At 42.8% G+C, this 72,089-nt stretch overlaps 2 protein-coding genes across 7 annotated transcripts in view; both read right to left on the bottom strand.

The window, feature by feature from the left end:
• Positions 1 to 4,133: 4,133 nt before the first annotated feature.
• LOC115109730 (activating molecule in BECN1-regulated autophagy protein 1B-like) lies at positions 4,134 to 39,098 on the bottom strand. Of its 6 annotated transcripts, none has more exons than XM_065009905.1 (18): positions 38,961 to 39,098; positions 29,112 to 29,339; positions 26,955 to 27,013; positions 26,626 to 26,809; positions 26,068 to 26,240; positions 25,826 to 25,892; positions 23,954 to 25,662; positions 23,483 to 23,569; positions 23,093 to 23,278; positions 21,171 to 21,352; positions 20,656 to 20,766; positions 19,918 to 20,106; positions 18,427 to 18,602; positions 13,194 to 13,333; positions 12,402 to 12,512; positions 11,948 to 12,141; positions 11,564 to 11,698; positions 4,134 to 7,303 (listed from the first exon to the last, which is right to left on the bottom strand). In XM_065009905.1, exons 2-18 carry the CDS (start codon positions 29,244 to 29,246, stop codon positions 6,681 to 6,683), a joined length of 4,461 nt encoding a protein of 1,486 aa, XP_064865977.1. In that variant the 5' UTR covers positions 29,247 to 29,339; positions 38,961 to 39,098; the 3' UTR covers positions 4,134 to 6,680. The 6 variants fall into 6 exon arrangements, with proteins under 6 accessions (XP_064865977.1, XP_064865979.1, XP_064865976.1 ...); XM_065009907.1 differs by having other exon boundaries at positions 11,564 to 11,695; positions 38,770 to 39,098; XM_065009904.1 differs by having other exon boundaries at positions 38,770 to 39,098.
• A 32,683-nt stretch (positions 39,099 to 71,781) lies between these two features.
• LOC135564560 (putative nuclease HARBI1) overlaps positions 71,782 to 72,089 on the bottom strand; it is a 1,854-nt gene continuing 1,546 nt past the window's right edge. The window contains exon 3 of the mRNA XM_065009910.1: positions 71,782 to 72,089. This exon is cut by the window's right edge and continues 562 nt beyond it. The gene's annotated coding sequence lies outside the window, so the exon portion shown is untranslated.

Genomic DNA, 72,089 nt, shown 5'->3' on the forward strand with positions numbered 1-72,089 from the left:
TTCCTGAGGAGTCAGGGGCACCTTCCCAACGGGTCTCGTAGCCCGTGAACAAGCTATACCCCTTTGAGATAACTCTCAGTTCAGGACACACCACCTTGCGAAACACATGCCTGTCTTCAAGCCTGTAGTCCACTCCTAAGGTCTGGTCTGTATATTCTTCTCCTTTGGCTACGGTAGAGAGTTTCCCTCTACAATCAGAGTAATCAAACATATACCCCCATAGTTGTCCATTGGACATAAACACTTGGTCCTTTAGCACAGTTACAGGAGGTATTTGGGTTCTATACAAATTTATAAAACAATTTTTTTTGGTGCATCGTATATTGCGGCTTTATACTCATCCCTTTCTCTATGTTTTAACCGTGGTCCTACTTCCGATGTTAAGGTCGTCACGGGCGTGTCAGTACCTAACAAATCCATGTTTTACTTCTTTCTTCTTTAGAGTCTTCTGTGGTTTATCTCTCTTGAGGTTTCTTGTCGCTCATAGTGTTCACAGCTTTTACTTATACTGAGGTATACCTACCCCGGAAATTACTGTTTCATATACACGCCTCCCAAACAGCAGATCCATAAGTTCACTACGAAAATTTCACAACTCTTTCAAATTATCAAACACATTCCACAGTTCAACAAGGTCCCTACACACCGATCACCAGGACAGCTTTATTGCAAACACATGCTTAACCCAAAACAGCTGCACTATCAGGTTACATAACCCCTCACTCGATAGCGTGACAACATCCGGACAGGATGTACATAAATGGGCATAACCACGTGACACATAAAATAGGTCATCAATTACTTTTGGACACAAGCCTTCTACTATAATTCTTCTTGCATTGACCCTTTTCAGCACTAACTCTATTTGACTCTATGCACCCACACACTTACACATACTTATTACTTACACTGACACTGCAACACATACACTCACACATAACACATACCCACAGGCACACACACTTCCACACTTACAGTTGAAGTCGGAAGTTTACATACACCTTAGCCAAATACATTTAAACTCAGTTTTTCACAATTCCTGACATTTAATCCTAGTAAAAATTCACTGTCTTAGGTCAGTTAGGATCACCACTTTATTTTAAGAATGTGAAATGTCAGAATAATAGTAAAGAGAAGGAATTATTTCAGCTTGTATTTCTTTCATCACATTCCCAGTTGGTCAGCAGTTTACATACACTCAATTAGTATTTGGTAGCATTGCCTTTAAATTGTTTAACTTGGGTCAAACGTTTCAGGTAGCCTTCCACAAGCTTCCCACAATAAGTTGGGTGATGAACCTGACTTGTGGAGGTCTGAGGTCTTGGCTGATTTCTTTTGATTTTCCCATGATGTCAAGCAAAGATGCACTGAGTTTGAAGGTAGGCCTTGAAATACATCCACAGGTACACCTCCAATTGACTCACATGATGTCAATTAGCCTATCAGAAGCTTCTAAAGCCATGACATTTTCTGGAATTTTCCAAGTTGTTTAAAGGCACAGTCAACTGTGTGTGTAAACTTCTGACCCACTGGAATTGAGATACAGTGAATTATAAGTGAAGTCACAACCCCTTAATAACAACACCTTTGTGAAGTTTCTTATTGTTTATTTGCCTTTTTTCATCGTCAACATTACATAGGATCTTTGGTGTTCCTATATATGATATAGAACTTGTTGGATTTTTACTATAATCTTAATTTAGCTTAAAAGAACAGAAAATATTAATCACATCAGCACTCTAAAACATGTGAGACTGTTGATAACAGTTTAGGGGGAAGAAACATAGCAGTCAAGACTATATCCCAAGTCATACGCATACTGTAAATACATTACCTGGTATCCTTTTCTTCACCACTACTGACCTGAGGACTCAATAGATGAGAGCACAGCAGTATAGTGAAAACCTATGGAGTCCTTTCACTGGTCAGTGGTCATGAAAGAGGATAAGGAAAGTATGTTTTTAAAGTATTGTGACACAGCAACACACCCTAAACATTAGCCCCCTGGACAATTTCATACTGAAGTCATGTGTGATACTGCTTTTTCAAACAGCCCTAGTTTGTTCCTAGTTCTAATATGCAGCATAGGTCTTCTGTGAAAGCAGTTGAACAAGTAGCTGACTGAAGCACCACAGGTGTAATTTATAACAGAAATGTGTTGGGCAAAAATCCACTACATTCAAATCTATATAAAATCAACCTTCCAAACATAGGAAGAATATCATGAGGCTAGACCAGAGACTATTGTACACTAACAAGGGAAGCAACAAGACCAATCATTTGTAATTGATTAGTATAATCAACAAGTGACTGTTTGGCTACATACTAGCGCCAAGAGTTTTAGTAGATTTAGAATAAGTAGTGGCAGTAACTAGTGTGAACCATACAGGCACCGACCAAAACCTCTACCGCTCTCCCTCAAATTAACTAAACAATTTTGCCAAAGACTCTGCCTCACATGGTTTAAAAAATATCACAACAAATAAGGCTCACAAACAGCTCAGCGACTATGAAATGTGGTGGCCCTAAAGGGGCAAAGTAGTGAAAGATATAAATTCATAAAAACCAAGGATGACATTAAACATGATTGGGACAATGCTGTGATCACTGTCAAGCAAAATATATTGTATCAGTGGGCAAAACTGTGTTTGTATCTGTATGTTTCACACATACTGCATACCACAGGTGTCCCCACAAGTGCCTTAACAAAGAATATGGAGTGTAAAACATGACATTCATAATATAAAACCAAGTAAGTACATGGGGACCATTATCTGCATTCTTAAAAGGAAAAGGAAGAACGCAACCTGTCACTTTAAAAGGAATAAACTCCCCCCTCTTGAGATCAAACGTGGTGTTCCACAGGGATCCGTTATTGGATCTCTATTAATTAAATGAATTTACATGCCAAACACAAGTAAGTACAGAGGGACAACTCCACTTGTTAAGATGAATCAGCAGTATTCCCAACTTATACTAAACATTCAAAAACACCTATGTATATTGGGAGTCTGGAGTCTGATTTGTTTGACAAAACATTAGTGTCTAAATGCAGTGTCATGTATCCAATTATTTTATACTACCACTATGTTAAATACACTTTCATTTCTTCCATTCCACAGAACTCAAACCACTGTTATTTGCATATGTGTAGAAAACCAATTGTATTTCACCTTAAGAATAGGATTTGTTCACTGCTGGTAACACATGCAATAACCGTATAGATGACATTTGGTTACTTTAAGGCCCAGTGCCGTCAAAATTATTTTTTTCCTGTGTTTTGTATCATACAGTGAAACTAACACCGGAAAAGTATATACGGTACACATTTTTTTAATCAGTGTTATTTCTTGATAGTTGCTGGTTGAAAACACAATCTACACAGGACCATCTAATGAGCAGGTTTGCATGGGCGGGAGTTTCGACTTTCAATGTTGACATCGCCATCCACCAATTGGTTAATGGTGCAAGATGCAGAAATCGCTGTGCCATTTTCTGGTTGCAAAAATTCTAATAGTTTGCCATATTAGTGTGCCATATGTGAAAAAACAAGCAATGCATAGTGTAGAGAATCATTGTACCATATAAACCACTGTAAAATATATTTTCAATAACCAGAAATATTGTATTTTCATCTGTTTGAAGCTGGTGTACAAAACCGAAAGTACCGAAACCCAGGAAGCATAAAAATAGAACACATAGAACAGATATACCACTTCGTAGACTTGCTTTAAATGAGAAAGACAGATCTATAACTCACATTTCTATGTGAATTTAGTTGGGTCGCCCAAAATGTTACATATTGCAGCTTTAATATACCAATTACAAAAAAAAGTTTCAAACCTCTCTGCCAATAACATCAGGTTTTCAGTTGTCCCCTCCCACCATTCCCAGACAGTCCTTGCAAAATTCTTGTTTGAGAAATATTTTTTTTGCTATAAAGCTATTTTTGCCCTTTTTAATGGGAATCTATTACAGTAAGGTACAAAATTGTTACCCAGAAACGGGTATAAAAACAGCTGCTTTGGGCCTTTAAGATGTTCAATACCGCAGGTCATAGCAACTGTATACAATTTACAGTAGCTGTAGCTTTCCATTAAGAACCAATAAGATTGCCATCTCTTCACAGAACATAATTGTTAATTTTTTCATCTTTATGTCAACAAATCTCTTTTTAATTACATCACAGAAAAGTCAAAGCCAAAAAAGTGAACAAACTTGATAGTTTGATATAGAAGTTTTGTAATATAAGGTGAGACTTTGTATACCATTGATTTGCATTGTTAAAAGTGTAGTTGTGGACCTACAGTATGTGTATCATTCAGGGTGAGGGACATATGGGAGACAGCGCTCTTTCACACAAAGCAGACACATGAACAGCCGACAAACGGTTTTTAAAATCTTCATTAATCAAGTAAAGCCAGGAGGACCATTCAGATAGTTTGTTTCTTTTTCACCTGCCAGGCAATTTGACTTTCTTCTAATCAGTAAGACAGTTGCAGCAGTTTTCATACATGCAGTAAACAGTTTGCTTGGAGTCGCACTCAGGACTCGCTGCACAGCTCAAAAAACAACCAATCGGGGCACTCGCTCCATTCGCTCTTTCTCTCTCTACTCAGAGGTCTAACAATATAATAACCCTACAAAGCGATTCAAATGTAAATAGCTAAGCATTATGGGTTTTAAAAAAAAAGTTATACTGTGCAGGGCATTTATTTTTCTTGTCTGTAAGCACCCGACGTGGTCAGGGGGGCTTTAGTGAAATGATATGCTAAGGACACTCTGCCTGTCACAATAGGCCAGACACACCCCTGAAGACATTACAGTACAAAACTCGATCTAAATGGTAATCGATAATTCAAGTTTAAAAAAAAAAATCTATTTCCTGGTTCAGCACGGGGCTGATTGAGATTATAATCAAAAGCTCTCTCACCCCGACGTACCCCAAGTGACAAACCACACCATTAGGGCAAAGTAACTTTGACTAAGAGATGCTACATATACAAGCCTTCTGGCCCACCCACACACGGTTATAGGCAAAAGGCAAACTTGCTCTCCTGTTTTTCCGCTGCAGAATGCCTACATTTTGCAGAGCCAATAAACATACACCACCCCCACACACACTTAAGACTGCACACGCATACACAGAGACAAGCATACACACACACGGAACAGCTCCACCTCAGTGCTTCCTAAGCACTGGGTGTGTTTGTGCTGGGGATTTAACTGAAAAGAAGCTCAGTGAAGACCCTCCCCCTGTTGACAGACAGATACAGCTGAGCCAATCCAGCTAGCCCCCTGCCTGCTCCTCCTCAGTCTTTGTGGGAAGGGTCACTGGGCGTAACAAGTCAACAGTCAGGTTTGTTTCACTGAATCCTAGTGGTAACTTCTCGGCTCTCACGGTGTCCCTGGAGCACCAGTGGTGAGTGCAGGAGACAGGAGGCTCTGGGTCTGGTCTTGGTCTACATCACGTATTTAGGGGGGGATGGTGGATGTTTGTGGGATGGGTGACCAGGGACCAGATGGTAAAGAAATCCTGACCCAGGCCTCACTGCACGCTTCTTGGCACTAAACCCAGTCACTGTAGTGCAACAGAAGAGGAATGATGGTGCTGCCTCTTAGCGTGACACAAGCCTGTCTAGAGAGCTGGCTAACGCTCCCCAAACAGGTGTGCGAATTAGTTCCCCCCAACACTCTTTCGCTCCCTCAATGCCGATTTGTCCATATTTCACAATACTTTTGTACCGATGGCGTTCCCTTTTTTCTTCAGAAACGATGCAGCATGATTAAAAACATGCAGTAGAACAATACTACAGTATCAATAGTCAGAAATGATTGACTAGACATTGAAACATCACATCCACCATTTTGTCCACTGTATCCTGTTTGAACATGAAGCAATAAGGGGCTTAGACTTGTACCATCAAATCAGATGCTCTGTACACTTGGGGACTCATAATATGACCATGATCCTTTTGGGGGGACCCCTCTGACATAATCGATAATGAAAGCAGGCAGCTGCAGATTCTCTCTTGAAAGGCATGGCTTTAGTCATGCCACACACATCATATCATGATTCATACAACGATAGGATTATTTTCCTGCTATGCATTATCATCACATTTACAAATACACGTCCTATAACATGGTCCCCAAAAAAAAGAGGATTCAAAATATAGCAAACACACTAATTCATGTCAAATTCAATCACATGGCACCAGAACACTACACTCTGTTTTTTAGTTGTTCTTTACAATTACCCTTGGCACTTTGAATGGAGTAACCTTGTCTATCGGTCACGCCTATGCGAAGAGAAGGACTGAAAAAAACTCACAATTCAAGTAAAAGCCCTTCCTGACATGGAATGATCATACAGATAAGGTCCATTTTAAGTGCAAATGTAAGTGCACACCAATGCAGAGGGGGTCACAATGCCACTGAAGCTGATGGGGTGGGGGGGGGCTCGTGTCCCTTCTGTTCGGGGCTGGAGACCCCGCAGTGTCTGAGAACCCATTTATTGTGAGATAAGGCTTTGAGGAGAAGCGCACCTGTTAGACAGGGCCACACTGAGTTCCATTAGGGTTCCTGATACACCTTCTCATGGCCCAAAGCATCAGTCACCCACTGTCTGCTCTGGGGGATTCTCTCCCACTCCTGAGCAATAATGGTCAAATCACACTCTACCTGCTGTAAGGGTCACCTGGGTAACTATCTCTGCTGCTGCTGTTGTTATCGTTGCCGTTTGTGCCACTGCTGGGAGGGTAGGACCTGCGAGAGGAGGAGGAAGAGGAGAAGATCAGGGAGGAAGAGGGGCCTGGCTCAGAATTGTCCATTCGGCTGGCTACTTCAAACACGTTGTCGATGTCCATGGCCACTGAGAGCCCGGCCCCAGCACCTGAAGCATGGCTGGGGGGTTGTGGTTGGGAGACAAAGGGCAGCCCCCACACCCGGCCTGGTTCTGTGGGAGCGGACAAGTTCTCCAGGCTGAGAAGCAAGGTCTGGGAAGGCTGTGGCTGGGAGATAGTGAGGGGGCAGGCGGAGGAGGTGGAAATGGAGGCTGTAGAGTGGCCGGGGACAGGCAGGTTGGGGTCACTGTTGCTGGGCCGACAGGCTGCGGCGCCGGTCCGGGTCTGGGAGCCGCGGTGGATGCGATGGCTGACGATAATGTTGTTGCCGAAGCCGCCCATGGAGGCCATGGTGGTGCTCTGCTCCCGCTGGACCACCGCCGTCATGCCGCCCTCTGCGATGAGCCGGCGGATCCGCGCCAGGGCGTCCTCTCCCGGGGCATACTCTGGGGCCTCGCCTGGATAGAGGAGGGAGGAGTTCATTATCATATGAGCGATGATAATGAACTCTTTCAAGCTGCTGATTGATTTTTTTTATTGGTGACTTTGCCACACAATATAATGAGAACTTAATTGGCCCCGGGGAGGAAGTTAATAACTGGTCCTTTTAGCGAAACGAGACCCAGTCCAGTCTTCTACCCATATAACGGAGAATATACCTTTCACTGATTCCCTCCTCTGCAAAACCGACAATTGAACCACCCCTTCCAGAACATTTTACCATTTGCTGTCATAATGACCATATACAGTATTTTTCCAAAGTGGGAATGAACTATATTTACCTTTTTTTAAATCCTGATCTAGACAAAATACTCAAAAGAAAATTTGACACATTTTAAGAAATTAATAGAAATGTACTAATATATTTGTTGCCTAAATTAGTTCAGGAGTAAAACGTGGCTTAACAAATCATATAATAAGTTGTAGACTCACTGTGTGAAATAATGACTACCCCTTCCTTACATACATCTGTAAGGTCCAGAGATGTTCACAAGTCTTTGAGGTAGAGTCCAAGTCAAGTCTTTTAGGGCCAAGTATAAGTCAAGTCTCAAGTCCCTTTTGGCAATGGATTTCTACCTGCTGTAGGTTAGGTCTCCCTTGGTCATTAGTCCATACTCGTATGAAAGAAATCACATCAGGCTCTATTTAAATCAAAATACATTTCCTTTTCAAATGTAGACAGTTTACATTAATAAAAGTAATTGTACTGGATATGAAAAAAATCAAACATAACATTTTAAAGTGCATGGTATTTTGTGGCAGACATTGTCTATATTTCACTTCATTGTGTCACACAAACAGAAAATCTGTCGGTGAGGGAAGATAAATAACAAATATGAATGTAAACCAAAATGACTGACAACTGCTCAACAACTACACTACTAAAGTGTCCTATATATTAAACATAATTACCTTTATCCCTAAAATATACTTACTGACCTGGACACTTAACAGAAATACCATTTCCTGTAATAAGTAGCAAATGACATCCTGTGCCCTAAGACAGAGAACATTTCTGTTGCAGACAGGTTACATTTCAGAAAGATCAAGTTGTCAGCGTTCTTGCACTGAGCCTGGCATTATGAGGGCACATGATGAGGCCTCCATGACTAAACACTCTTTCCACTGGGGCACTGGTGGCAGGCACAGCCAACACTGTCATTGCTACCTGCTTGAGCCTTGGAAAGATTTTTGCATGGATTCTCCAAAAATGCAACCAATCAACTTCATTTTCTACAGAATATACTTGAATGTAGCGAATAATCTCTGCTCTGACAAATGATTGTATGTTTCCTTTCTTCTTGCTGATCTTGTTGCGGTAGCCAGAGAACAGTCTGGAGGTTTTGGCAGGTGGTTGTTCTTCTTTTTCTTCACTACTTCTCTCCGTAACGGTGACTTTCCGTGCCTCAGCCAAAACAAGGTCAGAAAAAAATGAATTAAATTATGTATATGATCAATAAAATAACAGTATATATTATACATGAAAAAATATATATATATTATTTGAATGCAAGTGACATGGTGAGATTGTACCTACCAATCAGACTCTCCTTCAATTCAGCTTTATCTTCATGTGGTATGAGGACATCATGATCAAGCCAGAACAGGCAGAAAGATGGGTCCAGCTGTGCAGTCATTATGTATATATTGTCACCAAATGGAAGTTTTGTTGCCTGTTCATCCAAGTGCTCCATTCTGACATTCACAACACCCCCTGGAATCGGTGTTTGAGTGACTGCTGCAATGCTTTTACTAGACTGACTAGGTGATGACTTGTGCTCAGTTTACTCTGCAGATGATAGTTGAGTGACAATACACAAGGAAGGGCCGCACTGAGAGTCACCACATTCTCCCCCTGAGTAAAGTCAGTGGCCTGGACAAAAGGGTCCAATAGCTGGCTCCATTCCCTTGGTGATAAGCAGAGCTCCTTGGGCCTCAAGTAGAGTATTGAGGTTTTGTTGATTCAGATTGGTGACTACTTTAACAAGCCGGAGGATAGAATTCCATCTGGTAGACACAGCAGCAGGGACACTACTATTGACTCCGAACTCAGCTTCAAATGCTTCTTTCAGACCACAGGTAGTATGTAGTAAGCTGCAAAGTTTAGTTACCTTAGCCAGCATACTGTGTATAATTTTTGTTTCCTTTAGTCCATCTCTAATCACCAGTTGTAATGAATGGGCAAAGCAATGTAAGATCTGTTTCCTGCAGTTGGTTTGGATAGCTTCAACATCAGCATTGTACTCTTCACCACATTCTTCCCATAGGCTGGGGTTATCCAAATCATCATGATCATTGCTTGCTTTAGGGAAACAAACTGAAGGGCTTTTTCTTACTTGCAGCGTTATCACATGGCATAAATGTTTTATACCAAAATGATCACATATTACTTCAAATTTATCACTGATTCTAAAGTAATACAGCAAAAAAAACACAGCAAAGGAATACACTTTTTGACCTAAATGCAAAGCCTTATGTTTGGGGAAAATCCAACACAACAAACACATCACTGAGTAACTGCATCCTTTTTTTTTCAACTATGGTGGTGGCTGCATCATGGTATGGGTACGCCTGATAAGTTTCTCAGGATAAAAAGAAACTGACGGAGCTAAGCACAGGCAAAATCCCACAGAAAAACCTTCAGTCTGCTTTACACCAGACACTGGGAGAGGAATTCACCTTTCAGCAGGACAACAACCAAATATACACTGGAGTTGCTTACCAAGAAGACAGTGAATGTTTCTGAGTGGCCAAGTTACAGTTTTAACTTAAATCTGCGTGAACCCTTGGACTACAATGGTTGCGCCCCCACGTAAATCTAATTAACATTTAAAAAATCCCCATCAAAGTCAGTCTGTTTAAGAGAGAGATGTTTTTTTGCATGGGTTGCATCTCAATCCACCGCATCCGCCAATAGCGCCCTCCACATCTGCTATGAAAGGTGGCAGAGCTAGAGTTGTTTGTCAGACCATGAGATATCCCTAAATTCGGGCTACTCACGAAAACGCCTGTAGCATCCGAACGGATTGCCCGACAAACAACTCTATTGAAAGAGGAGACTCTGTTCTCCGTTTTGCTCTAGGACACCCTACAAGCCTCACAAGACTCGTCTGAAGTTGGTAAAGCCTCTTCTGCCAACTTCTTCTGTAGCGTCCGAACAGTTTGGGCTACACACTAATATGACCCCATCTATGGAAAGTTGAGACTCTCACGAACATAAGGGTGTTCTCCGTTTTTCCCTAGGGCTGTCATGTACCATGTACCGCCCATTTGACCAAGAACCCGATGGTTACTCTGACAGAGCTCCAGAGTTCCTCTGTGGAGATGGGAGAACCTTCCAGAAGGACAACATCTCTGCAGCATTCCAAAAATCAGGCCTTTATGGTAGAGTGGCCAGACAGAAGCCACTAATCAGTAAAAGGTACATGACAGCCCACTTGGAGTTTGCTAAAAAGCACCTAAAGGACAGACCATGAGAAACATGATTCTCTGGTCTAATGAAACCAAACGTCACGTCTGGAGGGAACCTGGCACTATCCCTACGGTGAAGCAAGGTGGTGGCAGCATCATGCTGTGGGGATTTTTTCAGTGGCAGAGACTGGGAGACTAGTCAGGATCGAGGGGAAGATGAACAGTGCAAAGTACAGAGAGATCCTAGATTAAAACCTGCTCCAGAGCGCTCAGGCCCTCAGACTGGGGCAAAGGTTCACCTTCCAACAGGATAACGACCCCAAGCACACAGCCAAGACAATGTAGGGGTGGCTTCGGCACAAATCTGTGAATGTCCTTGTTTTTATTCATACATATGCAAAAATGTCTTTAAAAAATCAGTTTTTGCTTTGTCATTATGGGGTGTGGGAAATATGTGGAAAAAGTCAAAGGGTCTGAATACTTTCAGAATGCACTGTAAATCTTAAAAAATAAAATAAAAACACTTTTCTTCCACTTTGACATTACAGAACAGTTTGTGTAGACTGTTGACAAAAAATGACAAATACATTTTAATCCCACTTTGTAAATGTAAGAATTTCAAGGGGGTTGATAACTTTTCCCTGCTGTAAAAGCGTTTCTCCTACCCTTTAATTGACTTTTGATGCCACCCTGTCTGAAGATATAACTAGGGGAAAGACTGCTTTAAAACCATGTAAGAACGTACAATAAGAGGGGTCTTTAGGCATTCTGAAAGGGAGAGTAGTAGGTGGGACTGGGAGGATTACCGTTGTTGGCTGTGGAGGTGCCGGCTTCTGTTGAAGAGTCCCCCATGGCACTGGCCTCGGTCCGGCTGGTTTGTGGCTGCTCCAGACCTCCCTGGGTCTCACGGCTTGTGGACGGGACCTCTTGACGGGCTTCTACTGAGATTAGTAGTGAGAGAGAAATCATTGATACACTAACATTTCTTCAACAAAACTAAATTGCAACACTAAACTGCACAGTAAATTATATGGGACAGAAATGTGTTGAAGGTTAACAGCTGTGTAAAATACTAAATAATACTTGTACTGCTGAATATTAATTGAAAGGCAATGTGTCATTGAGCATGGGTCTGATTGGATCTCAGTGTTTTGTTTTTACACAGGGAAACAATGAAAGTCTCCTCCTACCATAAGCAGCAGCGTGGGAGGTGCTGGGCCCGGAGAGGTCCATCTCTGTCTGCGTCTCGGCGTTCTGCAGCTGCACGATGGGCGTCTGAGTGCCCTGTGAGGTCACCGAGGGGGCGGGGTGTCGGGGCTGGAGGCCAATGGCGTTCATCAGACCCATGTCTCTGTCAAGTCTCCAGCTGGAGCGACTGGGGGCCCTTGGAGTGGGCAAACACAACAGAGAAGATTGATATGACGTGATGGATGGATGGATACTCATTACACAGTATAGAGTTGCAAATTTCAGAAACTTCCCCAAAATCCCCCCCTTTTTTTTAAGTTGAAGGATTTCTGGAAAACCTAGGAATTTTGGGAAAGTTTCTGTAATTTGACATAGTTCAGTGAACACAGTGAGCAGACCAGAGAGGACATGTAAGAGAAAGAGGTGACAACATCTCTTTGGTCCTAGACTCCTCACCCTGGTCGATCTGTACCGCGGGTCCTGCTGGTTCCACCACCGCTGTTGTTGACTGTGAATATGGGCTCGGTGCTCGCTTCGGCCGGGCTCTCTCCGTCACTCCGGTACAACCTGGAGAACAGACAGACAGCACGATATCATTATTCATTGGCACCGACGATGTCGTCATAATCTGATCTCTCTAATGAGGAGAAATTCCTTAACTTCTTATGGCTGGGGGGCAGTATTGAGTAGCTTGGATGAATAAGTTGCCCAAACTAAATGGCTTGCTCCTCAGTTTCAGTTGCTAATATATGCATATTATTATTTGTATTGGATAGAAAACACTAAAGTTTCCAAAACTGTGAAAATATTGTCTGTGAGTATAACAGAACTGATATTGCAGGCGAAACCCTGAGGAAAATCAAACCAGGAAGTGGCTTCTATTTTGAAAACTCCATGTTCCATATCCTGCCTTTGCTCCATTTAAAGGGATATCAACCAGATTCCTTTTAATGTAATCATCACACACAATGACCTCTTTACAGACTAATAATTGACCCTCTCCAATCTGGAGGGTTCCTTTTTCTACTGGCTATTAGAATAATAACATCAGAGAACAAATTAATCCAAATGACTGCCAGCGTTGGAGGTGGTGGTAAGGACTGCCCTGAACTCAAGATACCGGGAATACACCTTTGCACACAAAGTGTATTTTGATAACAAAGCAAACAATTCAATCATACACCGTCCCGATAGGGTCCAGTCTATCAGGTATAAGCGTTACAATGGACAGACAGGAGCACTACTCACACGGGCCTGCAGATGACCAGGTCTCCTTTGTTGGTCCCGTAGGCCAGGCCCATCCCCGGGTCTGGAAGCCATCTGGCTGAATTGATGCTGACGTGTCGCCGCTGGTCCGGAGCCATGGGGTACACCACATTAAACACCATCTAAGGAACAAATAGAGAACACACACAAACAAACATCAACAAGCCTACAAGTCAAGAACAGATTTTGTCTTACTGGAAAGCAAGGGGTCATTGGAGAAATATATATATTTTTTTTAAAGCAAATAAAATGTCTATGTTCCATCTGATCTAACCTTTTCATGCTGGTTTCGAATAATTGAATGGCTTTATAATGTCTGTAATGGCCAGACAGACATTTAAAAGCCATTGAAGAATGTATCAGTAGTTTTATTATGCTTCTACAGTGAATAGTAGGGCTGGGATTTGCCAGGAATCAACCTCACGATATGATCACAATACTTAGGTGCCGATTTGATATTTTTGCAATTCTCACAATTGTATATTTTCTATATATTCAATTCTACAATTCTCGCCTGGTTCACCAACTACTTCTCTGATAGAGTTCAGATTGTCAAATCGGAGGGCCTGTTGTCCGGGCCTCTAGCAGTCTATGGGGGTGCCACAGGGTTCAATTCTTGGGCCAACTGTCTTCTCTGTACACATCAATGATGTCGCTCTTGCTGCTGGTGAGTCTCTGATCCACCTCTACGCAGACGACACCATTCTGTATACTTCTGGTCCTTCTTTGGACACTGTGTTAACAACCCTCCAGACGAGCTTCAATGCCATACAACTCTCCTTCCGTGGCCTCCAACTATTCTTAAATGCAAGTAAAACTAAATGCATGCTATTCAACCGATTGCTGCCTGCACCTCCACACCTGTCCAGCATTACTACTTTGGACGGTTCTGACTTAGAATATGTGGACAACTACAAATACCTAGGTGTCTGGTTAGACTGTAAACTCTCCTTCCAGACTCACATCAAACATCTCCAATCCAAAATTAAATCTAGAATTGGCTTCCTATTTAGCCACAAAGCATCCTTCACTCATGCTGCCAAACATAGCCTTGTAAAACTGACCATCCTACCGATCCTCGACTTTGGCAATGTCATTTACAAAATAGCCTCCAATACCCTACTCAATAAATTGGATGCAGTCTATCACAGTGCCATCCGTTTTGTCACCAAAGCCCCATATACTACCCACCACTGCGACCTGTACGCACTCGTTGGCCTGGCCCTCGCTTCATACTCATCGCCAAACCCACTGGCTCCACGTCATCTACAAGACCCTGCTAGGTAAAGTCCCCCTTTATCTCAGCTCGCTGGTCACCATAGCAGCACCCACCTGTAGCACACTCTCCAGCAGGTATATCTCTCTGGTCACCCCCAAAACCAATTCTCCCTTTGGCTGCCTCTCCTTCCAGTTCTCTGCTTCCAGTGACTGGAACGAACTACAAAAATCTCTGAAACTGGAAACACTTATCTCCCTTACTAGCTTTAAGGTCACAGATTACTGCACCTGTACATAGCCCATCTATAATTTAGCCCAGACAGCTACCCCTTCTCCTACTGTATTTATTTATTTAGCTCCTTTGCACCCCATTATTTATATTTCTACTTTGCACATTCTTCCACTGCAAATCTACAATTCCAGTGTTTTACTTGCTATATTGTATTTACTTTGCCACCATGGCCTTAATTTGCCTTTACCTCCCTTTTCTCACCTCATTTGCTCACATTGTATATAAACTTATTTTTCTACTGTATTATTGACTATGTTTGTTTTACTCCATGTGTAACTCTGTGTTGTATCTGTCGAACTGCTTTGCTTTATCTTGGCCAGGTCGCAATTGTAAATGAGAACTTGTTCTCAACTTGCCTACCTGGTTAAATAAAGGTAAAATAAAATAAATAAACCTGTGATGTCGTCTGCAGAGAGAGCACAACATTAGAACTGATCAATGCCAATAGTGTGAGATTATCAGTGGGAAGCCATATGGCTCCAGGCCTGTATTCTCAATACCTGCTCTGACACGGTCCAGGGGATGAGGTCACCGGAAGCCTTCCTCCATCAAGGAGTGCAGTTGGTTGAGGGAAAAAGGACAGAACGTAGCCTGGCAAAGCAACCGGCTTATGACAGTGCCAGCACCGGCCTCAGTGGGACAGGCCTTTGTGTACTCTGTCTGTGGCAGACCGTGTGCATGCAGCATCGGATTCTACAGTCAGCAAACTCACAAGCCGTAGTAGAAATCATCATCATCATCTGATATGATCGACTAAAGTTTGTGTGTGCGTAATGTTCCTCTCAGGTGTGTCTGGAAGGAGAGATCTCTCGTCAGTCCATCCTCAACAGTCTGTCCAGAGGAAAGAAGGCTTCCGGTGACCTCATCCCCTGGACCGTGTCAGAGCAGGTATTGAGAATACAGGCCTGGAGCCATATGGCTTCCCACTGATAATCTCACACTATTGGCATTGATCAGTTCTAATGTTGTGCTCTCTCTGCAGTTCCAAGACCCCGAGTTTGGCAGTCTGTCTGGAGGCAGGGTGGTGCGCATCGCTGTCAACCCTGACTATCAGGGGGTAAGTTCTGTTTTTTTCCCCCCGTATTTCATGGTTTGTCAGTTGTGCAGTGCAGCTCTCTAAACCGACATATTTTGGTTCTGACTTTCCAAAGCGATTGAGTTGTATGTAGGTGTGTTGACTATGTGGGGCTACAGTGTGATTTTGCCAATCAGTCCCTTAATCTTCAGTACCAGTCATAAGTTGACACACCTACTCATTCAAGGGTTTTTATTTTTTACTAGTTTCTACATTGTAGAATACTGACGACATCACAACTATGAATGAACACATATGGAATCATGTAGTAAGCAAAAAAGTGTTAAACAAATCCAAATATATTTAAATTACAGGCCTCTCTCATTTTTTTAAGTGGGAGAACTTGCACAATTGGTGGCTGACCAAATACTTTTTTGCCCCACTGTAACTACCTCATCTTTCACTGATATCGTTATTGATATTGTTCTTGTACATACTGTATATTATTTGATTTATATTGACACTATCTATTACTGATATCGCTACTATTCAAGTAACCATTTGGCTGTACCATTTACACCATCTGTAAAGACCCATCCACTTAGCGAGATGTGGCCAGTTGTGTCAAGTACTTAAGTAAAAATACTTTCAAGTACTACTTAAGTATTTTTGGGAGGTATCTGTACTTTACTATTTATATATTTGGCAACTTTTACTTCACTACATTTTGAAATAAAATAATGTACTTTTTAGTCCATACATTTTCCCTGACACCCAAAAGTACTCGTTACATTTTGACAGGAAAATTGTCCAATTCACACACTTATCAAGAGAACATCCCTGGTCATCCCTACTGCATCTGATCTGCATCACTAAACACAAATGCTTCGTTCGTAAATTGTCTGAGTGTTGGGGTGTGCCCCTAGCTATCCGTCAATAAAACATTTAATTGTGCTGTCTGGTTTGCTAATATAAGGAATTTGAAATGATTTATACTTTTACTTTTGATACTTAACTACATTTTAGCAATTCCATTTACTTTTGATACATAAGTATTTTTAAAAACCAAAAACTTAGACTTTTACTCAAGTAGTATTTTACTGGGTGACTTTTATTTGTACTTCAGTCATTTTCTATTAAGGTATCTTTACAATGTAATACTTTTTCCACCAGATGTGGCTGGGGATTATAGCATTTCTTTCACATGACAAATCAATTTAGACAAGTGTGTCTGGGTAAGCGTCATCTAATATTTATAAAATATTTTTTTATTAGCACATGACCTCACATGTGAATCCTTAAAGAGATGGATGGGGCTGGCTTAAGGGTGTGAACAATGCTGCATGGGTGTTGACAAAGGAGTGCTCTCCAGTAGGTACCAAAAATTCAAAGGAACTTTTCTCAAAAATGAGTTTACAAGTTTAGCAACTTTCAAAGAAGAATTTCTTTCCCAGTGTTCCTCAAATGCAGTGTAAGATATACCATTTTGTAGCTCTGAGTCTTTACTTTTATCCATGTAAAAATGTTGCTAGATAAAACCGATTTGAGCCGGTCGGTCACAAATGAGTAGAATAGATTGAAATAAGCTTTAAACCTAAATTGGCATCCAAAACAGCAATTATCCAAAAAATATGTTTCAAATGTATATACTACCTTGTGAAACATCATGAGAATGGCTGCAAGTGTTTAGATAAGCATGAGATTCCCTTTTTTCATCCTATTTATTGAATATCGGAAAAATTATCGGCCAATACAAATATAAAATTTAAAATATCAACATCGGCCAATAATATAAGTCAACCGATATATCGGTCAGGATCTACAGTACCAGTCAAAAGTTTGGACACATGTACTCATTCAAGGGTTTTTCTTAATTTGTACTATTTTCTACATGGTTCCATCAAAACTATGAAATAACATATGGAATCATGTAGTATCCCAAAAAGTGTTAAACAAATCAAAATATATTTAATATTTGAGATTCTTCAAAGTAGCCCCCCTTTGCCTTGATGACATCTTTACATGCTGACCCAAACCAGACGCGCACGTGTGCCTGAGTGCGCCATCGCGCCACTGAGTGCACCATCGCATGTTGATTTTGTACCCTCACACTCGCATTCTCTCAACCACGCATTCTCTCAACCAGCCTCACCTGGAATGCTTTTCCAACAGTCTTGAAGGAGTTCCCACAGATGTTGAGCACTCGTTGGCTGAATGATTCCTTATGTGTTATTTCATAGTTTTGATGTCTTCACTATTATTATACAATGTAGAAAATAGTAAAAAATTAAGAAAAACCCTTGAATGAGTAGGTGAGTCCAAACATTTGACTGGTACTGTATATATTTCATGAGCCTTATTATATTTCCTTGATATATGACACTTCAAAATATGACACTTCACACAGTGTGTGTGTTTTTTGTCATTCATGAATGTGTTATTCAATGCGTTTCTATAGTAGTAAAGGCCAAACTCAATATTTCATCACATTTTTTATTTTTCTTGGACACCTATATGGATCCTAAAATGCAAAATCAAATAGCCAAATGAACCCCCCCCTACTTATCCTACTATGTTCTCCCTCATTGTTGACCTCCACACCCACACACTACTGACATAGGTTAACAGCAACATGTAACCAGGGTCATGTTCACTATGGAATACAACAGAAACAAAAAGATCTTTCTCACCCTGATGGAGGTCTCGCCGCCGTGGGGCTGCTGCAGCCGGAACACTTGCGCCACCATGTGGTCAGTGGAGGGATGTAGCAGGATCCTGCGAGATGCTAGGCCCACCATCACGTAGCAGCCCATGGGAGACAGGCTCACCGAGATGGCATTGGGACCTGAGGGAGAAGAAAGACAAACTGACAAGGTTGGTAAGATTCTTCTAGGTTAATATTGTAGTATAGTTTAGGTTCACTAAAAATAATATCCTCTTTTGTGCACTAATTTATTAGATTCAATGTTTTATACTCAACAAAAATATAAACGTTACATGTTTCATGAGTTGAAATAAAAGTGTTCCATAAGCACAAAAAGCTTATTTCTCCAACATTTTGTGCACAAATTTGTTTACATTCCTGCTTGTGAGCATTTCTCCTTTGCCAAGATAATCCATCCACCGTACAGGTGTGGCATATAAAGTAGCTGATTCAACAGCATGATCATTACACAGGTGTACCTTGTGCTGGGGGCAATTAAAGGCCACTAAAATGTGCAGTTTAGTCCCACAACACAATGCAACAGATGTCTCACGTTTGGAGGGAGCGTGCAATTGGCATGCTGACTGCAGGAATGTCCACCAGACCTGTTGCCAGAGAATTGAATGTTAATTTCTCTACCATAAGCCGCTTCCGATGTTGTTTTAGAGAATTTGGTAGTACGTCCAACCGGCCTCACAGCCATAGACCACATGTAACCACGCCGGCCCAGGACCTCCACATCCGACTTCTTCACCTGCGTGATCATCTGAGACCAGCCACCCAGACAGCTGATGAAACTGAGGGTTATTTATTTCTTTAATAAAGACGTTGTGTAGGGAAAACCAAATTCTGATTGACTGGGCCTGGCTCCCAAGTGGGTGGGTCAACCATGGCTGTGCCCCTTCCCAGTCATGTGAAGTCCATAGATTAGGGCCTAATGAATTTATTTACATTGACTGATTTCCTTATATGAACTGTAACTCAGTAAAATCATTGATACTGTTGCACGTTGCATTTATATTTTTGTTCGGTATAGATTCTCTAGTTCAGTGTCGCAAACCTCTCCTCAAGTACCCCCAGACGTTCCACGCATTTGACGTATTCCAGAACTAGCAAACCTGATTCAACTAATGAGGTGATTAGTTGAACAATGGAATCAGGTCCGCCATCACTGGAATACCTGGAATAAGTGGATTGGCCGGGGGTACTTGAAGACAAGGTTTGGGAAAGACTGCTATAGTTCTATCCTGGAGGTCAAGTCCATGACGGCAATACTTTCTAAATAATATATAGCAATAATATCCCATTTAGCAAACTCTTTTATCCAAAGTGACTTTCATCGATGCATGCATACATTATTTAAGTACAGATAAATTGATCCCACTGGGAACCAACCGGGAATCAAACCCACTATCCTGGCGTTGCAAGTACCATGCTCTACCAATTAAGCAACAGAGGACCGCGTGATATGACTTACCAAATCTCTTAGTGTACAGCATCTCCCCCAGGTTGTGAGGGGCTAGGGAGTACACGGCCAGGATGCCCTCGTCAGGGAAGCCCCGCTGGCTGCTAGGTATGAACACGGCCAGGAGCAGCCCGTCCGCTGAGATGTCACAACTGGCGTCGTTGTATATCTTACAGTTTGGCACCAGCACATTCACAGAGGCTGGAGGGGTGTGGAATACACTCAAGCACGCAGGCACACACAGGATGTCAATACTACAGTTTAATTTTGCACACACACATGCATGCACACTTTGTTATTCTATCTTTGTGGGGACCTAAAATGTATTTCCATTCAAAATCATATTTTCCCTAACCCAAACCCCTCACCCTAATTTTAACCTTAACCGTAAACCTAACTCCTAAGCTGAAAATAGCTTTTGTCCTCATGGGGATGTGGGAAATGTCCCCACGATGGCGAATTGTCCTGGTTTTACTATTCTTGTGGGGACCTAAAATGCCCAGAAATCCCCACAAGAATAGGATAACTGCCCCACACACACACGTCAATACTACAGTATAATTCTACCGAGGTAAACGCAATCAGGGCAAGAAAACAAGCTGGGGCTTGTTTAGGAGAATGTAACGTTACAGAATGTTTAGAGAAGTGCATTGTGTAGAACAGATACGACTGCCTGTCAGATGGAATATGGAATCATGGCATCTTGATTTATTCTATTTCTACCTGCAACGTTCTGAACATTTCACATACCGTTGCTGATCTCAGGCAGGTCAAATTTGGTGAAGTCCCACCACTGCAGCCGGTAGGTGGTGTTGGCTATGTTACTAGCCACCGCCGACTGGCCGTCCCCGATGGAGGCACCTGAGAGACAGGAGAAAAACATTTTGGTCAGTGGAAAAGAGCATTGGAAGTGAAGTAGGAAAAGGACTGGCTACCATTATTGCAGACAGCAGAAATGAACACAATCAAATGGATAACATTGAGATGTATGAGAGCAGTCAACAAGTCAGTTGTTGCACTTGTTGCACACTTAAACTGTACTGCGCTAGCTTGGATATCCTCTTCTACACCTTTCAGAATGGTTCCACCAACTATAAAGGATGGGTAATCAGGACAGTGAAATAAAGCTCAGCTTGACACAGTATTGGTTTAAGGGTTTTACAGTGCACTCGTCTTGTAGACGATAATGATGACATGAGTACAGGACAATTGGATCACTGCTCTATAAGCAGAGTGCACTTTAGTGGGACAATCTTGGTTATTACCTGCTAAGACCCTGTTGACAGAGGAGTGAGTGGCAAGGCCAGGCTGTCCCCTCTCGTGGAAGATCCCAGCGTAGGGCAGATACTCAGGCAACAGGAACCGCCGGGGAACGAAGCGCCCCAGCGAAGGAGCAGACATCCTGGCGTTGCGCGGTGTTCTGTGCCTCGTCCTGTCGCCGTTATCACTGTTAAACACACCCACAGTTATTGGGAAAACAAAGGCTATTGGGAGACTTGTGGTGAAGCTAAGGGTTCAAAGTAGGATCATTGAACTCTGATTTCAAGACTAGTCCTGACCACACCATCGGTTGTGTAGATCCAGCTATATGCCTCAACCAAAATTAATAGAATAGATGAGCAACATAAATCTGGACAGTATATGGTTCTTATCTTTTCCAACAAGATGGCCTGGGACATCTACTTAACCCATTTTATCTCCTCCTCCACTTATTTCAACAGAAGACAACTTTGAGGTCTGAAAACAACTGGCATACGTTGATTGAAGAGCGTAATATCCCTTTAAAAAAGGTGGAATCCTTATTTTCTACATCCATATTTGGACCTATAAAATAATTATATATATTAGTTATATATACATTGATTATTGAAGAATATAACATATATAACCTCATGAGCTTAGTTCGATTGTCATACCCCCATCAGAACCCAAAATATAAGCGTGTTTTACTCCAATGTTTCCAAAATGAACTCATCCATTGACTTCTTGTCAACATTTAAAACATGGAAAACAGATGCGACAATTGCCTGCTATGGTGCAGTCTTGTGTTGATAAAAACAGCTGGATGTAAGGACATTATAACTAAACAATAAAACTTATGTTTCCATTATTGTTTCCATGATACATTTAGGCAAAATGTGCATTTATAAAATTGGCGACAGCCTGCATGCCCTACCACCGATCTGTCCTTACATCCATATCTCTATCTATGAATTTGAAAGTGGTAACATTTCTCCAGCTCCGTCCCTCAGTTATTTACCAAAACAGAGGCGGCGTGATTGCTTTTTTACTGTTTCAATTATGGATTCTAGCTTTAAGGGGCCGGGGCCCGGTTTCCCATCATTAGAACCTTCATAGAAGCATCGTTAAATCTCTGGAGTGGTTTCCCAAAACCATCATTATTAACCTTGCACCTGAAAACGCTCGTAATCTAACGCCTGCCTCAGACCACTCGTAGAACAGCTAGGTGCATCGTTAGATACTGTTTTGCCCTTCCGCGTTACTTTCAACACAGAAGATCTCTGCTGAACATAGAAACACACGGTTCATCCTTCTCTCTGAGACCGCCGATAACTTCAGAACCAAGTTGACTACAAATACAAAGTTGCAATTTCTACCAACAACCAATGTATAAAAATATGCTTCAAAATGAAAACCGAGATAACAGAAATAAAATATAAACAGTAGGCCATAGACCTATTTCAATCATATTGAAATACATTTCATGTTCAATCAATTTAGTTATATTATAATACTTGTTATTGTCTGTAATTTGTCTCAATATAGTTCATGTCTAGCCTAACATGTGTGCAATGATGTGCCAAATCTGTGATTTTGTGAATTATTACCGGGCAAGCCTTAGAATTAGCCACCTCAATATTCGCGGCCATAGGTGATAATATTTTTCTTGGAGCTGATCATCAGTATTGTGGAATAATTATAATGTTAAGGTAAGATTTAAATGGAGAAAGCTGATCCGAAAGCAGCACTCCCTTTCTTTCGACCCTATCAGTATCGACACATGCCTCAATGACGCACTTAGCGAACGTTCTCTCTGCTTGGTGTTTTGGGAAACACAATTTACATCTTGGGCCGTTGTAGGAAAGATGCATCGTTAAAACACATGTAAGACTAAGTTCAATCACTATCAGGCAACCGGACCCAGGATGGGTTGCCGCCAACTCACTCTAGCTCCTCAAAGTCCACATCGCTGTTCTCAATGGCAGCCGAGGGGTTGCCGGCAGGGCTGTCCGACGAGGAGGAGAGTGTCCTCAGCCGGTTCTGCTGGTAGCGCAGCGAGCGCTGACGAATACTATCCCGCCTTGACAGGTACTGAATCATCCTCTGGGCATAGTACGCAGCCGGGGACAACCTGACGAAAAAATAACCGCAGATAGAAGGGTTCAATGGGAGATTACAGCTGTAGGGTTCATAGTAGGCTAGCAAAATTCCAGAAACTTCACCCAAATTTTCAGGTTGTTAACAAACCTGGAAACTTAAGGATCTTTTCAACCTTACTCAATGGGTTTTGTCCTATCAAAGATGATACAATTTTAATTGGGGTTAAGATTGGTACCTGGCGGGGTCTGGGTAGATAGGGTGGTCTCGGGATCCTCCCATGTCGTAGCGGGATAGAGAGAGGAGGGAGGACTCCAACAGCCTTCTGTGAACAAACCCACCAAGCAATGGATCAGCAATTAATCTCCTCTGCAAAGGGAGTGTATTTGTTTTAAACAAATACAACTATTTGGACAATATAAGTCTATCACGGAAATACTGCGTAAAGCAGACCAGTAGTCACTTGCTGTAATGTTATCATGCCAGAGTTGATCACTAGATAAAGTGAGACAAGTGGTGTTCAGTAGATACCAAACTGAAGAAAACAGTCCGAAACAGAGTGGTACAATATGAGCTCCTTCAATAAGAAATGCTCATTTTCATTTTTAGTTTCAAAATATTTTGTTGCGGTGTGCCCTACTAAACAGGACCCTGGTCTGAGCGAAAAACAACACCGCAGAGACTACCAAGTCCTTTCTCATTACTCTACCTTCTCAGAGAGTCCTCATCCGGGTTATCCACAGGCATTTCCTGGCTTAAGGCCTCTGGCGGTGCGTCGGTGGAGCGGCTGGAGGCGGCCTGGCGATAGACGCGCTCCCACTGGCCTGTCTCCTGGTTGAACACCAGGCCCACTGTCTGCTCCCCGGGCTGGGCCGAGGACGACGCAATGGGGGGATAGGGCATGGCCGCAACGTGAGGGCCTGGGGAGGGCTGTAGCTCGCTGGACTCAGGGGGTTGGGCTACCCTCCTCTCCCTCTCTTGGGGATGGGGGTGTGGATCCCGGCTCCGTGATGATGCATGGGGCTCCTCATAGGCAGGGCTGGGGGGCTGCCGCCAGGGAGAGCTGGAGCCCTCCTGCGTGGAGACAGCGGAGGTGGAGGACGCTGGGCTGGTGCGCTCCCAGCGTTGGGAGTCGTGGTTGAAGGTGAGCAGGTTGTGGCAGGCCCGGCAGCGGTTCAGGTGGCCCCGGGAGGAGTGGGCGGCGCTAGAGAAGGGAGGGGGGTTGTTCTCGGTAGGGGCAGGTGGGGGTGGCTGGGGCTGGTAGTGGGAGGACACGGAGGGCCCGGGTCTCTCTGGGTCTATGTTGTTGTTGAGCAGCTCCTGCATCTGCTCCTGGCCGCCCTCCCCTCCCCCGACATCCATGCTGGCGGCCCCCAGCGGCAACTCCAGGTCCTGCATGCGGTCGAACTCCATGAAGTAGCGGCTAAGATTGCACTGGAGCACATTGCGGAACGAGGCCGGGTTGCTGCGCGTGCCATCCCAGAAAGGGTGGTGCCCACTGCTGGAGCCCACCCCTCCTCCTCCACCACCACTTCCTCCTCTCTGATTGGCCACAGGGCTGGGGCCAAGTTCGGCGCCCGGCTGCGGGGGGAAGCCTCGTCCCTCGGTGGCGGAGGTGTAGACGGGGGACTGGGAGGAGCCGTCTTGCTGCCGCAGCACTGACAGCAGGCTGACAGAGGATGAGCTGGTCCGGGGGGGCAGCATCCCACCCCCAACACCACCCATACCCCCTCCACTGCTCCCTCCACTTCCGGCCCCGCTCTCTGAGCTTCTCATGTTTAGCAGGCTGCGTGTCCAGTCAGGTCCGGGCAGAGGGCGGGATGGGGGTTGATGTTGGTGGTTGGCGGGTGGGGGCAACAGCTGCTGGCTCAGGGGCTGGCTGGCCACGTGGGTGGTAGGCACGGCGCGGTGCAGGGAGCTGCCGGCACTGTAGTAGACTGTAGTGAAGGCCGAGGGCCGCTGCTGGGCTCCAGTGGGCTCTGAAGACTGCCGGGGCTCCGTACGGGCCGAAAAGGTGGAGGCGTGGGGGGCTGGCTGAGAGGCCACCTGGGGAAGCTCGGGGTGGACAACAGGCCTGGAGGTGGAGGGACCCTCCCCCAGAGAGGGGCTGCGGTTGGCCATGCAGCGGCTGCAGAGGCACACCATGCCCAGGTGCTGGGTGCAACCTGGGTAGGGCAGTCCACGGTCCTGCGAGGCTGGGTACTGGCCCAAAGGCATGCTGGGAGGCTCACCGCTGCCCTCCCCGCCAGGGCGGGAAGCATCCCCCCCAGCCTGCGCCCCCGACGAGCGCGATGACAGGATGTGCAGGAAGTTGTGGAGGATTGGCGTGCGGCGTACAGGCTGGGAGGGCAGGAAGGAGCGCTGGCGGAAGTGGGGCATCTCCACACTGTCCATGGGGACCTCGGACTCATCATCATTCTACAGAACATATTAGGGTACAGTCATGTTGAATGTTTAAGGGTATTAGGGTACAGCCATGTTTTTAAGGCTTTGAGCAGATTCTTTCATTTCTAGACAGAAAACAATGTGCCTTATTCCCAACTCAGCATGACGTTCAGGCACAAAGCGACGAATGACTCACCTGCTGGTTGGAGGGGTTCACAATAGCCGTCAGAAGATTGTGCCCCAAAGGATCAAACCTCACCAACCTGAGAGAGATGGAGCAAACCATACAACATGTTCACTACACTAGGAGTTGTTGCATGTGAATGGAACATAAATGTTTAGACATTTTGTACATATTTAAAATCCATCTTCCCGAAATATGTCACACAGAATGAAATAGAACACAATATAAATAATTGTGCCTAAATGGTGTCCCACCTGACTCTTTCAGTCTCACTGCCGGTTTTGACCACGGCGAAGGGCTCGGGCCGACTCCAGTCCCAGAAGTGTAGCTCATTGTTGGTGGCGATGAGGAGGAGCTGGGCGGTGGGGTGGAAGGTAAGTGAGGCAATGGCAACGTTGCTCTCTGTGAACCAGCTCTCACTGCCACCCTGCAGAAACAAACACAAGAAGGGGGTTTAATAGAGAAAGAAACAAGAACGGTACGGCAATACTGGATAGAAAACATTTGCCTGATGTTTACGGAATGCGGACTGCTGTGATCAGGGTTTATCAACTAGGCAACCAATAGCAACACATTGAAGATGGAAAAGTTTCTTTATGACGCCTGGAGCCGCCACAAACCAGTCGGACAAAGGCGAGTTCCCTGGGGTACACCTCAACATTTACTTCTGTCGAGACTGTGCTGTGTATGGGAGTCTTACAACCTAACATAACAATAAAATATACCAATACAACTTAGCAAGCAGGGACCTGAAACTTGTCCTATTCATCTTAATAGGGGCCTGTCTGTGTTTTAGAAAAGGCACCACTTACATGCAGGTCCCAGATGCGGACCTCTCCGTCAAGGCACCCGGAGGCCACCAGGCCGGGGATGGTGGGGTGAAAGGTCACACACCAGGGTGTGCGGCGGTGGCCCACGAGCGAATGCAGGCACTTTCCAGTCTTCACCTCTGTGATGTAGATGTTGTGGTTGACGTGAGTGGAAGCCATGAGGGTCCTATCAGAGTGGATAGAAGAGGGGGAGAGAGAAAACAGGTGCATGGAGTGAATGGTACTGCTGCTGTTATAATGTTAAAGGAAGCTCTGCCTCTAAAATGTGCTCATGAATCGATTCATGCGGCTGGGTCAGTTGAGTTCCTTACCGGTCTGGGCTGAAGGCCAACAGGAACGTGGAGCGAGGGCTATCTGGCAGCTCTACTTTCTGTGTGAGGCAACAAACATCACTTAACACCAGAGCCTTACATGGAGGTAGCACATTGATTATTAAAAGCACAAAATGACAAACACAAAATAGACAGGTTTTTTAAACTTATGACTTGATTCAAGTCGAATTATGATGCATTAACTTCATATTATTAGGCATTTTGAAGAACAGCCAGCCCCCAAATAGACTGAAGATGATAAAGATAAGCACAGGACATTGTTTCCATGGTGACGAGTTACATCAATTGTATAATGCACTCCAGATCAAAACGCCTTCTGCAGCAAGTGGGCAGCGAGAGATGGATCGCCTACTACTATTCCATATCTGTTGAAACTAGGGCTGGGCGGTATACTGTATTTTATGATATACCGGTAATGATGCAGCGGTTTGGGTTTTTCTTTACTGGTATTTGAATGTTTGGTTTGTTAAATGTGACACGCCATGTGTAATGTACATTTTTATAGTTTACTTCGCTACTTGAGTCATCCATACAGACCTAGAAACGCCCCGTCATTCAATGAGCGCATTTGATGTTCCTCAACCACGAGACACTTGTGTTCAGTCTGCATGGTCAATGCAGCACATGCAACAATGTTGATGACAACAATGCTGTTTTCACTTTGCTTCTTAATAGAACTCTACTAGTGTTCTATAATGACTCCATTAGTTTGTGTTTCTTACATCAGCAAACAGCTAGTTTGTCATTTCTTAGCAAGTTTCCCTGAATCTTGTGAGACACTAATTGTTAGCGAGCTAGCTAATACAGCCTGATAACACCAGTGATGGTGTAGACCTAAATCAGCATGTTGTTTGTGCAACAGTATCTTCTAAGTCAAAGAGGAATATGCAAAGCAAGAATATGTTAGCTACATAAGTAGCCCTAGGAAACACTTATCAACACTTTGTTCCTACCCTGTCACAATAACTCCCTGGCATTTTTTTTAGTTGTCATCTCAAACAACACTGTATTCAAAGTGACAACTATTATATTCAAAATATAGAATTATAATAGTCATTCTATTTCCATCATTCCAACAGTTTTTCTCTAATCCGCAAGTCAAATCACAATTGCAACATTTGGTAAAAAATAAGTCCGAGATTATTTGCTCATATCGTGCAGCCTTACGTGGCAGTGTGGAAATTATCTCAATTGAGCAGTGGTGTAAAGTACTTAAGTAGTACTTGAAAGTATTTTTACTTAAGTATTTTTGGGGGGTATCTGTACTTTACTTTAATATTTATTTGTTTTTTTGACAACTTTTACTTCACTCTACATTCCTAAAGAAAATACTGTACCGTTTACTCCATGCATTTTCCCTGACACCTAAAAGTACTCGTTACATTTTGAATGCTTAGCAGGACAGGAAATTGCTCCAATTCGCTCACTTGTCAAGAGAACATCCCTGGTCATCTACTGCCTCTGATCTGGAGGACTCACTAAACACATTGTAAATTATGTCTGAGTGTTGGAGTGTCCCCCTGGCTATAGATAAATACATTTTTAAAAAACAAGAAAATGGTGCCATCTGGTTTGCTTAATATAAGGAATTTGAAATTATTTATACTTTTACTTTTGATACTTAAGTACATTTTACCAATTACATTTACTTTTGATTACTTAAGTATATTTAAAACCAAATACTTTCAGATTTTACTCAAGAAATATTTTACTGGGTGACTTTCACTTTTACTTGAGTAATTTTATATTAACGTATCTTTACTTATACTCAAGTATGACAATTGGGTACTTTTTCCACCACTGTAATTGAGTGCAGGAATGGCAGAAAAGATAAAAGTGCTGAAATGTATTTTAGTTGAAGTTGAATTGAACAGTATAAAACAATCAGAATGGAGAAATCACTTAGAATGTGTGTGAGTTGCCACCCTAGGATCACTCACTACTCATAAAGCAAATGTAGAACTTTTATTATTCAAAAACTTTTTTACAACTTTTTAAAAAATACCCTCATTTAATGTCCAATTTTTTAAAAATACTGTGATATAATATTTTGGCCATATCGCCCAGCCCTAGTTGAAACCAAAGCAGTTTTGACATATCTCTTTACTGGGATAATGGGTCGTCTTCAGCTGTTACCTGACTCTGCCATTTCATCCAGCGGACCTTCTCCTCCACCATCTGCTGCAGGAGGCGCTGGGAGCCAAAGGCCTGCGAGCCGCGCTCCCGGGTGGACAGGATTCGCACAGAGTTCCTTTGATGACTAGAGGCCATGGTTCTCCTCCTCTACAGGCCGGGGCCACACCACTGCTCTCTGCCTGCTCTAGGGAGAGTCACTTCTGCTGCTGCTAGCTCGCCATGCAGAGGCTGGGGAGGGAAGAGAGTGCCAAGAAGGAGATCGTAGTTAGTTGTTGTGTGTGCAGGCATAGGTTTTGCACAGGGAAAGAGAAGGAAAAAAAGAGGGTTGCCTAGTAGTTTACTTTATTGAAAAGTAACAGAAAATGAGAGTTTGACAGAGGACCACATTGAAGATCATGAGGGTGTGTGCTGTGTGATGTGAGGGGGCAGTTCTAGGCCTGAACTTTATTAGTAGCATGATTGGCGAAGATAGCCCATTATGTAAACTGACAGCTAGAGGCAGCATTCCCCAATGAGTGCATTGGAACTATTTAGGAGATCAGTACTAAAATATTGTGTGTCCTTAAATAAAAACATGCAAGTTTGCAGCTCTCTGGCTAGCATACACATGCAGCCAAAGCTAAAACCTCACATCTGGAAGGTTGCCTAAACGGTGCGCTGTTTTACAATTTTGTCATGTTTTGGTTCCAAATTGGCAAAACACCACTGCCAATGCGAAACAGTACAGCTTTAGCACTCCCTTAACCCATAAGAGTCTAAACCCCATCTAAGCCGGGGGATGGGGTAATACTAAGCTATATGGAAATGTTTTAGGAATGTCACAGGGAGGATAATCTTGCTATTTGAATTTTAAGACCCCTTGAAGTATCAAAATAACATGACAAATTATTTGATGAATAATTATTTGGGCCTTACCGCTGTTAGCCCATTCAAACAAATTGAATAACATAATCACTACATGGAATAACATAGTCCCCCCCAAAAAATACAAAGGAAGTTTGTTCTGAAGTGTTTATCCTATATCTGAGAGATGAAGTTGAAGTCGGAAGTTTACATACACCGAGGTTGGAGTCATTAAAACTTGTTAAAACAGATTATTTCACTTATAATTCACGGTTCCAGTGGGTCAGAAGTTTACATACACTAAGTTGACTGTGCCATTAAACAGCTTGGAAAATTCCAGAAAATGGTGTCATGGCTTTAGAAGCTTCTGGTAGCCTAAATGACATAATTTGAGTCAATTGGAGGTGTACCTGTGGATGTATTTCAAGGCCTACCTTCAAACTCTGTGCCTCTTTGCATGACATCAAGGGAAAATCAAAAGAAATCAGCCAAGACTTCAGAAAAACATTGTAGACCTCCACAAGTCTGGTTCATCCAAGGGAGCATCTGTACAAACAATAGTACGCAAGTATAAACACCATGGGACCACGCAGTCGTCATACCGCTCAGGAAGGAGACGTTTTCTGTCTCCTAGAGATGAACGTACTTTGGTGAGAAAAGTGCAAATCAATCCCAGAACAACAGCAAATGACCTTGTGAAGATGCTGGAGGAAACAGGTACAAAAGTATCTATATCCTATACCGACATAACCTGAAAGGCCCGCTCAGCAAGGAAGAAGCCACTGCTCCAAAACAGCCATAGAAAAGCCAGACTACAGTGTGCAACTGCAAAAATAGAACTGTTTGGCCATAATGACCATCATTATGTTTGGAGGAAAAAGGGGGAGGCTTGCAAGCTGAAGAACAAAATCCCAACCGTGAAGCACGGGGGTGGCAGCATCATGTTGTGGGGGTGCTTTGCTGCAGGAGGGACTGGTGCACTTCACAAAATACATGGCATCATGAGAGGAAAATTATGTGGATATATTGAAGCAACATATCAAGACATCAGTCAGGAAGTTAAAGCTTGGTCGGTCATAAATGGGTCTTCCAAAAGGACAATGACCCCAAGCACACTTCCAAAGTTGTGGCAAAACGGCTTAAGGACAACAAAATATAGGTATTTGAGTGGCCATCACAAAGCCCTGACCTCAATCCTATAGAAAATGTGTGGGCAGAATTGAAAAGGCGTGCAAGGAGGCCTACAAACCTGACTCAGTTACACCAGCTCTGTCAGAAGGAATGGGCCAAAATTTACCCAACTTTTTGTGGGAAGCCGGTGGAAGGCTACCCAAAACATTTTACCCAAGTTAAACAATGTAAAGGCAATGCTACCAAGTACTACTTGAGTGTATGTAAACTTATGACCCACTGGGAATGTGGTGAAAGAAATAAAAGCTCATTCTCTCTACTATTATTCTGACATTTTCCATTCTTAAAATAAAGTGGTGATCCTAACTGACCTAAGACAGGGAGTTTTTACTAGGATTATTATTAATGTCAGGAATTGTGAAAAACTGAGTTTAAATGTATTTGGCTAAGGTGTATGTAAACTTACGACTTCAACTGTATAAGAAAGTTTTTATTTTTAAGACCTTATTTTGGGCACTAAACAGTCTCCATATATACAGTGGGGCAAAAAAGTATTTAGTCAGCCACCAGTTGTGCAAGTTCTCCCACTTAAAAAGATGAGAGAGGCCTGTAATTTTCATCATAGGTACACTTCAACTATGACAGACAAAACTAATTTAAAAATCCAGAAAATCACATTGTAGGATTTTTTATTAATTTATTTGCAAATTATGGTGGAAAATAAGTATTTGGTCAATAACAAAAGTTTATCTCAATACTTTGTTATATACCCTTTGTTGGCAATGACAGAGGTCAAATGTTTTCTGTAAGTCTTCACAAGGTTTTCACACACTGTTGCTGGTATTTTGGCCCATTCCTCCATGCAGATCTCCTCTAGAGCAGTGATGTTTTGGGGCTGTTGCTGGGCAACACGAACTTTCAACTCCCTCCACAGATTTTCTATGGGGTTGAGATCTGGAGACTGGCTAGGCCACTCCAGGACCTTGAAATGCTTCTTATGAAGCCACTCCTTCGTTGCCCGGGCGGTGTGTTTGGGATCATTGTCATGCTGAAAGACCCAGCCACGTTTCATCTTCAATGCCCTTGCTGATGGAAGGAGGTTTTCACTCAAAATCTCACGATACATGGCCCCATTCATTCTTTCCTTTACACGGATCAGTCGTCCTGGTCCCTTTGCAGAAAAACAGCCCCAAAGCATGATGTTTCCACCCCCATGATTCACAGTAGGTATGGTGTTCTTTGGATGCAACTCAGCATTCTTTGTCCTCCAAACACGACGAGTTGAGTTATTACCAAAAAGTTATATTTTGGTTTCATCTGACCATATGACATTCTCCCAATCTTCTTCTGGATCATCCAAATGCTCTCTAGCTAACTTTAGACTGGCCTGGACATGTACTGGCTTAAGCAGGGGGGCACATCTGGCACTGCAGGATTTGAGTCCCTGGCGGCGTAGTGTGTTACTGATGGTAGGCTTTGTTACTCCCAGCTCTCTGCAGGTCATTCACTAGGTCCCCCCGTGTGGTTCTGGATTTTTTTTTCTTGTGATCATTTTGACCCCACGGGGTGAGATCTTGCGTGGAGCCCCAGATCGAGGGAGATTATCAGTGGTCTTGTATGTCTTCTCATTTCCTAATAATTGCTCCCACAGTTGATTTCTTCAAACCAAGCTGCTTACCTATTGCAGATTCAGTCTTCCCAGCCTGGTGCAGGTCTACAATTTTGTTTCTGGTGTCCTTTGACAGCTCTTTGGTCTTGGCCATAGTGGAGTTTGGAGTGTGACTGTTTGAGGTTGTGGACAGGTGTCTTTTATACTGATAACAAGTTCAAACAGGTGCCATTAATACAGGTAACGAGTGGAGGACAGAGGAGCCTCTTAAAGAAGAAGTTACAGGTCTGTGAGAGCCAGAAATCTTGCTTGTTTGTAGGTGACCAAAAACTTATTTTACACCATCATTTGCAAATAAATTCATTAAAAAATCACACGTGATTTTCTGGATTTTTTCTTCTCATTTTGTCTGTCATAGTTGAAGTGTACCTATGATGAAAATTACAGGCCTCTCTGGTCTTTTTAAGTGGGAGAACTTGCACAATTGGTGGCTGACTAAATACTTTTTTGCCCCACTGTACCTCCATTCATTTTGTTCAACTGGTACCGCGGGACCTTCATTCGAGTCTTGTGAGGCCCGTGGGCGTCCTAGAGCAAAACATGTACGTGTTCGGGAGAGTCTCACCTTTACACAGAGGGGTCATATTAGGGTGTAGCCCAAAATGTTCAGACGCTACTGACAGAAGTTGGCAGATCGGCTGTACAAACTTCAGACGAGTCACAAGACGCTTGTGGGGTCATGGAGCAAAACGGAGAACACCACTGTGTTTGAGAGTCATCTTTCCATAGAAGGGTCATAGTTTGTAGGCCAAACTATTCGGACGCTAAAAGAGGATTTTGTGAGAAGACCGATTTTCGGGATGTCTCATGGTCTGACAAACACCACTCTAGCTCTGTCACCGCAAATACAGAAGTGTTACATAGGCGGACGCAGTCGATTGAGACGCATCCAATGCCACAAAAAAAACAGATCTCTCTAGCTTAAAATGAAGGATTTTTAAGGAATATTTTATTATTATGCTAATTAGATTTCCGGGTGGGCGTGGACATCAACCTTAGGGTTGAAGCCCCAAGGCATTTTAAACAAGGGGAACATTTTTCCAACACTGGGACGGGAGATTTTCCTATAAACAAAGATGACCAACACAAGAGTCCGATTGGGAATACACAATCCTTGGCAGGCGGCGCAACATTAGTTTAAAACCATGACCGGTGGGCCTAATTGGAATTCCAAGTAAGACAGACATCCAAATCGGGTCCAAACACAGATCATTGTGCTATGGAATATTGTATTCCAGGACTCCAAAAAGTGGTGTTTCATTACTCTCTCTGTGGTTAGACTGATGTAAATTACAATCCAAGATGGAACAACTGGGTTTGAAGGGCCAGTGATATATGTATTTGTGCCGAGTATGAGTCTATGGTGATGAGTCTCAAAAACAGACTTTGAAGAGTCTGGTGATTTCTCAAAGTGCACACCATATGTTGTTTAAAAAGCAACCCGAATATACGACACCACTTGCACTACAAACTGTGTGTCCATGTACTTGGTAAAGTTCATGATGCCCAGTACCAGTGGAAGCAAAATAGCCCCATAACATCAAAGATCCACCCCTATATTTTACAGTAGGTGGTTGCTGGAGATTCGAAAACAGGGGTGCTGTTTACCTTGACATGTTTTCATATTACTTTTTAAACAATATCTTTGTCTGTCCAATTGTGTTACTATAAAACAATATACACTGAACAAAAATATAAACACAACAAGTGCTGGTTCCATTTTTTATGAGCTGAAGTAAAAGATCCCAGAGATTTTTCATACGCACAAAAAGCTTATCTCTCTCAAATGTTGTGCACAAGTTTGTTTACATCCTTTGTGAAGATAATACATCCAACTGACAGGTGTGGCATATCAAGAAGCTGATTAAACAGCATGATCATTACACAGGTGTATCTTGTGCTGGGGAAAAATAAAAGGCCACTAAAATGTGCAGTTTTGTCACGTAACACAATGCCACAATGTCTCAAGTTTGAGGGGGCATGCAATTGACATGCTGACTGCAGTAATGTCCACCAGAGATTTTTCCAAAGAACTGAATGTAAATTTCTCTACCATAAGCCACCTCAAACTAAATTTGGCAGTACGTCCAACCGGCCTCACAACCGCAGACCATGCCAACCCAGGACCTCTACATCCGGCTTCTTCATCTGTGGGATCGCTTTTTTGGCTGGGCTTGTCTCCCAAGTGCCTGGGCCTATGCCCTCCCAGGCCCACCCATGGCTTCACCCCTGCCCAGTCATGTGAAATCCATAGATTAGGGCCTAATTAATTTATTTCAATTGACCGATTTCTTTACATTAACTGTAACTCAGAAAAATCTTGAAATTGTTGCGTTCATGTTTTTGTTTAGTATAACGTCATCAATTTCTTTTAACATACAATATAGTTCCGTATTTAAATGATTAATGTTATAGTATTTTTTGCTCAATTTTATCAAGGGTGGCAAAAATTTGAGGTGACTGTACATGATAAATATGTACAATATTGGAAAGTATTTTCAGTGTTGGATTTCAAAACCATCTGGATATTAACTATAGAAAATAAGATCTACATGTGCATTAGTAACCAAAACACTAATATGAAAAATATTTCTGGCGAATCAAACGGGAGGATTAAAAATAAAATAAAAACATGTACTTTGATAAGAGATCAAGTTGATCTGTAGCTTATATGGATCGTGAGCTATTGAAAATTAGACCCATCACAGTATATATTCATGCAAAATCAGTTCAATAAAAAATTGCATTTCTAATGGGCGTACCTATGGGCGGGGAAGGTCAGAAACCCAACATCAAGTGGTTTTTAGGTGTATATGTCAATTGTACTGGAAGCTATTTAAAATTTGATCTGTACGTGAATTAACCCTTTACACTTGTACCCGTAAGTGAGGGAAATACTGTAAATGAAGAGGACTCTGTATTTTGAAAGATGAGATGTTGAGGATTATAATAAATACCGCTTTGATGTCATACAAGCAAGCCAAACACCTGGGAATCCAAATGTGCACTTCACATTCCCATATCATAAAACATGTCATAAACGGTGTGAACATTTATGATCACTATGTTTGATGATTTGTAACAAGATGACAGATAACAGATTGTGATTTATAATGGGCCGTTGGATTATGTAAACAACAGTAATTGTGTAATTGCGGGGATTCAGGTTTGTGTTCCAAACGAAACTACAAGTGTGCTTGCTCTAGTTCCTCAGTGGCACATCTAGGAGAACAAAAAAATAATTAAAAAATACAAATAAAAGCACCTTATAGTTGAAGACTCTTCTTTGAGTCACAAAAGTGCATTGAAATTAATTAGGAACTGGGCACACTTGGTGTGTGGCCACTTGGAGACACCAGTTAGTCCTCTCACTCAAACCCTTGTCATTTTTTTGTCTTATGTTGCACCTACCCCAGATTTTCCAGGAATATTATTGAATGATCTACTGTTCCAGATGAGTAGGAGTCAAAATAAGAATACTGGAAGAAAGAGACCCACACACTGTCGAAAAAAGGAATAGATCCAAAATTGAGGCTTGAATCCAAAATAAGGATGTTCATTGAAACATGGTGTCCCCCAAAAATGTATTATAGTGCTAGAAGGTGCATAAATAAAAAGTGAAAACAATGTGTTTTTTGGGCATCGTGTTTCAATGAACATCCTTATTTTGCATTCAAGCCTCAATTTTGGAACTATTCCATTTTTCGACAGTGTGCGGGTCTTTATTTCTTCCAGAGATATTCGTTTCATGTTACTGATTGTATCCAGAGTAATTTTTGTTACTTCACATTGTGGTTTTACATCTCTAGTTCACCTTGATAGGAAGCTTTTGAACAGTATCCTTGTAAATGGTTCAAATATATCACCCTTAGTAGTTAGCGGTAACTAATAAAAATGCTGGGCCCTTCAGCGACTGGGGGCCCTATGCAGTGTGTATAATCTTCATATAGGGCTAAACCTCAAGAATGGAATGCAGGGAAAGCAGCGAACTCTGAAAGAAGCATGGCCGATGGAAAAGTTAGGAACATGTCTGAAACCAATAGCACGTCGGGAGAAGATGAGAGCACAGACAAGGATGGAGGAGGATGTGGAACATGAATTAGGAGGTGGAAATGAAGAAGAATGGGAAAGGAACAACGTTGGGATGGGAAAGAAGACGCCTAGTGTTGAGAATACCTCATATCTGTTGGGAGTCTGGTTTCTGGGAGGGTTGGGGCCCAAATTGACGAATTCGTTGGAAGTATCCAAGATGGTGGAGAGAAGTGGAAATAAAGGCGGTCAGGAGGATTGGGTTGGCCTTGATTTTTGTGTGTTTCTGCTGAACAGAAGAAGCTTGTTTTGGAATCCCAGGCGAATGGATGGCTGTGCTTTGAGCTAAGGAGAAGAGCACCTGTCAAGGCATTCATTTCCGGGGTCTCGGAAGAAGTAGGCATCAAAGTGCTGAAGAGTATTCATGGAGCGGTTGATGCACGTAGGATGAATTTTTGAGTTGATGGCAAGAAAGAAAAGTGTTTATTCTTGTGGAGTCCCTCCCGACCCGAGTAAACCTGGTAAGAGCTTTTATTTCTAGGCTTTTATTTTGCAGTGTAAATTGTGTACTGTGGAATGTTTGGACATGTACAAAATGTCTGCAGGTGGAAGGTGTGGAAAAGAAGTTCATGGTGAATGTAATGAAGAAACCGTGTAAAGTGTTGCAGCTGTGGTGGAAATCTTCAGAGTGCCTGTCGAGGTCGAAAGAGAATGAAGTTGACAAAGTCAGAGCCGTCCCGAGCATTTCATATGCAGAGGTGATCCAAATGGTTGAGGGAATGAATGATTCTTCTAAGGACTCCATGGAGTTGGATAGGCATTCACTGCAGGCTGCAGAGTTGGCCTCCCACCAGCAGGAGCCAGAGATATTACGTGTAAAGAAGGTGATCTTTGATATTTATGGTAATGGTGATCAACGGCATAGCTAGTGGAGGGAAGATTTACATAATTGTGGATGTGGCCGAGCAGTTCCTGGGACTAATGGATTTCAAGGAGTTATCACTGCTGTTGCGAGCAGTGCTACCCTCTCAGGCCCAAGAGCCTGGGGAGGGAGCTATTGAAGAAATGGGAGAGAGTTTTGTAAAAAAAAAAAGTGTATCTGGATTACACCCCCAATCACTGTATGGAGTTTGTTTGTTTTACCCTTGGACAGTTGGTGGCGGTAATGCACTATAAACATTGGATGCCAACCTTTGTTAAAACCCCACTGAAGAGAAATGTGATTGCAACAACAACAAAAATGCATACACGCAATACACTAAAAGTGTATTGCACTTTTACGATGGTCCCTAACCACCGGGAGCGCCAGAAAGCAGCTTATTTCATCCTTGCTGGCTCGGAAAGAGTGGGACCATCGGTAAAAAAATATATATATATTAAAAAATACAAATAAACTCTACCGTCATCCTAGGACCTTCCGTTAGAGAGCTATTGACGACCGTGCTCCAAATATCGAAAGTAAAAACCGCTGCGGTCAGCTTGTTAATGTTAGCTAACTCAAGACATGGTTATGAAACAACTAGGGCTAACCAACGAGCTAGAAAAAGGTCAGCTAATCAACCAAGTAGTCAAAAACAAAGTTAGCAAGCAAATATTAACTCGATAGAAAACTAAACTACGTGTCATATTCGGTGGACAAACACAACCAATCCTTTCAAAATGATAGCTAGCAACCAGAAGCCCAGCGAATAGTAAATGTTTTTTCATAACTTCCGTTCGCTAATTTGTCAGACTCTGCGTGTGTGGCTACCCAGGGAAAACGGCTAACTAGCCATGTTAACCCGCTAAACTTGGTAAATAGCCAATACAAAAAAAAGCTGCTATAGTTAGCTACCTAGCTAAAGTTAGCTAGGAGGGGGTAGCTAGCAATCCTAAGTGCCAGTCCCGGATATTAGCATAACTACCTAGCTACACAAGTATTTTAACACATACACATATGAGACCTAACAAGCAATCTGCTAAAAGTCTACAGAGGCCATGGCCTACCTTTATTTATTTGTATTTCTGTTGAAATTTGTCATCGTAGGCGGACCAACTAAAGCTAACAGAGACTAGCTAGCTGATTCGCTAGCAAGCACAAATGTACCGGGAGTACTGGCTACACTTAGCTTTGACACATTCATGCATTTACCAATATGATTGACAAATAACAATCTAGTATACTTGCGATTGATTACATTCATATCCTCTGGAAAAGCTATTTCAACATAATTTCTTGCATGGCGCTAATTCGTTGTACTAGCTATCCGTATACTGTTTCCCAGTTTAGGAAACAGACAGTCACATGAGCAGAGCCCAGATCGCAAAGAACACAAGAGTGAACCGATGCGCTAAAACATGAATGAGATTGTTATTTGCCGGTGCCTCTATTTATTTAATAATTTTTACTAAAATGACTTGATTTGCAGTCAATTATCAAACATCCTAATGTAAAGAAACCTACTTTTTTATTTGTACTATTATTTATATAAATTACATTTGAAATAAATGTATTTTACTGAGGCTGCGTGAAGGAGTCCCCCTTTCTGTCCAATGAGGTCATTTCTGGAGACTATAAGCACCGCTTTTGGCTCAAGAACACTACCAGAGGCAAAACTTCTTTATAGGCACACAACCCATTTTTATTATCAAAAGATAAGAGGCAATGTAAAAGACGGCTCAAACAGAGACATGACTGAAATACATTTAATGTATTTTCTAGCCTGCATTTCATGTATTGCAGTTAGTTCCTCTAGTCTAGACCCCTGTTACACCATTCAGTGCAGGACATAATTTTATAATTTAGAGTAGTGTTTCCCAAACTCGGGCCTGCCAACCTCAAGGGGTGCACATTTCGTTTTTTTGCCCTAGCACTAGGCAGCTAATTCAAATAATCAAAGCTTGATGATTACTTGATTATTTGAATCAGCTGTGTAGTGCTATGGCAAAAAAAAAAACGCGCACCCCTTGCGGTCCCAAGGACTTATGATTTTGATTTAGAGACATCTGGGGAAATCATATTGTTTACTAAACTATGCTGTAGACAGGTCCATGCTGACAGACTTATTTTGGATTTCTGTATAATAGTTTTGTAGACTGTTGGTTACAACAAATAACACATTATCAATTACAAAAAAACAGTGCTCTTATACAGATCCAAATCAAATTTTATTTATCACATACACATGGTTAGCAGATGTTAATGCGAGTGTAGCGAAATGATTGTGCTTCCAGTTCCGACCATGCAGTAATATCTAACAAGTAATCTAACCTAACAATTTCACAACAACTACCTTATACACACAAATGTAGGAATGAATAAGAATATGTACATAAAAATATATGAATGAGTGATGGCCGAACAGCATAGGCAAGATGCAGTAGATGGTATGAGATGAGTAATATGTAAACATTATATAAAGTGGCATTGTTTAAAGTGGCTAATGATGCATTTATTACATCATTTTTTCCATTATTAAAGTGGCTGGAGTTGAGTCAGTACGTTGGAAGCAGCCACTCAATGTTAGTATCAGTGCCGTAGCAATATGGCGTATTCTGAACAGACAAACACACACAGAAGCAATTTACGCACACACACACAATATGAACAACGGGCAAATAATGCTTACCTGAATTGAGCTAAAGGTCAAATCTGCGAACATTTCGGGGCCATGGGATCCGGGGGGTCAGGGGTGGTCTTCCAGGCATTAGAATGACAACCCAACTCGGGATGAGGAGGGGTTTTAGCGGGTGGAATAGTAGGGACCAAATGGAGGTTTACTTAGTAGCAATGTAAATATCATGGTACAGCTATATAGACCCTCAATCATCATGTTCCCTTTTAATGGTACATTTACAAACATATAGTATGATAAATAGAATTGAAACTTGTGTCTAATTATGATCATTTGTGAAATAAGTATAGCCAGTTACAATTGTAATGGCTTAGCAGAGAACAAGAAAAGACGATCAGTATTTACCAGGCTAAAAGAGAAGGAATATAATATCTATTGTTTACAGAAAACTCATTCAACAATTTTAGATGAAGTTTTGTGGAAAAATAACTATTTCTCCCATGGGCAAAGAAATTCAAAAGGGGTTGATGATATTAATTAACAGTAATTTTGATCCAAATGTGCAAATTGTCCAAACAGATCATCAAGGTAGATGGATTATTTTAAATATGTTATTGGACAATAAACAGATATGGCTATATGGTCCAAATAATGATGATCCAAGCTTTAAAAATATATATAATAATTTATCAACACTACAAGCAACACTAGACTATTATTATGGTGGGGGATTTTAATACAGTTTTAAATACCTCTATGGACAGTAAAGGAAATCACACTACAAACTATCACCTTCAGGCACTTAAGGAAATCATGAATGTCATGGATATATGGAGGCTTAAATACCCTGACCTAGATATACATGGCAGAGGCTTAAACAACCTAGTCATCTTGATTACTTTCTTATGTCATTCTCTCTGGCACAAAAAGTGTTGATAGGGGACAGAATGCGGTCGGATCATCACATAATTGGTATATATATTACTCTTACAGAATTTCCACATGGGCGAGGATATTGGAAATTTAATCAAAGCCAACTGGATGATAACTTGTTTATAAATTATTCTGTCCTAGTTATAACTGACTTTTTCCGACATAACATAGGTACAGCAGATCCCCTTATTGTATTATGACACTTTTAAATGTGCCTTTGGAGGCCATGCAATTCAGTACTCATCTACAAAACAAAACAAATTTAGGTCAAAAGAGTCCATATTAACAAAGGAAATTGAAGGACTAACAGTACAGATAGATAACAATAAAAACTGTGCCATAGAGACACAAAAAAAGTTAGAGGAAAAACAAAAAGAAATGGAGGAAGTTATTCAAGAATGATCCAGTGTAATATACACTGCTCAAAACAATAAAGGGAACACTTAAACAACACAATGTAACTCCAAGTCAATCAGACTTCTGTGAAATCAAACTGTCCACTTAGGAAGCAACACCGATTGACAATAAATTTCACATGCTGTTGTGCAAATGGAATAGACAACAGGTGGAAATTATAGGCAATTAGCAAGACACCCCCAATAAAGGAGTGGTTCTGCAGGTGATGACCACAGACCACTTCTCAGTTCCTATGCTTCCTGGCTGATGCTTTGGTCACTTTTGAATGCTGGCGGTGCTTTCACTCTAGTGGTAGCATGAGACGGAGTCTACAAACCCACACAAGTGGCTCAGGTAGTGCAGCTCATCCAGGATGGCACATCAATGGGAGCTGTGGCAAGAAGGTTTGCTGTGTCTGTCAGTGTAGTGTCCAAAGCATGGAGGCACTACCAGGAGACAGGCCAGTACATCAGGAGACGTGGAGGAGGCCGTAGGAGGGCAACAACCCAGCAGCAGTACCGCTACCTCCGCCTTTGTGCAAGGAGGAGCACTGCCAGAGCCCTGCAAAATGACCTCCAGCAGGCCACAAATGTGCATGTGTCTGCTCAAACGGTCAGAAACAGACTCCATGAGGGTGGTATGAGGGCCCGACGTCCACAGGTGGGGGTCGGGCCCCAGCCCAACACTGTGCAGGACGTTTGGCATTTGCCAGAGAACACCAAGATTGGCAAATTCGCCACTGGTGCCCTGTGCTCTTCACAGATGAAAGCAGGTTCACACTGAGCACATGTGACAAACGTGACAGAGTCGTGGAGAACGTTCTGCTGCCTGCAACATCCTCCAGCATGACCGGTTTGACGGTGGGTCAGTCATGGTGTGGGGTGGCATTTCTTTGGGGGGCCGCACAGTCCTCCTCCTAGCCTGACTGCGATTAGGTACCGAGATGAGATCTCAGACCCCTTGTGAGACCATATGCTGGTGCGGTTGGCCCTGGGTTCCTCCTAATGCAGGACAATGCTAGACCTCATGTGGCTGGAGTTTGTCAGCAGTTCCTGCAAGAGGAAGGCATTGATGCTATGGACTGGCCCGCCCATTCCCCAGACCTGAATCCAATTGAGCACATCTGGGACATCATGTCTCGCTCCATCCACCAACGCCGCGTTGCATCACAGACTGTCCAGGAGTTGGCGGATGCTTTAGTCCAGGTCTGGGAGGAGATCCCTCAGGAGACCATCCGCCACCTCATCAGGAGCATGCCCAGGCATTGTAGGGAGGTCATACAGGCACGTGGAGGCCACACACACTACTGAGCCTCATTTTGACTTGTTTTAAGGACATTACATCAAAGTTGGATCAGCCTGTAGTGTGGTTTTCCACTTTAATTTTGAGTGTGACTCCAAATCCAGACCTCCATGGGTTGATACATTTGATTTCCATTGATAATTTTTGTGTGATTTTGTTGTCAGCACATTCAACTATGTAAAGAAAAAAGTATTTAATAAGAATATTTCATTCATTCAGATCTAGGATGTGTTATTTTAGTGTTCCCTTTATTTTTGTGAGCAGTGTATTATAAAAATAAAGCGAACTGGACGGAATATTGGGGAAAAAACTTCAATGTTCAACATAGAAATGCTACCAAAATGTTTTATTGAAACTTGTTACAAATGATGGAGTCAGGCATGATTCACCGAACGATATTTTGAAAGGAAGTAAAGTACTTCAAGCATATATTTTGATTTCAGTCTCCTCCATCTCCACTAACCGAAGCTAATTGTATGGATTTTTTTCCTATTAATAATGGAAAATTAACATCTGTACAGAAGTACTCATGTGAAGTCCAAATTACAGAGGAGGAACTTCTTAATGCAATTAAAGCCTTTAAGTCCGGGAAAACTCCAGGGCTGAGTGGCATACTAGTGGAAGTATACAAAACTTGTTTTGATATACTCGGAGGACCATTATTGTTTAACCACTGCTATATCAATGGTAGATTATTGGACCCGCAACAAGAAGGTCTGATTTCATTATTACTGAAACAGTGGTGTGTATATATAAAGATCCAATCCTCACAATTCAATGTTGTGATGCAAAAGTCCAGCTAAATGCTTGGCACATAGAATTAAAAAGGTATTGTCAGATATTATTAATTCTAATCAGACAGGTTTTTTACATGGACGATACATTGGAGATAATATAAGACAAGTACTGGAAACAATAGAATACTATGAAATATTGGGGAAACCAGGCCTGGTTTTCATAGCTGATTTTGAAAAGGCTTTTGATAAAGTACAACTGGAGTTTATATATAAATGCCTGGAATATTTCAATTTTGGAGAATCTCTTATAAAATGGGTTCAAGTTATGTATAGTAACCCAAGGTGTAAAATAGTAAATAATGGCTACATCTCAGAAAGTTTTAAACTGTCGAGGAGTAAAACAAGGTTGTCCACTATCGGCAAATATATTTATTATTGCCATCAAAATGTTAGCTTTTAAAATGAGATCCAACAATAAAATTAAGGGATTAGAAATCCGTGGCTTAAAATCAAATGTGTCATTGTACGCTGATGAGTCATGTTTTCTTTTAAAACCACAATTAGAATCCCTCCACAGCCTCATAGAGGATCTAGATACTTTTTCTAACCTCTCTGGATTAAAACCAAATTATGATAAGTGTACTATTGGATCACAAAAAATTGCAAATTTTACATTACCGTGAAGTTTACCAATAAAATGGTCTGACGGGAGTGTGGACATACTCGGGATGCATATTCCAAAAGAAATCAATTATCTCACGCCAATACATTTTAATAGAAAGTTAGCAAAATTAGATAAAATCTTGCTATCATGGAATGGAAAATTTACGGTTTACTAGCCGCCACCAATCCCTTTTTCCTTTTCTGGTTGTTTTGTCTGTGTTCCTTTTCACACCTGGTTTAATTTGCGTTTATTTCTGTGTGTATATAGGGCACCTGTTGCCTGCCTTAGTTCGTGCGGGATTAAGCTTGTGTGTATTTGCGCTGGATTATCTTTGATGTTTATTGTTTTCACTATTACGCACCTGTATGTAAGTGTCGGAACTGAGTTTGTTCCTCTGTGCGTTTTGCACAAGTTTATGTATTGTTTTCACTATTATGGCACGTGTATGTAAGTGTCGGAACTGTGGTTGTTCCTCCGTGTGTTGGCACGAGTTTCTGATTCTGATTCGAGAGCGTAGTTTTTTTGGATTTTCGTCTGTTACATTTTTGTATTGGTGGACTATATATATTAAACACACTTCTCAAAAATCCCTGCTCTCCTGCGCCTGACTCTTACACTCTTATGCCTGACTCTTACACCTCTCACCGAGACGCACCTTATCATAGAACCCCGCACCAGCTATGGAGTCAGCAGGAGCAGACGCACTCCCAGGGTCCGTGGAGGAGCGAGTTCAACACCACATGGCAGTGTTACACCGGCTGGGGAACGTCATTGTATCAAAGATAATTGCGTAATTATCGTATTTCGTCGTCCTAACGTAGTCTACACTGCTATCTGCCCAGCAGCTAGCCAGCTAGCAAACGTCCACCGTCTACCGAATAGCAGCACTGTAGAAACTATTACACTCAACTGAACGACTTGATTAGTGTAGTGTTAGCTAGCTACATAGTTGTCTTTGCTGTCTTCGTATCCAAGATAATTGTGTAGTTTAGAGTGTGTAGTTTTAGAGTGATTATCTTAATTTACCGAGGTTAGCTAGCCAGCTATTTGTCGTCCTTAACGTAGGAGACACTGCTAGCTAGCCAACAGCTAGCCAACGTCTACCGAATAGAACTTCCGCACTCAACAACCCGGTCGCATTCCGCTTCGCTCCACAGGTAGTATCACATTTTCATTTCATTTCATTACAGTACACGGTTTGATTTGTTTGATCGTAGCTAGCTACATAGCCGTCTTTGTATCAAAGATAATTGTGTAGTCTAGAGCGATTTTCTAGGTTAGCTAGCCAGCTATTGTCGTTCTTTTAACGCAACGTAACGTAATCAACACTGCTAGCTAGCCAGCTAGCCCCGAATAGCAGCACTGTAGAAACTATTACACTCAACGGAACGACTTGATTAGTGTAGTGTCAACAACGCAGCCACTGCCAGCTAGCCTACAAAGTCAACAACGCAGCCACTGCCAGCTAGCCTACTTCAGCAGTACTGTATCATTTTAATCATTTTAGTCAATAAGATTCTTGCTACGTAAGCTTAACTTTCTGAACATTCGAGACGTGTAGTCCACTTGTCATTCCAATCTCCTTTGCATTAGCGTAGCCTCTTCTGTAGCCTGTCAACTATGTGTCTGTCTATCCCTGTTCTCTCCTCTCTGCACAGACCATACAAACGCTCCACACCGCGTGGCCGCGCCACCCTAATCTGGTGGTCCCAGCGCACGACCCACGTGGAGTTCCAGGTCTCCGGTAGCCTCTGGAACTGCCGATCTGCGGCCAACAAGGCAGAGTTCATCTCAGCCTATGCCTCCCTCCAGTCCCTCGACTTCTTGGCACTGACGGAAACATGGATCACCACAGATAACACTGCTACTCCTACTGCTCTCTCTTCGTCCGCCCACGTGTTCTCGCACACCCCGAGAGCTTCTGGTCAGCGTGGTGGTGGCACCGGGATCCTCATCTCTCCCAAGTGGTCATTCTCTCTTTCTCCCCTTACCCATCTGTCTATCGCCTCCTTTGAATTCCATGCTGTCACAGTTACCAGCCCTTTCAAGCTTAACATCCTTATCATTTATCGCCCTCCAGGTTCCCTCGGAGAGTTCATCAATGAGCTTGATGCCTTGATAAGCTCCTTTCCTGAGGACGGCTCACCTCTCACAGTTCTGGGCGACTTTAACCTCCCCACGTCTACCTTTGACTCATTACTCTCTGCCTCCTTCTTTCCACTCCTCTCCTCTTTTGACCTCACCCTCTCACCTTCCCCCCCTACTCACAAGGCAGGAAATACGCTCAACCTCATCTTTACTAGATGCTGTTCTTCCACTAACCTCATTGCAACTCCTCCAAGTCTCCGACCACTACCTTGTATCCTTTTCCCTCTCGCTCTCATCCAACACTTCCCACACTGCCCCTACTCGGATGGTATCGCGCCGTCCCAACCTTCGCTCTCTCTCCCCCGCTACTCTCTCCTCTTCCATCCTATCATCTCTTCCCTCTGCTCAAACCTTCTCCAACCTATCTCCTGATTCTGCCTCCTCAACCCTCCTCTCCTCCCTTTCTGCATCCTTTGACTCTCTATGTCCCCTATCCTCCAGGCCGGCTCGGTCCTCCCCTCCCGCTCCGTGGCTCGACGACTCATTGCGAGCTCTCAGAACAGGGCTCCGGGCAGCCGAGCGGAAATGGAGGAAAACTCGCCTCCCTGCGGACCTGGCATCCTTTCACTCCCTCCTCTCTACATTTTCCTCTTCTGTCTCTGCTGCTAAAGCCACTTTCTACCACTCTAAATTCCAAGCATCTGCCTCTAACCCTAGGAAGCTCTTTGCCACCTTCTCCTCCCTCCTGAATCCTCCTCCCCCCTCCCCCCCTCCTCCCTCTCTGCAGATGACTTCGTCAACCATTTTGAAAAGAAGGTCGACGACATCCGATCCTCGTTTGCTAAGTCAAACGACACCGCTGGTTCTGCTCACACTGCCCTACCCTGTGCTCTGACCTCTTTCTCCCCTCTCCCTCCAGATGAAATCTCGCGTCTTGTGACGGCCGGCCGCCCAACAACCTGCCCGCTTGACCCTATCCCCTCCTCTCTTCTCCAGACCATTTCCGGAGACCTTCTCCCTTACCTCACCTCGCTCATCAACTCATCCCTGACCGCTGGCTACGTCCCTTCCGTCTTCAAGAGAGCGAGAGTTGCACCCCCTTCTGAAAAAACCTACACTCGATCCCTCCGATGTCAACAACTACAGACCAGTATCCCTTCTTTCTTTTCTCTCCAAAACTCTTGAACGTGCCGTCCTTGGCCAGCTCTCCCGCTATCTCTCTCAGAATGACCTTCTTGATCCAAATCAGTCAGGTTTCAAGACTAGTCATTCAACTGAGACTGCTCTTCTCTGTATCACGGAGGCGCTCCGCACTGCTAAAGCTAACTCTCTCTCCTCTGCTCTCATCCTTCTAGACCTATCGGCTGCCTTCGATACTGTGAACCATCAGATCCTCCTCTCCACCCTCTCCGAGTTGGGCATCTCCGGCGCGGCCCACGCTTGGATTGCGTCCTACCTGACAGGTCGCTCCTACCAGGTGGCGTGGCGAGAATCTCCTCACCACGTGCTCTCACCACTGGTGTCCCCCAGGGCTCTGTTCTAGGCCCTCTCCTATTCTCGCTATACACCAAGTCACTTGGCTCTGTCATAACCTCACATGGTCTCTCCTATCATTGCTATGCAGACGACACACAATTAATCTTCTCCTTTCCCCTTCTGATGACCAGGTGGCGAATCGCATCTCTGCATGTCTGGCAGACATATCAGTGTGGATGACGGATCACCACCTCAAGCTGAACCTCGGCAAGACGGAGCTGCTCTTCCTCCCGGGGAAGGACTGCCCGTTCCATGATCTCACCATCACGGTTGACAACTCCATTGTGTCCTCCTCCCAGAGCGCTAAGAACCTTGGCGTGATCCTGGACAACACCCTGTCGTTCTCAACTAACATCAAGGCGGTGGCCCGTTCCTGTAGGTTCATGCTCTACAACATCCGCAGAGTACGACCCTGCCTCACACAGGAAGCGGCGCAGGTCCTAATCCAGGCACTTGTCATCTCCCATCTGGATTACTGCAACTCGCTGTTGGCTGGGCTCCCTGCCTGCCATGCCATTAAAGCCCCTACAACTCATCCAAAACGCATCCGCTACAAGACCATGGTGCGTCTGGTGTTCAGTACTCTCCAGGCCTCAGGCCCTACACCCCAAGGGCACTGCGTCATCACCTCTGGCCTGCTCGCCTCCCTACCACTGGGAGGAAGTACAGTTCCCGCTCAGCCCAGTCAAAACTGTTCGCTGCTCTTCTACCTAGGATAGGATAAAGTAATCCTTCTCTTACAAGATTTAGACTGATGCATTGTAAGAGTCTGCTAAATGGCCAGATAACCGTTCCACTGGCTATGTCACCAAGGTGAATGCACAAGTTTGTAAGGGACAGGGAAGCTCTTTTTACTCCGGCTCCGTGCTGGCGCATCCAAACTCATAGTGGAGGTGGACGCATCCAGTACCTCAGCTCCGCCCTGTGCGAGCGTGCAATCCGTTGGCAAAGGTGTGGGACATTGGCTTGAGGGGGCCCAAAACCCTTTCCATCACTGACCACCGAAAATTGACAGTCTAAATGACTTAAATGTAAATGTCACCCCGTTCAGCTTGACAAATCCCCCTTCCTAACATGGTTTTAGATAACCGATAATTAGGTCAGGGAGACCACGTCCCGGACGGATGTTTGGTCACGCAGAGAGGGTCACAGGGGAGAGAATTAGTCTCTTCTCTCTCCACTGGCTTCCATTGCAAGTCTCACACAGGAAGCGGCTTTTACCTGGTCCCGGCACTCCCCAGGACATCCAGGACTTTAAGTATTCACTGCAACTATAGAGGTCTGGCTGGGCTCCCTGCCTGTGCTCAACGGCGGATTCTAAATATGCTCCAGCAGTCTTCAGCCCGTCTGGTGTTCAACTTTGGTCACGGTTTACGGGGTGGTGATCTTGACCACATCACTGTCTGAACCCCGGCCTCTCCACTGGCTTCGAGGCAGTTGAATGAGCGAAGGGTGGGACTAATAACAACAAGCATCAGAACAAGACCATGGTGCTTGCCTACGGAGCTGTGAGGGGAACCCTTTTCTCATCTGGGCACCTCAGTACCTCCAGGCTCTGATCAGGCCCTACACCCAAACAAGGGCACCGTTCATCCACCTCTGGCCTGCTCGCCTCCCTACCACTGAGGAAGTACAGTTCCCGCTCAGCCCAGTCAAAACTGTGCCAGTGCCTCCCCAATGGTGGAACAAACTCCCTCACGACGCCAGGACAGCGGAGTCAATCACCACCTTCCGGAGACACCTGAAACCCCACCTCTTTAAGGAATACCTAGGATAGGATAAAGTAATCCTTCTCAGTTTTTATTTTTGGTTCCCCCCTTAAAAGATTTAGATGCACTATTGTAAAGTGGCTGTTCCACTGGATGTCATAAGGTGAATGCACCAATTTGTAAGTCGCTCTGGATAAGAGCGTCTGCTAAATGACTTAAATGTTAAATGTAAATGTAATAGCTGGAAAGGAAGGCTTGAACATGAGGATCAGACTTTTTGAGGGCGGCCCATTCGTGCTCCCACAAAACCTCCACTTTTAGGCCGTAAGTAGCCTGTAAAGAATCCAATTTGTCTTGAAACTCTTGGTACATTTCCCCAAAAGTCTTTTGGGTTAGGACACACATGGTCTGGGGCACAAAGCAAGATTTATAACCATGGAAGAAACAACCGTTGTACTCATACACGGTCTCAACCCCATCAATCTGGGTGTAGCCATCTACATGGTAAGAGCCAAACGCCTTCTTCCCCCGATTCAAAGCATGTTGAATAAAAATGTCTTTATCCTGGGCCATATACTCCAACCATTGAATGGACCCACTAGAGTATGACTTGAATTGGTGTCGGTAGTTGTCAGGCGAGGGGATAGCTATAGAGGATGTAGGCAGATAGTGTGTACGATAGGTTTTCATGCATGCCGATGCAATAGTTGTACAACTCCAGGGGTCAATGCCTGCATCTTTGATTACCTCTTCTCTGAATCTGAGGCATCCTTCACGAAGTATAACCATATCATTGTCACAGTATGATTCCATCTCTTTATGGAAATCAAAGGTGCCATGTCTTACTGGCTCGTACCACGTCATGAATCTCTCACGCTCTTTGGGAGACATTTGATCACACCCGTACATTTCGGGCCTGGGATATGATCCGACATAATGTAGATTCTCCTCAGATGTGAAGAAGTGGGGGAACCAGCCTTTCACAGAGTTTTCAAAACCCAAGGCCTCTGGCATTTGAGCCAATCGGATGGGTAAGAAGCTTAAACTGTCAATGTATCTCTGGTTGAAGGCTGGGTCTACAAAACACAAGATTTTACTACCTTGAGCTATGACCCGGGGTGCCACGCCTTGCTGTATCACTGGGTTGAGAAGAAGGTAAGAGTCGTAGGCTCTAGCATTGTGCGCTATAAACGTGAAGTTTCTGTACTGTGGCTTTCTAAAATGTTTTAGAAAGAGTAGTGCACAATTGGATCCTTCTGCAGACCACTTTTCCCCCTTGAAAGTCATGGTAGATACAAAAATAGGCAAATGATCCCCCGATTGCTGATTTGTCTCAAAATCATAGAACACATATTTCTCTGAATGTTCATCTTCAGCCAAGGGCTGAATATAACACTCGTGTGGCACTTCTTGAACCACTTCAGCGTCTCTGCTTTTCAAAGGTCCTTTACAGATTGGACAATGTATGATTCCACACACATGCGGTTTAGGGCTATCTGTTTTAAGGTTGTAATTGCAATGACATTTTGGGCATTTCCTGTTAATGTCACAAATGCTTACAGATTTACATGCCTTGGGGTGCCATTTTTCAATTTTGTGTTTTTCGTAACAGTAGGTCGAACGACATGTGCGGTGGCAATCCTCACAGGGTGTCAAATTTAAGGGTTGCATTGGGCAATCTGCATCCTGACATACTGAACAGTTATAACGGCACGAGTGCCCCCCCTTTCGGGTGTAGCCGGTATGGCAGGATGGACACACATATGGTGCGCCTAAAAATGCAGTGATGTTGGTAACGGCGTAGTAATGTTCGTTTTGCACATAAAAGTACAGAATCTGAGGGTGCGGTTGGGGGGTGTTTTGGAACTTCAAGAGAGCTGCATTAGCTCTACTGTGGTACAAAACCACAATCTTGATATTCAGAAAGTTTTCAAATTTGACTATGTCAGAGAAAGCCACAGCATCCTGTATACCGAGACCCACGGACGTTTGGAGCTCTCTAAGCCTTTTGCAATGCCGTCAGATCAGTACATCCTGGGTTAAGTAAATGTGCTAGGCCTATTGCAAAACATAGCTTATTATCGGGATTGTGAACGTTTATGAGGTGGGCCCTTTTATTGCTTATGATTTCTGACTGCATTAGGCTATCAAGCTTCCTTCTCTGCCCACCACCACCCTGGGGTTGACATATTATTTGCACTACAAGCTCGAGGGTCCGATCTGCTATGACGGCTATATTTGACTGAACAAGGCGTTCTAGCAGCGTGATAAATTGTTCAAGATCTGCTTCGCCATTGGGTAAAATAAGAGATACTGTATTATGCAGGCTATCTCCACAAATCTCCAATTGTAAGATATCACGTGTTTCGCCATAATCTCTTGCCGTCTCTAACAGTTCAGAGTGTCAATTATCATTACATAAAACATAGCATAGTCAAGATTCTGCCTTGCCCATAGGAAATTGAAAAACTGTCGAATCTCTGTATTGTTGAATTTATTCCGGTACACAACCCGGACACGTCTATCAATACCATCTCCCTCCAGATTTATTAGACAATTTTCCAATTCCCCAAAAACATCATGTGGCGAATTAAAGCTACACTCGTTGTGAATCTAGCCACCAAGTCAGATTTGTGAAATGCTTTTCGGCGAAAGCATGAGAAGCTATTATCTGATAGCATGCACCCCCCAGAATACCAGACCTTCACCTAAACAACAGATTTTGCGGTAGCCGGCGCTACCCAAAACGCAGAAATAAAATATAAAACATTCATTACCTTTGACGAGCTTCTTTCTTGGCACTCCTATATATCCCATAAACATCACAATTGGGTCTTTTTCCCGATTAAATCCGTCATTGTATAGGCAAAATGTCATTTTCTGAAGACCGGTCTGAGCCAGGAATACTCCCTTTTACAAGACGCAACGTCACTTTTTAAAATTACGAAAGTTGCCTATAAACTTTTACAAATCACTTCAAACTACTTTTCTAAACCAACTTATTGGTATTAATTAATTAATTAATAAACGTTAATAATCTATAAAATTGATCACGGGGCGATCTGTATTCGATAGCAGCAAGTCTTGAAATCATCGTCCATGTTTTCCATTTCACAACATCCTGGGGCGAGCTCCAAGAAAGGAAGCGTCATCTAACCAAGGATAAAGCAGGAAAAAAATACATTGACTGGCGGATACATTTTTTGGGGGGGTTTTTGGTGAACAGTTTTTCGAGGGATTTTTACTCCTAAACACGTTATGTTATAGCCACAGACACAATTTAACCAGTTTTAGAGACTTCAGAGTGTTTTCTATACACACATACTTATCATATGCATATACTATATTCCTGGCATGAGTAGCAGGACTTTGAAATGTTGCGCGATTTTTAACAAAAAGCTGCGAAAATTCGCAGCCTCCCTAACAGGCTAAGAGGCTTTCAACTGTCTCACCTTGTTCCTGTAGTTCTGCCATTTGGATAATTAAGGATGTGCGTTTTTGGGTATTTCTGGAATGATAGGTGTTACATGTATGATTTTAGCGTCTGTATTTGCATTTTTTAATCGGTTTGCTGTTTAACATGCGTGGAATTGTTCTATGCCAGAATAACATATCGTCTCGGTACTGTCTCTCAAATAAAACCCCCAGTCGTTTGTATAGCAAAACGTTCCTCGATTTCAAAGCCCTGGAAAATAATGTGAAAAACCTTGCTTGTTCTATTGCAGATCCCGGTGCCATAGAATTGACGGGGTAGATAAGGTTGGCCGCATCACAGAATAACTGTTCGTCAACATCTGAAATGTCATTAAAAACAGGTCTATCCTCCGCTTTGGTTGTTTCATCGGGAATGTTCGGTGCGCCGGAATCCCCCAGCTCTAGATGTATGTGTCCTTCTGTGCCGAGTCTGAAAGAAAATAATACATACAAAATAGGTTATTAAATAAAAAAATATGTTAGATACATAAAATGTCAAATACATTTCAGGTATAATACTATATATTAACAATACATAGTTAAAATACCTCAGCTTTTTTGGCGCTGGCTGTTCTGACATATCGAAGAAACAGGGGGTGTGTGACTTTTTTCATCTAGTGTTCCCGATTCTGCAGGGCCGGTCTCCTGGCAGTCTGAAAAAACATTATTTGTCCTTGTTTTAACATATTCTATCAAAAGAGGTATAACTAATAAAAAAACGTATAAAATTTTGTATGTATAATGTATAATGGTCTCATACCGTGTCCATGGAGCGCCGGCTCGTGAAGCCGCAAGTTCCCTGCCCAGTAGTACTTTTCTGGAGGGGTGGATTCTGAGCAATGTACTAGAGCCCGTGTTGTGCGCTGCTTGTTGGGGTTTGGAATATGTCGTGAGGGGGTGGAGGTTCCCGGGATTCGCGGTGTGTTTGAAAAAACGTTCGTACAGAACGGGAGAATTGTCACCCGATGTGTCAGATGTCCATAACGAATCCTTTATCATTCTTGGCTGTATGTCGGCTGTAAATACATAAAATAGCTTTTAAAATAGTACACACTATTTTTGTATTTTATTTTTTATATATAAATATTCTTGGGTATGTGATTAATTATAAGGACTTACCGCGAAAATATGATGATGGTGATTGACTGCCGGGTTTTTGAGACTGAGAATCCCCCTCATGTTGTTCCAGATACGTTAAACCTCGTAAAAGCTGCGTAAATGTTTGGGATCCTAACAAACGTTAGATAATATTAACAGTTATACGCTATATATACACTTTTGAACTTATATTGGCATTTGGCCTGAAATACACAAATAACTCGGGTTTAATATTACAATAATTATCCCGATAATATTCAAACAAAACTTAAAATATATTTTTCACTTACTCACCTCCAGAAATATCCATTAGGAGAGATTCACTTATTCAGAATATATTTTTTAATCTGTCCTGGCAGCTAAATATTCGGGGCTGTGGGTTTGCGCTAAAGCTGTGCTAACAGTGTTAAAATATATGCTCCACGTTCTGTCCCTAACTTGAGATACAGTTTTTAAATTCCTTTTATTGAATTCCAAAATATTTCGTACAACCTTTAAGACATGTTAGAATGAATTAACAAATTTGAATAATATTTAAACATGCATCATGAGTGTTTTATGTAAAAAACCTTGGAAAGACTGTCCAGCTTATTCATCAGTGTTCGGAAAATATGGTAATCGCGCCATTTAAAACTGAACATTATTTGAAAAAAATGTACTCTGGAGTCCGGGCTATACGCCATTGAAGCGACTCTTAGGGCCATCAGACTCAAAGGGCCATCAGATCATTTCGTCCGCAGACCTGTTCTTCCAACGCATATCCGGGTAGACTTGAAGCACTCAGGGCCTTTCCTTTAAAACATTCTGGAGCCTCACGCAAAACATCCTCCAGGCTTTTGTCATTGGGCTCATGACATGAGCTGCAGAGCACCCCGAGAATTGGCCTAGGAGACATTCCTGCTTCATCAGATAACAACCATAAGGGCAATACAACTGGGGGTGGGGGACATACACGTTCAAAAGTTCAAACACTCAACCACCCCAGTTCAACCAGGCCCCTAGACATCAATCACCATGACTACTTCAAAGGATGCAATATAGATATAAAATAACACACACCCTCTAACACGTGACCACAGGAACAGGATGGCCTGGCCGGAGGCCCATATTTGGACATGTACACGTCATCATGGACACAGGGTCATAAATCAATTACAATTACTGACCCGTGCCGTCTACTTTATTCTCTCTGGTGTGCGTAGTGAGACAAGACAGTCCGGGGTTGGTGGTAATGAATCCAGTTCAGTTACGCCTAGAAGGCCAGTGACGTAGACCTCCAGAGTTGGTGCAAGGAATGAGCAGCAGTACCAGGGGGATCCGTGTCACTTGTGCTCAGGCTCTTGGTGCTCACCACCTGGCTGTCCGGCTGCCTGAAGTACTCATACAGACGATTGGTCCACTGACCCATGGAGCGGCTGTGCGACCACAGATTATTTGTGCAGAAAGGGATGTGTAAATTTAAACATGAAACATACAGAGAATCTCACCACCGATAGACTGCTGATAGTTACTTATCACAGTGGGAGGCTGTTCCTCCTCTTGCTAGAACCAAAGCAGTACCTGCTGCGTGCTGACCCAGTAGCAATGAACCTACCGATATTACTTGTTGAGAGAAACAGAGAATGGCGCTGGAGGGACCAATTTTTTTCCACTAATCGTAACTGTTTTGTACATAATGTTTCCGCCATCGTTTCATATGACAAAATATTACTTCTGGACATCATTACAGCTATCACTAATTTGATTTGGACGAGGACTTCTACTTCAATTAGTCTGAGAAAAAAGACATATTGATTATCCCAGACAAGGCCCAAATCCCCGACACTCAAAGAAGGACGAGACGACGCTATAGAGACCAGTGTGCGGGATACCTGATGAGACTACTTTGGAGAGTGGATAAACTGCCTCTACCCTCTGTTCTATTGGCGAACGTGTAATCACTGGAGAATAAACTGGATGAGCTCCGTTCGAGACTATCCTATCAACGTGATCTGAAGAACTGTAATATCCTATGTTTCTCAGAGTCGTGGCTGAACAAGAACATCGGAAGAACAGATCTGTGGCATCTGGGAAGCTCAGGAGATGGGGTGTGTATTTCTTTATTAACCTGTTGCTTCTACCCGGGACGCTTGCGTCCCAACTACAGCTCTGGAAATGCAAATGCGCTACGCTAAATGCTAATAGTATTAGTTAAAACTCAAAAGTTCATTAAAATACACATGCAGGGTATCGAATTAAAGCTACACTCGTTGTGAATCCAGGCAACAAGTCAGATTTTTAAAATGCTTTTCGGCGAAAGCATGAGAAGCTATTATCTGATAGCATGCAACACCCCAAAAGACCCACAGGGGACGTAAACAAAATAATTAGCATTTCGGCGTTACACAAACCGCACAATAAAATAGAAAACATTCATTACCTTTCACCATCTTCTTTGTTGGCACTCCTAGATGTCCCATAAACACTATTTGGGTCTTTATTTCGATTAAATCGGTCCATATAAAGCCTAGATATCGTTATATGTAGACTGTGTGATAAACGAAAAAAAACATCGTTTCAAAACGTAACGTCATTTTTTTTAAATTCAAAAAGTCGACGATAAACTTTCACAAAACACTTCGAAATACGTTTGTAATGCAACTTTAGGTATTAGTAAACGTTAATAAGCGATAAAATTCATCAGGAGGCGATGTAAAGATTATTAGCTGTCCGTCTGGAAAAATGTCCGGCTAGAAACTCAACGAAAATATCCGGTCCTAGACCGGATTAGATACGGTGTCCTGTATGTGTTTGACCAAGAAAAAACTCGAAGGGAAATGACAAGACTCTAGACACCCTGTGGAAGCTGTAGGTACTGCAACCTCAGTCAATTAATTGTGGTTCACGTTTATCAATGGGTTCAAGTAGCGCATGGATATATTTTCCCCATTTTCAGTGATCAGTTTTTCCTGTGCTTTTCGATGTAAATGCCGTTCTGGTAAAGCCACAGCAGTGATTTAACCAGTTTTTTAAACGTCTGAGTGTTTTCTATCCACACAGACTAAGCAAATGCATATACTATATTCCTGGCATGAGTAGCAGGGCGCTGAAATGTTGCGCGATTTTTAACAGAATGTTCAAAAAAGTAGAGGGTCGACTGAAGAGGTTAACAGCTGGTGTGCAATATCTAATATCATGGAAATCTGTTTACCTGAGTTAGAATACCTCATCATAAACTGTAGACCATACTATTTACCAAGAGATTTTTCATCTATATGTTTCGTAGCTGTCTCTATTTACCACCAAGAACCGATGCTGGCACAGATACCGCTCTAAACTAGTTATATAGGGCCATAGTAAACAAGAGAATTTTCACCCAGAGGCGGCGCTCATAGTAGCCGGTGACTTTAATGAAGGAAAACTGAAATCCGTTTGACCTCATTTCTACCAGCATGTCACCTGTACAACGAGGCAAAAAACTCTAGATCACCTTTACTCCACACACAGAGATGCATTCAATGCTCTCCCTCGCCCTTCATTTGGCAATTTCGACCATAACTCTATGCTCCTGATTCCTGCTTATGAGCAAAAACTCAAACAGGAAGTACCACTGATGCGCTCAATACGTAAGTGGTCCGATTAAGCAGATCCTAAACTACAGGACTGTTTCACTAGCACAGACTTGAATAAGTTGTCAGAAAGAAAAAGGACCTGATCATAGACTACAGGAAAAAGAGGGCCGAGCACGCCCCCACCACATCGACCGGGCTGTAGTGGAGCAGGTCGATAGCTTCAAGTTCCTCTGTGTCCACACCTCGGTGTCCACAAGGAATTATCATGGTGCACACCCACCAACACGACAACGCCTCTTCCCCCTCAGGAGGCTGAAAAGATTTGGCATGGGCCCTCAGATCCTCAAAAAGTCCTACAGCTGCACCATTGAGAGAATCTTGACTCGCTGCCTCACCACTTGGTATGGCAACTGCTTGGCATCTGAAAACAAAGCGCTAGTGCAAACAGCCCAGTACATCACTGAGGCCGAGCTGCCTGTCCTCCAGGACCTCTATACCAGGCGGTGTCAGAGGAAGGCCCTTAAAATTGTCAGAGACTCCTTCCACCCAAGTTAAGACTGTACGGAACGGTACCAATGCACCAAGTCTGGAACCAACAGGACAGCTATTACACCCAAGCCAATAGACCACTAAATAGTTAGTTAAATAGGTAACCAATACCTAGACAATCTGCATTGACCCTTTTTGCACTAACTCTTTTGACTCATTACATACACTGCTGTTACTGATTATCTATCCTGTTGCTTTATCTCTACATATATGCACATATCTACCTCAATTACCTCATACCCCTGCACATTGACTCGGTACTGGTACCACGTGTATATAGCCAAGTTATCGTTACTCTTCAATGTCTCATTGAAGATCTAGATAGGTTTTAGTCCAGAGAGTACAGAAAAGTTAATTATGATAAGTGTACAATATTATGTATAGGATCCGTAAAAAATACAACTTTTACATTACCTTTCAGCTTACCTGTAAAATGGGCTGATAGTGAAGTAGACTTACTCGGTATTCATATCACAAAAGATATAAATAACCTCTCCACAATGAATTTCAATAAAAAACATGTACAAATTGACAAGATCCTGCAACCATGGAGAGGTAAATACCTGTCTATTTATGGAGAAATTTCCCTGATTAACTCCTTAGTCATATCTCAGTTTACTCACTTACTTATGGCGCTGCCTACTCCTGATGATTTGTTTTTCAAATCAGATGAGCAAAAAATATTTCGCTTTATCTGGGACGCTAAACCAGACAAAATAAACGAGCCTATCTATATAATGAATATGAATTGGGTGAGTTGAGATTATTAAATATAAAAGCACTAAACATCTCTCTAAAAGCTTCACTCATTCAAAAGTTTTATTTGAACCCTAAATGGTTCTCAAGTAGATTAATAAGAAAAATAATTATTTTGCTAAACATTTGTCCATGGGCTGGCACTGGCAGTATGGGATAACCCTAACCCTAACCCTAACCCTAGTACAGTGAATTACATTTTTCTTTGTCATCTTGCTAGGTAGTTATCTAGCTGTGGCCATCTGGCTAGTATCAAAATAGGCTTTCTACAAAATAGCAACATTAACGCAGATAGCTTGAAATCTAGACCATAAGCAATATGCATTGCCAAACAACACTGCTGCCATCTTCTGGTTTGGAGTATTTTAACAAGGCTGCATGGCTGACGACTTCCAAGGTCGTTGCCGTGTGAACACAAAAGAGATTGACTGCCGACACTTTGTTTAGAGGTGCTAAGTACTGTCAGAAGGAAAACATTTGACAATCCTACTGACTTGTCTTTGCTTTTAGAGTATGTGTCCAGAAAGGGGACAAACTCCATTGAGTTCTATGGAAAGTATTGTGGTGGTGCAAAGCGGCAACTGGACCTTGTGTATGTGTTTCAAAGTGGCCATGTAGGATGCTGCTGCACATATATAGATTTAGTTCATGTTTAGGTTAAGTTTAAAGAGTAAGGAACTGGATGTAAACGTTTTTTATACAAACAGAGTGTATCTGGCTGCCATGGTCACCGCTGATGTCAAAGGGATGGATGCCACTCAAAATCAAATCAAATTTATTTGTCACATACACATGGTTAGCAGATGTTAATGCGAGTGTAGCGAAATGCTTGTGCTTCTAGTTCCGACAATGCAGTAATAACCAACGAGTAATCTAACCTAACAATTCCAAAACGACTACCTTATACACACAAGTGTAAAGGGATAAAGAATATGTACATAAAGATATATGAATGAGTGATGGTACAGAATGGCATAGGCAAGATGCAGTAGATGGTATCGAGTACAGTATATACAGTGGGGCAAAAAAAGTATTTAGTCAGCCACCAATTGTGCAAGTTCTCCCACTTAAAAAGATGAGAGAGGCCTGTAATTTTCATCATTAGGTACACTTCAACTATGACAGACAAAATGAGAAAAAAAATTCCAGAAAATCACATTGTAGGATTTTTAATGAATTTATTTGCAAATTATGGTGGAAAATAAGTAGTTCACGGGGACAACAAACCAACTTGGGATGGGGGGAGGTTTTAGCAGGTGGAATATTGGAGGACAATTGGAGGTTTGCTTAGTTGCAGCTACTGTGTGTTTAACAGTGTGGATATCATAGTTCAGCTATATGGACACTCAATTAGCATGGCACTTCTTAATGGTAAGTTTACAAACATTGGAGGTTTGTTAAAGTTTGTCTAAAAACAGCAGAGGGAGCACCGCCCTATCCACATTGAAGGGACAGCAGTGGAGAAGGTGAAAGATTTAAGTTCCTCGGCGTACACATCACAGGCTAGCTGAAATGGTTCAACCACGCATACACAGTGGGTAAGAAGGCCAGCAGCGCCTCTTCAACCTCAGGGGGCTGAAGAAATTTGGCTTGTCACCCAAAACCCTGACAAACTTTTACAGATGCACAATTGAGAGCATCCTGTCAGGCTGTATCACAGCCTGGTACGGCAACTGCATCGCCCTCAACCGCAAGGCTCTCCAGAGGGGGGTGCGGTCTGCACAACACAACACAGGGGACAAAATACCTGCCCTCCATGACACCTACAGCACCCGATGTCACAGGAAGGCCAAATGGATCATCAAGGACAACAACCACCCGAGCCACTGCCTGTTCACACCGCTACCATCCAGAAGGCGAGGTCAGTACAGGTGCATCAAAGCTGGGACCTAGATTGAAAAACAGCTTCTATCTAAAGGCCATCAGACTGCTAAACAGCAATCACTAACTCAGAGAGGCTGCTGCCTACAATGAGACCCAATCACTCGCCACTTTAATAAATGGATCACTAGTCATTGAAACAATGCTACTTTAAATAATGTCACTTTAATAATGTTTACTTATCTTACATTACTCATATCATATGAATATACTGTATTTCATACCATCTATTGCATCTTGCCTATGCCACTCGGTCATTGCTCATCCATATATTTATATGTACATATTCTCATTCACCCCTTTTAGATTTGTGTGTATTAAGTAGTTGTTGGGGATTTGTTAGATTCATTGTTAGATATTACTGTACTTTGGGAACTAGAAGCACAAGCATTTCGCTACACTCTCATTAACATGTGCTAACCATGTGTATGTGACAAATAAAACTTTATTTGAAATATTTTGGTATTTTGGTAAGTATAATCAAAACTTGTATCTTATTATGGTAAGTGGTGAAATAAGTATAGCTAGTTATAATTGTAATGGCTTAGCAGATAATAAGAAAATACAATCTTTACCTGGCTAAAAGAGAAGGGATATAATTGTTAACAGGAAACTCATTCTACACCTTGAGACTAAGTTGTAAGGAAAATGGACTTGGGGGGGCAAAATATATTTCTGCCATGGGCAGGGAAACTCAGAAGTAGGGAAATGAATTAACAATCAGTTTGATCCGAATGTGCAAACTGTTCAAACAGGTCCACAAGGAAGGTGGATCCGTTTAAATATGCTATTGGACCATAAACAGATCTGGCTCATTAATCTATATGGACCAAATAATGATGATCCACGTTTCTTTGAAAATATATCTAATCATTTATCAAGCTTACAGGCAATACATGACTCAATTATTATGGTGGGAGATTATAATACGGTTTTAAGTACCTCAATGGACACTACAGCAAACTATCATCCTCATGCACTTAAGGAAATCACAATTATTATGGATATATTGGAACTAGTGGATATATATATATATATATATATATATATATATATATATATATATATATATATATATATACAGTGCCTTGCGGAAGTATTCGGCCCCCTTGAACTTTGAGACCTTTTGCCACATTTCAGGCTTCAAACATAAAGATATAAAACTGTATTTTTTTGTGAAGAATCAACAACAAGTGGGACACAATCATGAACAACATTTATTGGATATTTCAAACTTTTTTAACAAATCAAAAACTGAAAAATTGGGCGTGCAAAATTATTCAGCCCCCTTAAGTTAATACTTTGTAGCGCCACCTTTTGCTGCGATTACAGCTGTAAGTCGCTTGGGGTATGTCTCTATCAGTTTTGCACATCGAGAGACTGAAATTTTTTCCCATTCCTCCTTGCAAAACAGCTCGAGCTCAGTGAGGTTGGATGGAGAGCATTTGTGAACAGCAGTTTTCAGTTCTTTCCACAGATTCTCGATTGGATTCAGGTCTGGACTTTGACTTGGCCATTCTAACACCTGGATATGTTTATTTTTGAACAATTCCATTGTAGATTTTGCTTTATGTTTTGGATCATTGTCTTGTTGGAAGACAAATCTCCGTCCCAGTCTCAGGTCTTTTGCAGACTCCATCAGGTTTTCTTCCAGAATGGTCCTGTATTTGGCTCCATCCATCTTCCCATCAATTTTAACCATCTTCCCTGTCCCTGCTGAAGAAAAGCAGGCCCAAACCATGATGCTGCCACCACCATGTTTGACAGTTGGGATGGTGTGTTCAGGGTGATGAGCTGTGTTGCTTTTACACCAAACATAACGTTTTTTATTGTTGCCAAAAAGTTCAATTTTGGTTTCATCTGACCAGAGCACCTTCTTCCACATGTTTGGTGTGTCTCCCAGGTGGCTTGTGGCAAACTTTAAACAACACTTTTTATGGATATCTTTAAGAAATGGCTTTCTTCTTGCCACTCTTCCATAAAGGCCAGATTTGTGCAATATACGATTGATTGTTGTCCTATGGACAGAGTCTCCCACCTCCGCAGTAGATCTCTGCAGTTCATCCAGAGTGATCATGGGCCTCTTGGCTACATCTCTGATCAGTCTTCTCCTTGTATGAGCTGAAAGTTTAGAGGGACGGCCAGGTCTTGGTAGATTTGCAGTGGTCTGATACTCCTTCCATTTCAATATTATCGCTTGCACAGTGCTCCTTGGGATGTTTAAAGCTTGTGAAATGTTTTTGTATCCAAATCCGGCTTTAAACTTCTTCACAACAGTATCTCGGACCTGCCTGGTGTGTTCCTTGTTCTTCATGATGCTCTCTGCGCTTTTAACGGACCTCTGAGACTATCACAGTGCAGGTGCATTTATACGGAGACTTGATTACACACAGGTGGATTGTATTTATCATCATTAGTCATTTAGGTCAACATTGGATCATTCAGAGATCCTCACTGAACTTCTGGAGAGAGTTTGCTGCACTGAAAGTAAAGGGGCTGAATAATTTTGCACGCCCAATTTTTCAGTTTTTGATTTGTTAAAAAAGTTTGAAATATCCAATAAATGTCGTTCCACTTCATGATTGTGTCTCACTTGTTGTTGATTCTTCACAAAAAAATACAGTTTTATATCTTTATGTTTGAAGCCTGAAATGTGGAGAAAGGTCGCAAAGTTCAAGGGGGCCGAATACTTTCGCAAGGCACTGTATATACACTGCTCAAAAAAATAAAGGGAACACTTAAACAACACAATGTAACTCAAAGTCAATCACACTTCTGTGAAATCAAACTGTCCACTTAGGAAGCAACACTGATTGACAATAAATGTCACATGCTGTTGTGCAAATGGAATAGACAACAGGTGGAAATTATAGGCAATTAGCAAGACACCTCCAATAAAGGAGTGGTTCTGCAGGTGGTGACCACAGACCACTTCTCAGTTCCTACGCTTCCTGGCTGATGTTTTGGTCACTTTTGAATGCTGGCGGTGCTTTCACTCTAGTGGTAGCATGAGACGGAGTCTACAACCCACACAAGTGGCTCAGGTAGTGCAGCTCATCCAGGATGGTACATCAATGCGAGCTGTGGCAAGAAGGTTTGCTGTGTCTGTCAGCGTAGTGTCCAGAGCATGGAGGCGCTCCCAGGAGACAGGCCAGTACATCAGGAGACGTGGAGGAGGCCGTGGGAGGGCAACAACCCAGCAGCAGGACCGCTACCTCTGCCTTTGTGCGGTGGGTCAGTCATGGTGTGGGGTGGCATTTCTTTGGGGGGCCACACAGCCCTCCATGTGCTCGCCAGAGGTAGCCTGACTGCCATTAGGTACCGAGATGAGATCCTCAGACCCCTTGTGAGACCATATGCTGGTGTGGTTGGCCCTGGGTTCCTCCTAATGCAAGACAATGCTAGACCTCATGTGGCTGGAGTGTGTCAGCAGTTCCTGCAAGAGGAAGGCATTGATGCTATGGACTGGCCCGCCCGTTCCCCAGACCTGAATCCAATTGAGCACATCTGGGACATCATCTCTCGCTCCATCCACCAACGCCACGTTGCACCACAGACTGTCCAGGAGTTGGCGGATGCTTTAGTCCAGGTCTGGGAGGAGATCCCTCAGGAGACCATCCGCCACCTCATCAGGAGCATGCCCAGGCGTCGTATAAGCACGTGGAGGCCACATATACTACTGAGCCTCATTTGGACTTGTTTTAAGGACATTACATCAAAGTTTGATCGGCCTGTAGTGTGGTTTTCCACTTTAATTTTGAGTGTGACTCCAAATCCAGACCTCCATGGGTTGATAAATTTGATTTCCATTGATCATTTTGTGTGATTTTGTTGTCAGCACATTCAACTATGTAAAGAAAAAAGTATTTAATAAGATTTAATAAGAATATTTAATGTGTTATTTTAGTGTTCCCTTTATTTTTTTGAGCAGTGTATATTATGGACCACTTCACAGTTTCCAATGGAGGATCCTGAATTGTAAGAACCCTGGTTATTTTGAGTTGAGCTGAGAGAAATACTGCCATAGTACTGTCGTAGTACTTGGAGCGTACATTGGTCACCTTGCCTGCTCCCTCCAGAAACCTTAATGAAACTTGTCTCATCCTATTTTGACTACCTTCCCTTGCTTTATTGCCAAGTTGACCACAGCTTTTCAGACGTGCGATGTGCATAATAAAGGGAGTTTGAGGCATGCTGAAATGGAAGAGGAGGATTACCCTTGTTGCTGTTCCCTTTCTTCCCTGGACCTGGTGCTGACCCCTCCTCCTCTGATTTACCCATATTTTCTCTTCTGCCCATTTGCTGCACGTGGCTCATTTTCAGATGCCTCAATTGTGGGGTTCTCAGGCTATACATTTTTGCAGTTCTGAACAAAGAGACACAGGAGGCCCCGAACAGCAGAATCATTCCTTGGTATCTCCCCCATCCATTCACAAGTGGTTGATGATGGTTCTAGGCATGTCTACTCTCATGGTTTTAGTATTTTTGCCATGTGGAATTGCTTTCAAAAGGTTAACCATCATTTTGTACCCTTCCTTTGCCAGCTAATTTAATATGCCAGTGAGCGCTGTATGGCCATTCATGCTCTGCATCACTTGAAGTCATCTCTGGGAAAAGGCTAAATACAGTCGCTAGTGGGTCTACAAACACCTTGCACAGACTTCACATCTTAAAACACGAACATGTCTGGATTGCGTATATCTTCACACCCCAGAATTAATACTTGGTGGAACTTAATTCACATTTGGCAGCCATTACAGAACTGAATAATTTATCAGTTGTTTGTGTTGGGAATCATTGGACAGCAACATTCAAACCTTCTCTGGTTTTCAAGCGCATTTAAGTCATGGCTGAGACTGGACCATTCAGAAACACTCACCACCTCTTGGAAAACCACCTGTACTCCCTGTTCACCCATGACTGCATGGCCAAGCACGCCTCCAACTCAATCATCAAGTTTGCAAACAACACAACAGTAGTAGGCTTGATTACCAACGATGATGAGCCTACAGGGAGGAGGTGAGGGCTCTGTGAGTGTGGTGCCTGGAAAACAACCTCTCATTCAACGTCAACAAAACAAAGAAGATGATCGTGGACTTCAGGAAATAGCAGAGGGTGCACCCACCTATCTATATCGACGGGACCATAGTGGAGAAGGTGGAAAGTTCCTTAGCGTACACATCACTGACAGACTGAAATGGACCACCCACACAAACAGTGTGGTGAAGAAGGCACAACAGAGCCTCTTCAACCTCAGGAGGCTAAAGAAATTTGGCTTGTCATCTAAAACCCTCACAAACTTTTACAGATGCACAATTGAAAGCATCCTGTCAGGCTGTATCACAGCCTGGTACGGCAACTGCACCACCCGCAACCGCAAGACTCTCCAGAGGGTGGTGCGGTCTGCCCAACGCATTACCGGGGGCAAACTACCCGCCCTCTAGGACACCTACAGCACCCAATGTCACAGGAAGGACAAAAAGATCATCAAGGACATCAACCACCCAAGCCACTGCCTGTTCACCCTGCTATCATCCAGAAGGTGAGGTCAGTATAGGTGCATCAAAGCTGGGGCCGAGAGACTGAAAAACAGCTTCTATCTCAAGGCCATCAGACTGTTAAACAGCCATCACTAGCACATTAGAGGCTGCTGCCTATAGGCATAGACTAGAAATCACTGGCCACTTTAAGGAATGGAACACTAGTCACTTTAATAATGTACATATCTTACATTACTCATCTCATATGTATATTCTGTATTCTATACTATTCTACGGTATCTTAGTGCGCTCTGACATCGCTCGTCCATGTGTATATAGTCTTAATTGGGTATATGTGGGGTAATTTGTTAGATATTTTTTATTTTGTGGAGTATGGGTTTGTGATGAACTACCTATTGAGAAATGGAAGGATCGACCGGCAATGTTTATTGTCAATACCCATCCTACCCCACATATACCCAATACTGCCTTCATCACCTCTTCTTTTAATATCCAACTGTTAAACTTTTGTAGACAGTTTTTCCAATGGACCAACAGCCATTTTTTACCCTGTTCTCTCTTTTGATCCAGAATCTCCTCCACGTGAAAGACTTTGTCTTTACCCAGCTGTACCTTCTGGAGTTCCTTCTCATAAAAGGAACCCTCTATAAGCTCCCCATCATAATCTTTTAACTTGTAGACAGGGGGTATACGTGGTAACTGTGAACAGCTCATCGCTGTAACCTTGCTCATATTTTTTGTCGAAAACACCCCTCAACTTGGATATATACGTACCAAGTCACCCACTATGAATTTAAAATCTATTTTTTTCTTACGCCGAAGGGGGAAACCATACATATTTTTAGACTTGAAAAGAGTTTTCAGAAGAAACCTTGGAGGGTTTCATACATACTATACACTTATGGTAGCTGTAGTTATAACCCTTTACTAAATCTTGAACTATATCCACATATCTATGGGTGTTGTGTGCTGTAAAGTATTTCCACATCCTTCCTTCAAAGTTCTGTTAAAGCGTTCAACCACTGAAGCTTTCAAATCCGAAACTGTAGCAAAATGTATGATATTGTGCTTCTTCATGAGTTTCTGAAAAGTATTACTAAAAAATGATTTACCGCCGTCAGTCTGCACTTTCTTGTGTGCTCCTCCTTCCTCCAAGATAGAGTCAAAGTCCCGGGTCACCTCTTGCCCCACTCTTATTTTTAAGACTTTTTTAATTACTGTTTCATATACACGCCTCCCAAACAGCAGATCCATAAGTTCACTATGAAAATTTCACAACTCTTTCAAATGATCAAACACTTTCCACAGTTCAACAAGGTCCCTACACACCAATCACCAGGACAGCTTTATTGCAAACACATGCTTAACCTGAAACAGCTGCACTATCAGGTTACATAATCCCTCACTCGATAGCGTGACAACATCCGGACAGGATGTGCATAAATGGGCATAACCACGTGACACATAAAATAGGTCATCAATCACTTTTGGACACAAGCCTTCTACTATAATTCTTCTTGCATTGACCCTTTTCGGCACTAACTCTATTTGACTCACCCACACACTTACACATACTTATTACTTACACTGACACTGCAACACATACACTCACACATAACACATACCCACAGGCACACACACTTCCACACTTACAGTTGAAGTCGAAAGTTTACATACACCTTCGCCAAATACATTTAAACTCAGTTTTTCACAATTCCTGACATTTAATCCTAGTAAAAATTCACTGTCTTAGGTTAGTTAGGATCACCTCTTTATTTTAAGAGTGTGAAATGTCAGAATAATAGTAAAGAGAAGGAATTATTTCAGCTTGTATTTCTTTCATCACATTCCCAGTTGGTCAGCAGTTTACATACACTCAATTAGTATTTGGTAGCATTGCCTTTAAATTGTTTAACTTGGGTCAAACGTTTCAGGTAGCCTTCCACAAGCTTCCCACAATAAGTTGGGTGAATTTTGGCCCATTCCTCCTGACAGTGCTGTTGTAACTGAGTCAGGTTTGTAGGCCTCCTTGCTCGCACACACTTTTTCAGTTCTGCCCATACATTTTCTATGAGATTGAGGTCAGGGCTTTGTGATGGCAAATCCAATACCTTGACTTTGTTGTCCTTAAGCCATTTTGCCACAACTTTGGAAGTATGCTTGGGGTCATTGTCCATTTGGAAGACCCATTTGCGACCAAGCTCTTTCACTTCCTGACTGATGTCTTGAGATGTTGCTTCAATATATCCACATAATTTTCCTGCCTCATGATGCCATCTATTTTGTTACTGCTAAAAAACATTTTCTAAATGAGTCCATACTCCCTTATTCTACTGGCAACTTCTCGGAAGTGTGAGGATTGAAAATATGCTTGGCCTATCATGAGAGTGTCTGTGTATGTTAAAAGCAACATTTTGCAACATATGGTGTGACTAGCGGAAAGGCTGTGGCTGGCCTTGGCTTGGGTGTAGGCAGCTATCATGAATTGTTGGGGGCACATACAGAACGTAGGGTAGGGAACAAACGGTCTTTTGTTAGATAACAGGAGCCAGGTGTGTGATAACTGTATATTCTACACAACTACAACGACTGACCGCTGAAGCGCCTAGGGGGCTGGGACCAGCTCGTGCGCCAACAATCAACGATAGGCTGGGTGAGTTTAAACCACGTCCAGTCTACTCTGACAAGCCAGCTAGGAAGCAGGAACTACTTCTGTCAGAGTATATTATAATAACTTTGTCAGGAACAAGTCAGTTCTCTGTTCTACCCTGCGTGGTGTTACTGCGAACCCGTATATAGAAAATTGCATTTACCACTTATTGCTTATCTAATAAAAAGTACATAGTATACAATCAGTGACTCAATGTCATATTTATCCTGATACCAGATTCGATTGACGCAACCCTTAACAGAAGAGTTACCAGATCATGAAGTTAGCCCACTAACTAGAATTCTCACTCCAGGGGCCTGTTGCACAAAACTAGGATAAGGGATTAAGCCAGGATATCTTGGTGATCCTGGCTCAATTGATCCGTAATCCGGTTGCACTAAAGATGGATAGGGGGCAGGAGGATATGTTATGGTATAAATTACCATGGAGATTTATTCTGTGGAGCTAGCCTGCTCCAGACCAGGCTAAATTCCAGGATCTATTTAATCTCATCCCTAATGTCAGTCAGCAGTCACCACAAATGGAAACCAATAGTTATTTCACTGCTCACTATACATTGTTATTACATTTACATTTACATTTAAGTCATTTAGCAGACGCTCTTATCCAGAGCGACTTACAAATTGGTGCTTTCACCTTATGACATCCAGTGGAACAGCCACTTTACAATAGTGCATCTAGGTCTTTTAAGGGGGGTTATCACATATAACTAGACCCACTGTTATTATTTAAACGTTTGTGATCATTAATTTCAATGATTTTGGATAAAAAATTATTTTTAGATGATGTTGCTATCATTAGATAATTTACAGTTTCCCATAGACTATAAGGCTATATATAAAATGATAGAATATTAGGGCCACAGAGGGGAAAAAAAACACAAGTCATAATATTGTAACCAGTTGTTTTAAAGGAGGACAGTTGTTAAAATGACAGATGTGGGGCATTTCGTGAAATTGTACTTCAGTATGGTTTCATAACCAAAGACATGCTGATGTGCCAGAATATTAAGTATCACATTGTCATAAGTATCAAAACTGTAAAAACAATATGTAGCTTTTCTGCAGAAAGAACCAGCCTCGTAAATTTATGACTTTATCCTTTTTCTTCAGTGTGGCCCTAGTACTCTGTCATATAAACAAATACACATTCCATATGAATATAAAAACACAATGTGTAACATTATGTTCCTTTATTGAATAAGGACAAAACAAAGCAGGTAAACCATCAGCTCCTTTCGAAACTGAAGTCACAGTGACTCTACAAGATGGAAAGCACAGAATCCAAGCATATTATACAAAATGATACATACACATTCAAATCAAATCAAATTTATTTATATAGCCCTTCGTACATCAGCTGATATCTCAAAGTGCTGTACAGAAACCCAGCCTAAAACCCCAAACAGCAAACAATGCAGGTGTAAAAGCACGGTGGCTAGGAAAAACTCCCTAGAAAGGCCAAAACCTAGGAAGAAACCTAGAGAGGAACCAGGCTATGTGGGGTGGCCAGTCCTCTTCTGGCTGTGCCGGGTAGAGATTATAACAGAACATGACCAAGATGTTCAAATGTTCATAAATGACCAGCATGGTCGAATAATAATAAGGCAGAACAGTTGAAACTGGAGCAGCAGCACAGTCAGGTGGACTGGGGACAGCAAGGAGTCATCATGTCAGGTAGTCCTGGGGCACGGTCCTAGGGCTCAGGTCCTCCGAGAGAGAAAGAAAGAGAGAATTAGAGAGAGCATATGTGGGGTGGCCAGTCCTCTTCTGGCTGTGCCGGGTGGAGATTATAACAGAACGTGGCCAAGATGTTCAAATGTTCATAAATGACCAGCATGGTCGAATAATAATAAGGCAGAACAGTTGAAACTGGAGCAGCAGCACAGTCAGGTGGACTGGGGACAGCAAGGAGTCATCATGTCAGGTAGTCCTGGGACATGGTCCTAGGGCCCAGGCCAGTTGAAACTGGAGCAGCAGCATGGCCAGGTGGACTGGGGACAGCAAGGAGTCATCATGTCAGGTAGTCCTGGGGCATGGTCCTAGGGCTCAGGTCCTCCGAGAGAGAGAAAGAAAAGAGAAGGAGAGAATTAGAGAACGCACACTTAGATTCACACAGGACACCGAATAGGACAGGAGAAGTACTCCAGATATAACAAACTGACCCTAGCCCCCGACACATAAACTAATGCAGCATAAATACTGGAGGCTGAGACAGGAGGGGTCAGGAGACACTGTGGCCCCATCCGAGGACACCCCGGACAGGGCCAAACAGGAAGGATATAACCCCACCTACTTTGCCAAAGCACAGCCCCCACACCACTAGAGGGATATCTTCAACCACCAACTTACCATCCTGAGACAAGGCCGAGTATAGCCCACAAAGATCTCCGCCACAGCTCAACCCAAGGGGGCGCCAACCCAGACAGGCCGACCACAACAGTGAATCAACCCACCCAGGTGACGCACCCCCCCAGGGACGGCATGAGAGAGCCCCAGTAAGCCAGTGACTCAGCCCCGTAACAGGGTAGAGGCAGAGAATCCCAGTGGAAAGAGGGGAATCGGCCAGGCAGAGACAGCAAGGGCGGTTCGTTGCTCCAGAGCCTTTCCGTTCACCTTCCCACTCCTGGGCCAGACTACACTCAATCATATGACCCACTGAAGAGATGAGTCTTCAGTAAAGACTTAAAGGTTGAGACCGAGTTTGCGTCTCTGACATGGGTAGGCAGACCGTTCCATAAAAATGGAGCTCTATAGGAGAAAGCCCTGCCTCCAGCTGTTTGCTTAGAAATTCTAGGGACAATTAGGAGGCCTGCGTCTTGTGACCGTAGCGTACGTGTAGGTATGTACGGCAGGACCAAGGTCTGTATATAACACACCCTGCATGTCTGCACACTAAAATAAATG

Source organism: Oncorhynchus nerka, linkage group LG25 (genome assembly GCF_034236695.1).
Source record: "Oncorhynchus nerka isolate Pitt River linkage group LG25, Oner_Uvic_2.0, whole genome shotgun sequence".
In the NCBI taxonomy this organism is placed as follows: Eukaryota; Metazoa; Chordata; class Actinopteri; order Salmoniformes; family Salmonidae; genus Oncorhynchus; species Oncorhynchus nerka.

Bases quoted from the DNA above. Each gene is read 5' to 3' on its own strand.
- LOC115109730 (XM_065009905.1), bottom strand. From the start codon at position 29,246: ATGGCCTCTAGTCATCAAAGGAACTCTGTGCGAATCCTGTCCACCCGG. The intron at 12,513-13,193 runs GTGAGTAGTGCT...TCTGTTCTCCAG, and splicing joins CTGGTCATCTGCAGGCCCGT to GTTGTACCGGAGTGACGGAG. The intron at 7,304-11,563 runs GTAATCCTCCCA...TCCTCTATCCAG, and splicing joins CACCTCCACAGCCAACAACG to GCGAGGCCCCAGAGTATGCC.